Raw genomic sequence first — 72,089 nt, 5'->3', positions numbered from 1 at the left:
TTATAAGCATTAAGATATGCCGTATAATTAATTTATTACTTAATTAATTAATGTGTAACTTAGAAAATCACAGTATGATACGTGTGCTTTAATTGAAAGCATCCTCTGATGCGAACAACCCTGTATAATACTTTCTAACATTTGCATTAAAAGATTAGAAATTTTAAAAGAAAAATATCATAAAATAGGAGATTAAAACGAAATCAATTCAACAAAAATTAATAAAATTATCATCTTCGTTAATTAGAAATTAATTAGTTAAAGTAAACAGTAAGAAGAAGGGAATGTTTTTATTTAATTATTTAAGTAAAAGTTAGAAAACTTTTCTAATTCTATTAGCAGCTTTAAACTCTTTTATTTTAACAAATAATTTTTAAAAAATATAAATAAAATATATGTTTTCTTACATTATAGGGGATATGACAGGGAGGTATTCTATCTATACAATTTATGAAGGTCATGAGATTATGTTCCATGTTTCGACACTTTTGCCTTATTCCAAGGACAATCGTCAGCAGGTAAATATTAAAAAAAAATTACTTAATTATACAATTTTATTACGTGAAATCTAATAAAAGTAATATCAATGTTTTATCTGGTAAATTTTATTACATTATTAAATGTAAACACAACCTTTATAAACCTTTGTAACAATGTAAACCTTTTAATCATGAAAATTATGATTTTGCATGCGAATTTGTATGCAATTTCACAATTTATTTTTCCGAAAAGTACTTTTAAACTCTGTAATTTTAATATTAAAGTTTTATTAATAAATAAAGTTATTTTATCGGCATTGTTTAAAATTAATAATATTGTTATGAGCCATCCATTGAGGCAAATAAATCGTTTCAGCTTTGTAGAATGAGTAAGTCATCTGAAAATCCTAATGGGGTTGTTTGCTTGTCAAAGGTCTCCCAGGAAATAACTGGTAATCCCTCCCTTTTCGTGTGATAGCTTATTGGAATCTACTGGGTCATTAAGCTACTGCTACAGGTCCCTTTCCATAATATAAATGCAATAACTTTATTAAACTCATCGATTATATAGCATTTTGATAACAATTTGCTTCGTTTACTGTTAAAAATTTGATATAATCTATTTTTAAATTCTCTTTAAAATTGCATAGATTATCAGAATATAAAAACTTCATATATTCCCCTTTCCTTTCTTTACAATAGACCTTTCAGTAAACTCTAATCATAATAGGGTAATTCTTCAGTACAATAAATCATTAACAGTGGCACATTATAGCTTTATGGGGCCCAGGAAAATTTGAATTAGGGGGCCCCGTGTATAATGACTTCAAACATTTCTCAATTGCCTGGGGCTCCTTATTTGGTAGGGCCCTTTTTTACTAATGGCATATCACGCCACTGTACATTAACAGCATTCAAAGTATGGTAGATTATAAAACACCTGTCACAGAGTAATTTTATATATATTTTCATTATTTATTTATTATTTTTAGGTAGAAAGGAAGAGACATATTGGAAATGATATAGTAAATATCATATTCTTAGATGGGAATAATGAGGATTTTTCAAATTTCAAGCCTTCCATGATCAAGTCGCAATTTACACGTATCCTTTTCTATCATTTTACTAAATATAATATTAAAAATAATTAACTATTAAGTAAAAATATATAAAACCTGTCTGAATTTAAACTTTAGATATGTAAATTAACACATCATTTTCCTAAATATTAAATGAAAAGAAAAACTGTAAATAATAATAATAATAATTAAGAAATTTGATGATGGATGATTTTTAACTTAAGAGAAAATCATAAAAATAGGAATTTAAATGATAAAAATTAAATATAAATTATTTTTATTGTAGTTAACAAATTTAACTGAAAGATTTACATTATTATTATAGTTTAAAAATACATTAATCATAGAAGAAACTTACTTTTATTGCTCAAATCCTCTCATTTAATTTCTTACAGAATTTATGACAGACATTAAAATATTTTATTACAGCAAATTATAATAAATTCTTTAGTATCTATCATAATTCATTAAAGTTATTCCACTTTATAAAGAATTATAATAAAAAGATTATTTATTGTTAAAAGTATATAACTAATATAAATTTAAGGACATAGAAATTCCATTTATTTCTCAATGAAAACAAAGAAAAAAATAAATCAAAATCATTTTTTTTTATATATATTATTTTTTATATCTGGAAATATTATTATTATATAAATAAATATTGATTTTTATAGTAGTACTGTGGCTGTATCTTTTGTTATTGTCTTTTTTTTATTATTTTTATTTTTAATAAAAGATATTTTGTGATGTTGATAAATAAAAGGAAATATTTGTTCTGTAAAAATAAGATAAAACTCTGAGGAAGACAAATAACTTCTTAACATAATAATTTCCTTTAATAAATTCATTCTTTTAATCATTTATAAATATCAATTACAGTTAATTATATGTAATTTTAAATAAAGGATTATTTATGAACTTTTTTAACTGCTAGATCTGTCACTGGAAGGATCAATTGACAAGTGTAATGCAGTCCAATGCACTATAATATTCCATACAAATATATAGAATAGTTGAATGTATATAGGACAAGTTGCAGCTTAGGGCCTTATATTATTTTTACATGTATCACTATTTGGTAGAGGGAAAGGGCCACAACAAATGTAAATCCAGCCCTGCCTGTAAATAAGTTTTGCACTATATAGATCCTTCTGTATGCATATTTTTAATTAAATAATAAAATATTTGGGTTCAAACATCTTAATTTATGTTATCAAATAGAATTTTTTTTTTAATATATTGTACTCTGTTAGAATTATTTTGTAATCTCTGTAATAAAGGAAAGATTTTGATTGTCCAATAAAATGGAATTATATTTTCTTATCCTTCATATAAAGATATATTTGCTGTTGTAAGCCATAGCAGGGAGGATGATTCTTATAGGTAAAATAAATAAAATTTTATAATTTTTTTTTATGAATTTTTAAAAGATTTTAATGTATTATTATTATCTTTTAAAAATAGATTATCAGTTTATTCAGAAGAATCAGTTCCATTATTTGGTCCAACTTTACCATGTCCACCTTTTTTTACAAATCATCAAGAATTTCGAGACTTCTTACTTGTTAAATGTTAGTTTTTATTATTAATTTTATTTTATTTTTAAGGATATAATTTAATATATTTTTTTTAATAGTAATAAATGGAGAAAAAGCTGCCTTTAACACTCCAACATTTGCTCAGAAGAGAGAACGTACTTTAGAAATGTTAATTAAGGATTTATATGCAGAACATATGTCAGAAAATAGAAGTGTAAGTTATAAATAATAATAATAAAAAAGATTTTTTAAGGGAATTAATTTAAGGTTAAAATGTATATAAAATTTATTTAATAATTAAATTAGAATTTATTTATTTTAATCAATTAAAATAAAATTTCTAGAACATGTTGAATCGTCGTGCTTTTAGCGACGTTCTTCCAGAAGCACCAAAAGGATCAAGAAGAAAAGAAGAAGCACGTCAAGTCGAATTTGTAAGAATAGGACAGGTAATTATAGGATAATGTCTTAACTTATCAACTCAATTTATTGTAGAAAATGATTATAATTATATTATAAAATAAAGTAATATGTGTGAAGTTGACGAAGAGAAAACATAATAAAATTTATTTTATCCTTATCAGTTACTTTTTTACTTTATTAGAAAGTAACAATTATATATCTTTATCATTATACAAGTGGTTTCTTTATTGTAATTTACGTGGTAAAATTTTTATTAAACAAACCAGAAAATTCTCTTGAGGTTATTTAATGTCGTTATAAGAGGGGGAAAGATTAATGTTTTGTCTTGAGAGATTTATAAATTATTGTTAAATTTACTTAAAATATAATCCATTTATATCATTACCTTAATTAATTTATAGTAATATATTACTTAAAAGTTTTCTCTCTTTTATATAACAACTTAATCTTAGTGAATAATAACTTAAAGAAATTATTTATAAAATTTGTTTTCATATGAGAATTAACATTTAATAATAATAATAATATTATTATTTTTATATTAAAAAAACTCTTATTTTTCAAATCATTTTGTATTGATTTTTATAGAAAATTTGATTTTATTTTCAAATAAAAAAGAATCATAAAATATAAATATTTATATATTTTGGTTTGTTTTTTTTATTATTGTTTTATACAAGAATATTTTTTTATGGCCACAGTTTCTAGACTGTTGAATATAAGTTATATTCAATATTCAACATACTTGAATATATCTGGTTTTATATTCTTGTATTTTCATATTGATCCATCATGATATTCAATATAAACTATTGAGTTTTCTATTGGATTTTTATTCAGCTAACATTTTGTATATTTATTAACTACAAATAAATAAATAAATATGATTTTATACCTTTATAAAATTTAATTCTTTATCAAAATTGAATTGTTTCTTATGATGTTGCTGAGATTCTTTACATCTGTTTGTTTCTAATTTAAAATATGTATAGTGATATTGAATGAATAATTCATGAGGTTGCTCTTATAGGCATTAAAACTGGATACCATAGTAAAAGGAGATGCACCCACTAGTTTGGCAACTACAAGTATTTTTAAGAGAGAGGTAAGTAAATAATGGGTTTAACTTCAGTTATAATTTAATTTAAATACATTTTATATGAAATTAACTGCACGATTCTGGCTTCTTTTTTTTAATAGCCATGGGAACCGCATTGCTTCTATCCAGATTTTCCTAATGAAGTTATCTGTGGAGATTCTTGGGGTATAATTATAATTAAATAAAAATTTTGTAATTATTTTTATTTATATTTTAAATTTTATTAAATATACGGCTATAAAATTAATGTTTTCAGACGATAATAAAGTCGTTCTAGCCACTGAAATTGGAGTATTTCTGATAGAAGGTAATTTATTATAATTTTATTAATTAATTAATTTATATATATATATAAACATTACTTATTTTTAATATTCGTTAATGTTAGAAGGTATGAGCCACCGTTTAATAATTGATAGAACTGTTCAAGTAAAACAATTAAGCGTTGCAGAAGCGCATGGAATTCTTCTTGTTCGTGTTGAGAAAGGTTAATTTTTGTACATTTTATTTATTTTGTAAGTAAGAAAAAAAATATATTTTTTTATTAATTATAAACTTNTTTTTTTGTGTGTGTAAATATTTAGGAATTATCTGTTGCTGAAGTACCTCAAATTATAACATTGGTGGATTCGCCGAGTGGGAACACGGATAATCAAATTTGTGTGGGATATAGACACCAATTTTATTTAATTAATGAGAAAAATAATAATTTGCATCATCTTTATACTGTAGATAGCCCAAGAGTACGTTTCTGAATATTTTATTATTTATCAATAATAAATATTATGCATGACATTATATATTTTTAACTCCAAAAGGTACACTTAGTGAATGCAATTGATATGTATGAAGATGATGAAGCAGAACTTCTTTTATCCTATAATCGTAAGTTATCGTAGTAGCATTTTTATTAAATTAATTATTAAGTTTTACAGCTTTTTTTTTGGTTGCCAACATTCACTATTTTTATACATAACAAGATACGACGCACTTACAGAAGGTAAATGAAGACGAAGCACCCCAATTTAGCTTCCAATGGAATTCTGTACCAGAATCTGTAGGTAAGATTTCTGAATTTTTTTTCTCGTTATATGTCACTTAGGAATAATTTTTAAATGACATAACTGCATAAAGAATAGACTTGTCTATAAAAAAATGAATGTAAAATTAATTTTTGAGCTCGTTATTTTATTCATGAATACTCTAACTGGATGAAGGGATAATGGAAGTAGAAAGAATTCTTTGATTTATGAAGTGTTGTGAACTGACTCTTATCACGTTCCACAGCATCTTGTTACTTTCTTCCCATTTTCTTTTCAATTGTTTTAGATTCCTCGTTAGTTTTTATATCCTGACGTTTTCTTAACTTTCATAGAAACACATGCAATTAAATTTTTCTTTATATTATTTTAGTCTGTGCCTTTCCATATGTACTGGCTTTTACAATGGACACAATTGAAATCAGATTAGTAATTAATGGAAATTTAGTGCATAGTATGACAATGCCTAAATTAAAATTTATCACAACAAAGGTAATTTGATTACCATAATTGTTTTTATAATTTTAAATTAATTTAAATAAATGATTATTAATTAAATCTTTTACAGAATGATATATATTTCACAAGCACGGCACCTGAATTTTTTGAAGTTAAGCGAGAACGCGTAAAAGTATGATGTTGCTGAGATTCTTTACATCTGTTTGTTTCTAATTTAAAATATGTATAGTGATATTGAATGAATAATTCATGAGGTTGCTCTTATAGGCATTAAAACTGGATACCATAGTAAAAGGAGATGCACCCACTAGTTTGGCAACTACAAGTATTTTTAAGAGAGAGGTAAGTAAATAATGGGTTTAACTTCAGTTATAATTTAATTTAAATACATTTTATATGAAATTAACTGCACGATTCTGGCTTCTTTTTTTTAATAGCCATGGGAACCGCATTGCTTCTATCCAGATTTTCCTAATGAAGTTATCTGTGGAGATTCTTGGGGTATAATTATAATTAAATAAAAATTTTGTAATTATTTTTATTTATATTTTAAATTTTATTAAATATACGGCTATAAAATTAATGTTTTCAGACGATAATAAAGTCGTTCTAGCCACTGAAATTGGAGTATTTCTGATAGAAGGTAATTTATTATAATTTTATTAATTAATTAATTTATATATATATATAAACATTACTTATTTTTAATATTCGTTAATGTTAGAAGGTATGAGCCACCGTTTAATAATTGATAGAACTGTTCAAGTAAAACAATTAAGCGTTGCAGAAGCGCATGGAATTCTTCTTGTTCGTGTTGAGAAAGGTTAATTTTTGTACATTTTATTTATTTTGTAAGTAAGAAAAAAAATATATTTTTTTATTAATTATAAACTTTATAATAAAGGAAGAGATAGTCGAATTCATGTATTTCGATTATCGGATTTCGAAGATGAGAAATCGGAATCTTCAACAAAGAGCAAAAACGACTTGAAAGATCATAAATTAGAAAGAACTAAAGGTAAAATAATTTATTAAATTTTATATGTTTCTTCCCCCAAAATATTAATTTTACGTCTTATTCAAATTCTATTTTCATTTTTCTGTTTGGAAATGAAATCAAAATCAATTATTCTATTCTATTTTATTATATTATTTTTTTTTCTTGAATTATTATGCTTTCTCCATTATTATACATCTGCACAAACAAACTGTACTTTCAAAGATATTTTTCAAAAGAATATTATATATATAAATATTTTTTTTTTTTTCAAATTACTGGTTGTTCCTATGACACACATTCTTATATACTTGTAAACTTCTTTGACCTTTCAAGAAAATATATCAATACCTTTACATATTTTGCTTTCTGTAATGTTATTTTTAATATATAATATAATAAAATTTAAGATTTTTATATGTAATATACGCAAATATACATCACCTTTTGACATTATTCTTCATAGTTTTTTGAATTATATGCTATGTAAGTGATGGAATTATATAATTTTTATATCTTAGGTTGTCATTTATATGCAGTTAGTAGGCCAGGCTGTAGTCATTTACGAATGGTTGTAGCTATAGGAAAAAAACTATTGTTAATGCAATGGCGCCATTCCGCTGCATGGACAGCTTGGTGTTCTTCATCCGATACAGATACCGTTGAGGGATTTCAATTTATCAGGGTGAGAAACTTCAATTTAAGAAATTCAACGTCTAACTCTTTTGAGAATAACTTCCTTTTTTTTTTATTTATTTATTTATTACTGTAGCAGCAAACTCTTCTCAATAAAATACCAAATGCTCTTCCAAGGCATAATGCTCATGAATTTAATTATAGTGTCTTATAAATATTTTAATAGTACTGTATTCAAGTTTATAATTCTTTTTTTGTGTGTATAAATATTTAGGAATTATCTGTTGCTGAAGTACCTCAAATTATAACATTGGTGGATTCGCCGAGTGGGAACACGGATAATCAAATTTGTGTGGGATATAGACACCAATTTTATTTAATTAATGAGAAAAATAATAATTTGCATCATCTTTATACTGTAGATAGCCCAAGAGTACGTTTCTGAATATTTTATTATTTATAAATAATAAATATTATGCATGACATTATATATTTTTAACTCCAAAAGGTACACTTAGTGAATGCAATTGATATGTATGAAGATGATGAAGCAGAACTTCTTTTATCCTATAATCGTAAGTTATCGTAGTAGCATTTTTATTAAATTAATTATTAAGTTTTACAGCTTTTTTTTTGGTTGCCAACATTCACTATTTTTATACATAACAAGATACGACGCACTTACAGAAGGTAAATGAAGACGAAGCACCCCAATTTAGCTTCCAATGGAATTCTGTACCAGAATCTGTAGGTAAGATTTCTGAATTTTTTTTCTCGTTATATGTCACTTAGGAATAATTTTTAAATGACATAACTGCATAAAGAATAGACTTGTCTATAAAAAAATGAATGTAAAATTAATTTTTGAGCTCGTTATTTTATTCATGAATACTCTAACTGGATGAAGGGATAATGGAAGTAGAAAGAATTCTTTGATTTATGAAGTGTTGTGAACTGACTCTTATCACGTTCCACAGCATCTTGTTACTTTCTTCCCATTTTCTTTTCAATTGTTTTAGATTCCTCGTTAGTTTTTATATCCTGACGTTTTCTTAACTTTCATAGAAACACATGCAATTAAATTTTTCTTTATATTATTTTAGTCTGTGCCTTTCCATATGTACTGGCTTTTACAATGGACACAATTGAAATCAGATTAGTAATTAATGGAAATTTAGTGCATAGTATGACAATGCCTAAATTAAAATTTATCACAACAAAGGTAATTCGATTACCATAATTGTTTTTATAATTTTAAATTAATTTAAATAAATGATTATTAATTAAATCTTTTACAGAATGATATATATTTCACAAGCACGGCACCTGAATTTTTTGAAGTTAAGCGAGAACGCGTAAAAGTAGATAGAATGGAACGTGACCCTAGTTTATCTCCACCATCTTCACCTCATAGTAAGAGTATAAAACATTTTATTCCCTCGCAAATTTTACGTATTTTCATAACATGGACATTAATCTAGGTTCTGCTCCAGTCGTCGCGATGGACACACCTAAACCATTCCGAATATATCGTATATCATTTGGGTGCCTAACTGGTGGTACCCCTCCTGTCAGACGAGTCCCTACTCCCTCCATACCGTCTCCACCATCTATGCTCAATGCTCCCATGTTGGGAGTCAATTACCTTTCCCCAGACAATCAAGTAAGAGTTTTCATCTTTTATGTATTTAATATTGATATATTATTACTTTGAATCTATTTTATTTTTTTATTATATACAAAAGTCTTGTGTTTATTATATTATTTTATTATTATTATTATTACAAAGTTTTAGTTTCATTTTCTAACGTTTATTTTCAACTGATTTTTTACATAATTCACACATAGTTTATTATATAATAATATAATAAACACTGGAAAGAAGCGGGGAAGATAAATAATCCTCATTACGTTACACAAGTTAATAAAATATTCAATACTTTACCAACGATGCTCCAGCAAAAGAAAAAATGGAATATGTTAAAAAAAAATCCAACAACGAGATGAGTAACTTTCCCGGCTGTTAAAAGTAAAAAAAACTCGTATCTTATTAAGCAAAATAAATAAAATTGTATATGGCGCCATCTGTTATGAGATTTTGTAAAAAATTTTTTAAATTATTTTAAAATGGCAAAAAGCTTAATTTTGAGGGTAGGGATGAGTTTTATAAGAAAGTGCGAATGTTAATAAAGATTTTATTTGTTATTAAGTTTTATCTCTCTCGAAATCTGACACATGACACCCTCTATCTTCTCAACCTATCGATCTTTAACCACCAAAATTTAACAGCATTAATGCCCTTCATATACAAGCCACCATGCCGAATTTCGTTACTTAATCGTCACTACATCTTGAGATATTAAACGAAATACTTTCCCTCGTTAAGTATACTTAACAGCCGGGAAAGTAAAACAAGAGACAAATTTTTATTTTATTTTACCTTTGTTTTCTTTATTTCTTTTCTTTTTCTTTTCCGTTTTTTGTACGAGAAGGTTAATCATCATCTGACTTGATGTTCCTGCTCTCAGGACGGCAGTAAGGAGTATCGACTGCGTGCTGATCAAAGACCTAGTCGAAGTGCCACCTCTTCACCCATACCACAAATCCCTATCGTTTTACATCACCAGACATCACCCAAAAGAGGACTAAACAAAGACCATACTCATTCTGCGAGTTCCGATTCTGGTATTGGGAAAAGTTTAGGTTCGTCACCTCCACCGAGTCCCAACATCTTTTGTGATGTTCGTGAAGAAACGACTTTCGACGTGAAATGACTTTGTTGAAGAACTATGAGGTTGACATATTTTTCATTCTAATCTTCGTCGATTCTCTTAAAAAAAATATGTATAAACCGAACAAGAGATCCTGAAATATTCAAAAATTGACATCTGTTGTATTTCACAATGGTACAAAATATATATTTACCAATGCAATTATTTGATGTTTATATTCTTTATGAAGTGGGAAAAAAAAAGAGTTTTCTTAACACTACTTTGATGTGATTTTTATTTGTATTTATATATCTATACAACTGTTTTTAATCTCTTCCTTACTTTTTTTACATGTACACAAGAATCAATACGGGAATTTATTATAATTTTTTTTTTAACTTATAAATTTACTTNTGTTTTATCTGGTAAATTTTATTACATTATTAAATGTAAACACAACCTTTATAAACCTTTGTAACAATGTAAACCTTTTAATCATGAAAATTATGATTTTGCATGCGAATTTGTATGCAATTTCACAATTTATTTTTCCGAAAAGTACTTTTAAACTCTGTAATTTTAATATTAAAGTTTTATTAATAAATAAAGTTATTTTATCGGCATTGTTTAAAATTAATAATATTGTTATGAGCCATCCATTGAGGCAAATAAATCGTTTCAGCTTTGTAGAATGAGTAAGTCATCTGAAAATCCTAATGGGGTTGTTTGCTTGTCAAAGGTCTCCCAGGAAATAACTGGTAATCCCTCCCTTTTCGTGTGATAGCTTATTGGAATCTACTGGGTCATTAAGCTACTGCTACAGGTCCCTTTCCATAATATAAATGCAATAACTTTATTAAACTCATCGATTATATAGCATTTTGATAACAATTTGCTTCGTTTACTGTTAAAAATTTGATATAATCTATTTTTAAATTCTCTTTAAAATTGCATAGATTATCAGAATATAAAAACTTCATATATTCCCCTTTCCTTTCTTTACAATAGACCTTTCAGTAAACTCTAATCATAATAGGGTAATTCTTCAGTACAATAAATCATTAACAGTGGCACATTATAGCTTTATGGGGCCCAGGAAAATTTGAATTAGGGGGCCCCGTGTATAATGACTTCAAACATTTCTCAATTGCCTGGGGCTCCTTATTTGGTAGGGCCCTTTTTTACTAATGGCATATCACGCCACTGTACATTAACAGCATTCAAAGTATGGTAGATTATAAAACACCTGTCACAGAGTAATTTTATATATATTTTCATTATTTATTTATTATTTTTAGGTAGAAAGGAAGAGACATATTGGAAATGATATAGTAAATATCATATTCTTAGATGGGAATAATGAGGATTTTTCAAATTTCAAGCCTTCCATGATCAAGTCGCAATTTACACGTATCCTTTTCTATCATTTTACTAAATATAATATTAAAAATAATTAACTATTAAGTAAAAATATATAAAACCTGTCTGAATTTAAACTTTAGATATGTAAATTAACACATCATTTTCCTAAATATTAAATGAAAAGAAAAACTGTAAATAATAATAATAATAATTAAGAAATTTGATGATGGATGATTTTTAACTTAAGAGAAAATCATAAAAATAGGAATTTAAATGATAAAAATTAAATATAAATTATTTTTATTGTAGTTAACAAATTTAACTGAAAGATTTACATTATTATTATAGTTTAAAAATACATTAATCATAGAAGAAACTTACTTTTATTGCTCAAATCCTCTCATTTAATTTCTTACAGAATTTATGACAGACATTAAAATATTTTATTACAGCAAATTATAATAAATTCTTTAGTATCTATCATAATTCATTAAAGTTATTCCACTTTATAAAGAATTATAATAAAAAGATTATTTATTGTTAAAAGTATATAACTAATATAAATTTAAGTACATAGAAATTCCATTTATTTCTCAATGAAAACAAAGAAAAAAATAAATCAAAATCATTTTTTTTTATATATATTATTTTTTATATCTGGAAATATTATTATTATATAAATAAATATTGATTTTTATAGTAGTACTGTGGCTGTATCTTTTGTTATTGTCTTTTTTTTTATTATTTTTATTTTTAATAAAAGATATTTTGTGATGTTGATAAATAAAAGGAAATATTTGTTCTGTAAAAATAAGATAAAACTCTGAGGAAGACAAATAACTTCTTAACATAATAATTTCCTTTAATAAATTCATTCTTTTAATCATTTATAAATATCAATTACAGTTAATTATATGTAATTTTAAATAAAGGATTATTTATGAACTTTTTTAACTGCTAGATCTGTCACTGGAAGGATCAATTGACAAGTGTAATGCAGTCCAATGCACTATAATATTCCATACAAATATATAGAATAGTTGAATGTATATAGGACAAGTTGCAGCTTAGGGCCTTATATTATTTTTACATGTATCACTATTTGGTAGAGGGAAAGGGCCACAACAAATGTAAATCCAGCCCTGCCTGTAAATAAGTTTTGCACTATATAGATCCTTCTGTATGCATATTTTTAATTAAATAATAAAATATTTGGGTTCAAACATCTTAATTTATGTTATCAAATAGAATTTTTTTTTTAATATATTGTACTCTGTTAGAATTATTTTGTAATCTCTGTAATAAAGGAAAGATTTTGATTGTCCAATAAAATGGAATTATATTTTCTTATCCTTCATATAAAGATATATTTGCTGTTGTAAGCCATAGCAGGGAGGATGATTCTTATAGGTAAAATAAATAAAATTTTATAATTTTTTTTTATGAATTTTTAAAAGATTTTAATGTATTATTATTATCTTTTAAAAATAGATTATCAGTTTATTCAGAAGAATCAGTTCCATTATTTGGTCCAACTTTACCATGTCCACCTTTTTTTACAAATCATCAAGAATTTCGAGACTTCTTACTTGTTAAATGTTAGTTTTTATTATTAATTTTATTTTATTTTTAAGGATATAATTTAATATATTTTTTTTAATAGTAATAAATGGAGAAAAAGCTGCCTTTAACACTCCAACATTTGCTCAGAAGAGAGAACGTACTTTAGAAATGTTAATTAAGGATTTATATGCAGAACATATGTCAGAAAATAGAAGTGTAAGTTATAAATAATAATAATAAAAAAGATTTTTTAAGGGAATTAATTTAAGGTTAAAATGTATATAAAATTTATTTAATAATTAAATTAGAATTTATTTATTTTAATCAATTAAAATAAAATTTCTAGAACATGTTGAATCGTCGTGCTTTTAGCGACGTTCTTCCAGAAGCACCAAAAGGATCAAGAAGAAAAGAAGAAGCACGTCAAGTCGAATTTGTAAGAATAGGACAGGTAATTATAGGATAATGTCTTAACTTATCAACTCAATTTATTGTAGAAAATGATTATAATTATATTATAAAATAAAGTAATATGTGTGAAGTTGACGAAGAGAAAACATAATAAAATTTATTTTATCCTTATCAGTTACTTTTTTACTTTATTAGAAAGTAACAATTATATATCTTTATCATTATACAAGTGGTTTCTTTATTGTAATTTACGTGGTAAAATTTTTATTAAACAAACCAGAAAATTCTCTTGAGGTTATTTAATGTCGTTATAAGAGGGGGAAAGATTAATGTTTTGTCTTGAGAGATTTATAAATTATTGTTAAATTTACTTAAAATATAATCCATTTATATCATTACCTTAATTAATTTATAGTAATATATTACTTAAAAGTTTTCTCTCTTTTATATAACAACTTAATCTTAGTGAATAATAACTTAAAGAAATTATTTATAAAATTTGTTTTCATATGAGAATTAACATTTAATAATAATAATAATATTATTATTTTTATATTAAAAAAACTCTTATTTTTCAAATCATTTTGTATTGATTTTTATAGAAAATTTGATTTTATTTTCAAATAAAAAAGAATCATAAAATATAAATATTTATATATTTTGGTTTGTTTTTTTTATTATTGTTTTATACAAGAATATTTTTTTATGGCCACAGTTTCTAGACTGTTGAATATAAGTTATATTCAATATTCAACATACTTGAATATATCTGGTTTTATATTCTTGTATTTTCATATTGATCCATCATGATATTCAATATAAACTATTGAGTTTTCTATTGGATTTTTATTCAGCTAACATTTTGTATATTTATTAACTACAAATAAATAAATAAATATGATTTTATACCTTTATAAAATTTAATTCTTTATCAAAATTGAATTGTTTCTTATGATGTTGCTGAGATTCTTTACATCTGTTTGTTTCTAATTTAAAATATGTATAGTGATATTGAATGAATAATTCATGAGGTTGCTCTTATAGGCATTAAAACTGGATACCATAGTAAAAGGAGATGCACCCACTAGTTTGGCAACTACAAGTATTTTTAAGAGAGAGGTAAGTAAATAATGGGTTTAACTTCAGTTATAATTTAATTTAAATACATTTTATATGAAATTAACTGCACGATTCTGGCTTCTTTTTTTTAATAGCCATGGGAACCGCATTGCTTCTATCCAGATTTTCCTAATGAAGTTATCTGTGGAGATTCTTGGGGTATAATTATAATTAAATAAAAATTTTGTAATTATTTTTATTTATATTTTAAATTTTATTAAATATACGGCTATAAAATTAATGTTTTCAGACGATAATAAAGTCGTTCTAGCCACTGAAATTGGAGTATTTCTGATAGAAGGTAATTTATTATAATTTTATTAATTAATTAATTTATATATATATATAAACATTACTTATTTTTAATATTCGTTAATGTTAGAAGGTATGAGCCACCGTTTAATAATTGATAGAACTGTTCAAGTAAAACAATTAAGCGTTGCAGAAGCGCATGGAATTCTTCTTGTTCGTGTTGAGAAAGGTTAATTTTTGTACATTTTATTTATTTTGTAAGTAAGAAAAAAAATATATTTTTTTATTAATTATAAACTTTATAATAAAGGAAGAGATAGTCGAATTCATGTATTTCGATTATCGGATTTCGAAGATGAGAAATCGGAATCTTCAACAAAGAGCAAAAACGACTTGAAAGATCATAAATTAGAAAGAACTAAAGGTAAAATAATTTATTAAATTTTATATGTTTCTTCCCCCAAAATATTAATTTTACGTCTTATTCAAATTCTATTTTCATTTTTCTGTTTGGAAATGAAATCAAAATCAATTATTCTATTCTATTTTATTATATTATTTTTTTTTCTTGAATTATTATGCTTTCTCCATTATTATACATCTGCACAAACAAACTGTACTTTCAAAGATATTTTTCAAAAGAATATTATATATATAAATATTTTTTTTTTTTTCAAATTACTGGTTGTTCCTATGACACACATTCTTATATACTTGTAAACTTCTTTGACCTTTCAAGAAAATATATCAATACCTTTACATATTTTGCTTTCTGTAATGTTATTTTTAATATATAATATAATAAAATTTAAGATTTTTATATGTAATATACGCAAATATACATCACCTTTTGACATTATTCTTCATAGTTTTTTGAATTATATGCTATGTAAGTGATGGAATTATATAATTTTTATATCTTAGGTTGTCATTTATATGCAGTTAGTAGGCCAGGCTGTAGTCATTTACGAATGGTTGTAGCTATAGGAAAAAAACTATTGTTAATGCAATGGCGCCATTCCGCTGCATGGACAGCTTGGTGTTCTTCATCCGATACAGATACCGTTGAGGGATTTCAATTTATCAGGGTGAGAAACTTCAATTTAAGAAATTCAACGTCTAACTCTTTTGAGAATAACTTCCTTTTTTATTTATTTATTTATTACTGTAGCAGCAAACTCTTCTCAATAAAATACCAAATGCTCTTCCAAGGCATAATGCTCATGAATTTAATTATAGTGTCTTATAAATATTTTAATAGTACTGTATTCAAGTTTATAATTCTTTTTTTGTGTGTATAAATATTTAGGAATTATCTGTTGCTGAAGTACCTCAAATTATAACATTGGTGGATTCGCCGAGTGGGAACACGGATAATCAAATTTGTGTGGGATATAGACACCAATTTTATTTAATTAATGAGAAAAATAATAATTTGCATCATCTTTATACTGTAGATAGCCCAAGAGTACGTTTCTGAATATTTTATTATTTATCAATAATAAATATTATGCATGACATTATATATTTTTAACTCCAAAAGGTACACTTAGTGAATGCAATTGATATGTATGAAGATGATGAAGCAGAACTTCTTTTATCCTATAATCGTAAGTTATCGTAGTAGCATTTTTATTAAATTAATTATTAAGTTTTACAGCTTTTTTTTTGGTTGCCAACATTCACTATTTTTATACATAACAAGATACGACGCACTTACAGAAGGTAAATGAAGACGAAGCACCCCAATTTAGCTTCCAATGGAATTCTGTACCAGAATCTGTAGGTAAGATTTCTGAATTTTTTTTCTCGTTATATGTCACTTAGGAATAATTTTTAAATGACATAACTGCATAAAGAATAGACTTGTCTATAAAAAAATGAATGTAAAATTAATTTTTGAGCTCGTTATTTTATTCATGAATACTCTAACTGGATGAAGGGATAATGGAAGTAGAAAGAATTCTTTGATTTATGAAGTGTTGTGAACTGACTCTTATCACGTTCCACAGCATCTTGTTACTTTCTTCCCATTTTCTTTTCAATTGTTTTAGATTCCTCGTTAGTTTTTATATCCTGACGTTTTCTTAACTTTCATAGAAACACATGCAATTAAATTTTTCTTTATATTATTTTAGTCTGTGCCTTTCCATATGTACTGGCTTTTACAATGGACACAATTGAAATCAGATTAGTAATTAATGGAAATTTAGTGCATAGTATGACAATGCCTAAATTAAAATTTATCACAACAAAGGTAATTTGATTACCATAATTGTTTTTATAATTTTAAATTAATTTAAATAAATGATTATTAATTAAATCTTTTACAGAATGATATATATTTCACAAGCACGGCACCTGAATTTTTTGAAGTTAAGCGAGAACGCGTAAAAGTAGATAGAATGGAACGTGACCCTAGTTTATCTCCACCATCTTCACCTCATAGTAAGAGTATAAAACATTTTATTCCCTCGCAAATTTTACGTATTTTCATAACATGGACATTAATCTAGGTTCTGCTCCAGTCGTCGCGATGGACACACCTAAACCATTCCGAATATATCGTATATCATTTGGGTGCCTAACTGGTGGTACCCCTCCTGTCAGACGAGTCCCTACTCCCTCCATACCGTCTCCACCATCTATGCTCAATGCTCCCATGTTGGGAGTCAATTACCTTTCCCCAGACAATCAAGTAAGAGTTTTCATCTTTTATGTATTTAATATTGATATATTATTACTTTGAATCTATTTTATTTTTTTATTATATACAAAAGTCTTGTGTTTATTATATTATTTTATTATTATTATTATTACAAAGTTTTAGTTTCATTTTCTAACGTTTATTTTCAACTGATTTTTTACATAATTCACACATAGTTTATTATATAATAATATAATAAACACTGGAAAGAAGCGGGGAAGATAAATAATCCTCATTACGTTACACAAGTTAATAAAATATTCAATACTTTACCAACGATGCTCCAGCAAAAGAAAAAATGGAATATGTTAAAAAAAAATCCAACAACGAGATGAGTAACTTTCCCGGCTGTTAAAAGTAAAAAAAACTCGTATCTTATTAAGCAAAATAAATAAAATTGTATATGGCGCCATCTGTTATGAGATTTTGTAAAAAATTTTTTAAATTATTTTAAAATGGCAAAAAGCTTAATTTTGAGGGTAGGGATGAGTTTTATAAGAAAGTGCGAATGTTAATAAAGATTTTATTTGTTATTAAGTTTTATCTCTCTCGAAATCTGACACATGACACCCTCTATCTTCTCAACCTATCGATCTTTAACCACCAAAATTTAACAGCATTAATGTCCTTCATATACAAGCCACCATGCCGAATTTCGTTACTTAATCGTCACTACATCTTGAGATATTAAACGAAATACTTTCCCTCGTTAAGTATACTTAACAGCCGGGAAAGTAAAACAAGAGACAAATTTTTATTTTATTTTACCTTTGTTTTCTTTATTTCTTTTCTTTTTCTTTTCCGTTTTTTGTACGAGAAGGTTAATCATCATCTGACTTGATGTTCCTGCTCTCAGGACGGCAGTAAGGAGTATCGACTGCGTGCTGATCAAAGACCTAGTCGAAGTGCCACCTCTTCACCCATACCACAAATCCCTATCGTTTTACATCACCAGACATCACCCAAAAGAGGACTAAACAAAGACCATACTCATTCTGCGAGTTCCGATTCTGGTATTGGGAAAAGTTTAGGTTCGTCACCTCCACCGAGTCCCAACATCTTTTGTGATGTTCGTGAAGAAACGACTTTCGACGTGAAATGACTTTGTTGAAGAACTATGAGGTTGACATATTTTTCATTCTAATCTTCGTCGATTCTCTTAAAAAAAATATGTATAAACCGAACAAGAGATCCTGAAATATTCAAAAATTGACATCTGTTGTATTTCACAATGGTACAAAATATATATTTACCAATGCAATTATTTGATGTTTATATTCTTTATGAAGTGGGAAAAAAAAAGAGTTTTCTTAACACTACTTTGATGTGATTTTTATTTGTATTTATATATCTATACAACTGTTTTTAATCTCTTCCTTACTTTTTTTACATGTACACAAGAATCAATACGGGAATTTATTATAATTTTTTTTTTAACTTATAAATTTACTTTGGTTTCAGTTTTATTTTTATTTATATATCTATACAACTGTTTTTAATCTCTTCCTTACTTTTTTTACATGTACACAAGAATCAATACGGGAATTTATTATAATTTTTTTTTTAACTTATAAATTTACTTTGGTTTCAGTTTTATTTTTTTTTTAATGTAAGTAATAATGTTAGAATCATAATAAATGAATACAAAATGCAAATTACCTTTTTCTAAATCACAAGAAATAATAAAGAAATTAATCTTTTTCTAAACCGAATTTGATATTATGAAATGCACTTACCTTCATCAAAATCCAATTTCTGTGTAATTCCATCATCAAATTGAATTTAAAAAAATATATGTAATTTATCTTTCTAAACAGACTATTATTATAATTTCTTTATTCATTTCCTCTTCATATACCAGATTTTTCTATTCAAATCACTTAAATTTTCACACTTAAATCCTCAAATACATCAAATTATTGTAGAAATAAAGATTTATTTGCAGATATTTTATAGTAAAAAAAAGTTAAAAAAAAAAATTGCATAATCCTTTGTAAACTGTGACATTCAGTGTCTTATATTTGTACGGGTTGTACTACTTTATCATCAATTCTTTATGTATTCTAATTATTTGAAGTGTTAACAACAACAACAACAAATCTTTGTGTACAGTTGTGTGTTTACTCGGATTTGTAATTAAGTCACTCTCTTATACGGACAGAAAATTTATTGTAAAGCGGTTTAAATAATAAAAAAATCGGTAATTAATATATAAATGTGTACATATATATATATATTTATATATATGTGTGTATATATAACTAATGTAATAATGTTGTATTTCGGTTTATCTTGTATGTAAATATTTTCGGATTCTGCACTATTTTCGTAATAAAAACAAAGCTTTCTTCCTTTATTTATTTGATTTTCTTTATATTAAAGTTTTTAACTTCCACCCTTTCTGTAATTTAAATAGGTATATTATCTAACTTTTCCTACAGCAACGAGGTATCAGGTATATGACTTATGTTTATATACATATATAACGATTCAAAATCAGTTATTTCTAAGAATATTATTGATCCTTTATCGGACAGACAACCGATGAACCGAGGCCAATGACTTCTATTGACCCTCATTTAAAATTTGGCCTTGAAGATGAAACTGTATGTAGGGCTTTTATGTAAAGAGATATCCCTAAATAATTTGCATTATCTTCGTTTCTAAATTGTAATAATGAAATTATTAGCATTTTAATTATTTATTAATGAAGCGAGGTTAAGGCCAAAGTTTTCATCTCGAACGTGAACGTCGAACGTCGAGCCGCTATCTTGTAAGTGGCGCTCGACGTTTGAGAGATGAAAACTTCGGCCGCAATATCAAGTATTATTCACCATTATACTAGCTTTTCAGGTAAGTTTTCATCTCTTACAATCGTTTTATTATTATTATTATTATCAACTTCTCTGTCATACTTTAATATTGCAAATAAAAAGTTTAAGAGAATGTTACAGTCGTTTTGTTTCTGGTAATGATCGTAAAAATATAGAAAAATAACTATAATTTCGGTAGATAAAACTTAGAAAAATGATAGAGTAGATCATCATTTCGTTATATACTTATGTAAGTTGATACCATGTAAAGATGAAAGAAAACAAATTTTTTTACTAGAAATGTAATAAAAAAAAGACTATAATTATTTTATCTAAATACTCGTCTCGAATATAATTATATACATGTAACATTAATTAAATATATTTTACTCTACACAGTATTTAGTACAGTCATCTGTTGGCATTAAATCGAGTGTAGGACTAAACTGAAATTATATACAGTAATGAAGTCTGTATACAAGAAGAGGAGGGGAGAAGGAATGGGGAAGAGGTGGGGGAATGGGGAAGAGAAGGAAGGGGAGGAGGAGGGGGAACTGTTGGGGAAGGTCCAATTGCATTTATTCTATAAGAAAGTAATTTTTTTTATAAAATACAGTATACTGTGACATTTTGAGAATTTGCAATATCCGTTACAAGAGCACACCAATCCTGTATCTTCTCACTTCACGTCACAATTGGAAAATATCGACATATTCTAACGCATCATCTCAATTCTTTCAGCACATTTTCTACAGTTTAAAATCTACTTACATTTTTTTTTTATCTCAAAATGACTGTTTTGATGTTGTGTATATGATTTAACACTACACAATATTTCAAACAGAAAGGATATTTTGTCATTTACAGTACAGAAGATGCATTTAATGTAATAAAATGTAATAGAAGTATCCACTCGACCCTATTAAAGCTTTTTTTTTTTTTTTACAGTGAACAGTGTATTAAAAATATATTAAAATATGAATTTTCGTAACAAACACGAAAACAATTCACTCAAAATACAAGAATGTAACGCGATAAAATTAATTAATAAATACCTTTGTAATATTGCATAGAATTTCAGAAAGGTAATTTACAGAATTTAATTAGTGAATTTAAAGTATTTCGGTTATTTAAAAGCTTGTTTTGAATTCAATTTTAGTAAATAAAATTTATTTACAGCCGCTTTTAAAGGTATAAATTTGATAGATTTTTCCCCCATTTTATTCTTAATTTAAATATTTATTCAATAAAAAAAAACTACAATTTTTTATGGAATATTTTCAATATAAAATGCACATAATTTTACTTCCATTTCTATTATTTCTGACAGTAAATTATAAACATTATTATTGAACAAAGACTTGTAGGCTGGCCCATAAATCAGGCAACCGAATCTTTGGTTAACTAACTTCTGGACCGATTTAAATAATAATTTAACGAATTTTAAACTTATTTATTATCAATTTTATAAATTGCAGCTTTCATTAGAGATTAGAATTCGAAAGTATTTTAAATAAATTAAAACAGATAGATAATTTACGTAGTACAAACATACAGAACGGATCCAGGAAAGATAATATATGGCTCTATTTCTAAGTATATTGCAAGTTATTTTAACATATACCCTAGTAATATAGAATTTCTAATTCAGTTATTACATAAGTAATTTATATTTAAATATAAAAGTTTACTTAATTTTCATCTATTATTGTAATAACATATATATATATATATATATTTAAGCTAAACAATGTAAAATTTAGGGCCTGACATTTTAAAATGTATTATAAGATGCTTTTCTTCCTCTAATAAATAAAGCTGCAACAAATCTAAATTCGATTCACAGCTGAATTTATGTTATAACTTAGACTACAGGGCGAACAGGCCTTTCTCCTTTATCAAATATACGTAAAAATGCAAGGCCCTAAACTATAGACTTAAAACACGAGGCCTTAAGCTGAAGCTTGTTTAACTTACGCGCAATTGAAGATGAGGATGCGGAGGAGGAGGAGGAAAAAGGAGAAGGAGGAGAAGGAGGAAAAGGTGAAGGAGGAGGAGGAGGAGGATCATCACCTGAATTTTTTAGCATTAGTAATGATGCGATGCAAGATTGATAAACTTTATTTTTTATCATTTATTTGTGATTTTTCTCAGTAATATTGATTATATATAGGAGTTATGGTGTTATATTTGATACTGAAATAAACATTCTGCCATCTAGTGGAGTAATGTACAGTATATATAAATAATTCAGTAACAAGATTAAAATTATATATATATATANTTAACTTCCAGATTTATTTTTAATAATATCATGCGCTAGTTCACGAATTAGATAAAACATTTTAAAAATAATCGAAATGATAATGTTGTAATGCGATAGTTAATTATCATTAGAATTCCTAGAAACGGAAAAATTTAATCAATGATTTAATTATTTTTACAGGCCGTTTAACTAGATAATTCCAGGAATCATTCGGATATATTTTACAAAATAAAATCTATTTTTAATTATAATAATCGACTGCTTAATTATTTAAACGTGTGTAGATTTATATTACAACGTTAACTTTATAATAGTGTGTGTTGGATAACAAATTTACTTTTTTAACAGCAAGTATAACACGTAAAATTAGTTATAATTGCCAAAAATAATAAGGGCGAATGGGCAATATGATTAAGGTTAAGCATACCGCTCTGGGAGATTCGGAATCGAAAGCATGGCAATGGAAAAACTCTAGGAATCTTTATGGATACGTAGGGCCCTCTCCCATTGCAGGCCTGGCCTACAACGGGGCCATTCATTCTTACGATGTGGGCACTAAGAGGGCCTTTTTTTTTCATTAATTCTCATTGTGGAAATGAATGTAAAAAAAAAAAACACCGTCTTAGTGTCCACAAGACTCAAATCTTTTTCAAAAAATTGTCCGAAAATGTAAAGGTAATTGTTTTTATAACTCATAAAACATAAAAGTGCTTGTATTTAGTACATAAAAATATAAAAAGTGATCGATTAAAATGAACAGAAAACGTAGAAAGTAAGCCTATTTGCTCGTAATAAACAGAAATATAGAAAGTGTTTACTTGTAATAAACAGAATAAGTATTTGTAATAAACAAAGAAACACGTATACTTCTAATACATAGAAATTGCTATATATATATCTTGATTTTTACCAATTAAACATTGATTTATAACGACAAATCGACGTGTAATATTACTATAATCAAATAGAATTGTAATATGATTACAAGTCGACCCCCCTATAATACTGTTGATAATTCCGTTTTATATGAATTTCATGTTGTACGAGTCACTTAGATTTTACAAATACGTGAGCCGTTCACAGCCCAGCATAGGTATTTGTAAAATCTAAGTGACTCGTACAACATGGAATTCATATAAAACGGAATTATCAACAGTGTTATAGTGGGGATCGACTGGTGTAATCTGCAAGCTTTCAAGAGATTATAAAGTGAAAAATATCAGGAAATTTTATCGATATAAAACGAATTATCATAGTAAAATAGGAAAATCCGAGTTTATAAATTAACAAATATGCTTTGATACCACGATTGTCATTAAATTTGAACAGTATTGATAAGAGTTTTATCAGTTGAAATTACCTTACTATAAATTGATTAAACCATTTCTAGATAACACACAATTGTATATTGAATTGATTGAACGTACAGTACATCATGCTCTCTCGTATCCTTCTCGTTATTACTGTACATCTTGCATTACTAGGTTGGTTGATTTTCACTTGAAATTCTTAATATATATACTTAATACTATATTATAAAAAATAAATCAATTAATTAATCGAATAACTTTAATAATTAATTAAACTCTCTGTTTCTCTCTAAGCTTAATTGTTTATTAATATTTTAATTAAGTAAAACTGATAAAAGTTTTAATGATTAATAAGTTAATTGATATTTACCAGAGATTTGTATTATTAATTACAGTAGTTAATTGCTATTAATATCAATTAAATAAGGATTTATTTAATGTGATATATTGTTGATTTTTTTAAGGGGTTGAAGGGAAATTTTTTTAAAGAAAATTCCCTAAACGACGTGTCGTTTTATGATAAAATTACACGTTCTATCGAATGACTTGATATATATTTTAATTTTCTTTAATTTAATTAAACTTAGAATATAATAAACAAATCAATTAATTAATTTAGTTAATTATTATAATAATTTTTACACCATTTAAAGCAATTAATTCATTTAAAAAGAAGGGAAAAAAAATATATATATTTTTTTTTCAGTCGTTTATTAAATAATAAAATCTATATAATAATAATTAAAATAAATTGTTTTTATTGCTTTAACTTCATATTTATTTCGTACTTTAAAAAATTAATTAATTTAATATAAATTGGGGTAGGATTTTATTACATTTACATATTAATAAGCGGGTTTTTTTTGTGTTTTCAACGTTAGTGTTATTTGGTATGGATTTAATTAATGAAAATCTGTTGAAAAGGTTAGAAAATTGAGTGAATTGAATGAAAACTTTCATAAATAAATAAATAATAATAAAAAAAAAGTGATAAGATACTTTCCTTAGCAGGAGATCATAGCAATGTCATTGACATTATCCAGGAGGTAGTCAATAAAGCTTTAACAGTGTTTTCCAGTAACCATTATTAACAACTCGATAGGAAATTTTCAATAAAACTGATCTAGAAAATAGCTTGGTACTTTATTAAATTTTTACCCTTCTTTTACGTGTTAAAACAATGGTATAATTATAATAAGATAATTAGAATTTAATACAAGTGTTCTTACATCATTCAAATTTTTAATGATTTTTTTTACGTAAAAATTAATTTATTTTTAAAGATTAATTAATTATTTAGTAATTTATGTGTAAATAGTTTCGTTTTTTATTTTTAAAATAGTTTTTTTTTTTATTTTTTATGTTTCCTTATCGCTCCTGATAATTTATTTTAATGACAATTCTTGGGTAATATCAATGCTAATTTGCTATTTTATCGCTTGAATATTATGAAATTTATGATAATTTCTGTTTAGTAATTGCTCTGATGCGTTAATAAAATTCAAAATAACATTTTTATTTTATAATTTTATTAAATGATAAACAAAAGTTTGTTTATATTTAACATCTACTTTGAACTTAAATAACGAAAATATTTAGTCTAATAAATGAGACTTTATATAACTGAATAAACTTTGTACTTAGAAATATCGTATGTCACTCGTTAATTAATTAATTTACATTAAAATTTCATTTATTAATAAAATATTTTATTATTATTTCAGGTTATTTTGCAATAAGATTTGTAAATTCGGCGACTATTATAAAGCGAAATCAATGGTCTTCAATTACAAGTTGCCCATGCAGTTGTTGTTTATTACCCAGTGCCACGGATTGTAAAACGTATTATTTATGTTTAGATAATGAATTATTCGAAAGAAAATGTGAAGATGGAGAATTATTCAATCCCATTCTTGAAAATTGCGATTTTGAAGACAGAGTTATGTGTTTAATTACTACACCTTCACCTACTCTAAATCCATTCGAATGCCCAACAGCTAATGGATTATTTAAAAATCCTGCCGATTGTAGCACATTTTATCAATGTTCTAATTACATTCCTTATTTGCATAACTGTCCAGCGAGCCTTCATTATAATGAAGATAAAGAACAATGCGATTATCCCGAAAATGCAAATTGCGATAACAGTAAGTTTATAACATGGAATTTATTGCTTTTTTTTTTTTAAATTGTAAAGTAAATTATTGTGATTTTATTCCTTTTTTTAGGTACCGGATCAAGAACAAGAATTACAACAGCTCAGCCAGAAATTGATAAGAACTGTACACAACGAAGTGGGATGTTTCCTTATACGAACTCGAGCCTCTATCTTCAGTGTGAAAATTGGCATGGAAAAGTTCGTTCATGTCCTCCAGACACGTTATACGATTACGAAAATTGGATTTGTACAATTAATAAAACGGCTTTAGTCCCCTTAACGGTTACAGAATAGTACAACAATATAACTACTTACTTATATTACACTATTGTATTTAATACATTTCTATCTTATTTATTATAAATAATAATAATTTCTACTATTTTATCATGTGTAAAAACACTTTCTTTTACTTTTTATGTAAAAAAAATATACTCTGTCGCATTTACATTAAAGAAAGTATTTATTTATAGATAATAAAACTTTTACTAAATGATTAAAAGTACTATTTATAAAGTAATAAAACAGTAAATTAAACTATATATCATGCACAAGTATATATGCAGGGTGATCAGTAGCTCGTTATAGCTTTATGGGCGCTCATGCAAATTTAAATTAGGGGTCTCGTGTATATATATATTGTTGATTTCAGATATTTTCTTTCGGGGAAATGTTTTAGGGGGAAGTATTTTCTTATAAAAGATTGGTTTGGGTCCCTTGTTGGTGAAGACCCCAAGTTTCAGATTAAGGAAAGCCAGGCAGACAGACAGTGGAATTTACAGGTCTACAAGTTTTCCAAATTGTTGCCATATCAACACGTCCAATACAGATAGGTAAAGCAAAAATGATAGCAAATAATTAATTAGATGAGCTAAAAACACTCGGAGAATAGGTCCTTGTGCAGGTAAACTCATATTTTCGACAGCGATACAGAAGATCGATTTTATGCCGTTTCCTCGTGGGAACACACTTTAGAAAAGTACAGCTGTAAAATCTCTTAATGCCCAAAAGCTTTTTACACTAAAAATTTCAGAGAGCTACAGGACATATTAAACAGACACAGAGAAATTTAACACCAAAGCCATTATATGCCAAAACGAAATTTTAAATTATTACAGTAGAACTAATAACATAAATAGAAACCGCAGGCATTACATCACTAAATTTATTTCTTAGGTAAAGGTTAGTTTATGGAATACGATAACACAACACATTGTACCACTCAAGTGATGATCTTCCAAGGACTGGGTGCCTTCTGGAAGGACTTTCTATTGAAAATCGGACTCTATTTACGTGTTAACCACACGAAGGCGGCCCAGGTATGGTTTTTTTTCACTTATCTAACACCTAATTAGGACAGGTTACTCCACAAAAGTCCTTCCGGGAGGTACAGTACCATTATTTGGCAGATTACCCGCGTATTGCAATGCTCTCGTTACGTTATTTTCGTGTAAGGTTTCTCTCCTGGAAGTTCACGTAAATGTTACGTGAAATTACAGGAAAACACAAGTAAAAAAATCACAGAAATAAAATACAGTCTTGGCTATTAATCAATTGCAAAAAAAAAATGTTTATAATTTATGGAAAAATAATTTTAAAAATGTCTTTTTATCGATACTTTAAGATTCAAATCTTACTAAAAATGCTAAATAACAGAAAGATCTATTCATCTTTCATGAAGTATAAAGTAAAAGTTAAAGAACTGCTTGTAACATGAAGGAAAAAAGAATTATTTATAAATAATGTACATAAATCATAGATCACGATTTTTCAATAATTCTTCTTTATTTTTCTATCTTAAAAAAACTGATAAATAACTGCAAATCTTGGCGTTTTCTTTATGTTTTTTTTCTCAACGTTAATGGCTTTCACTTTACTATTTTTTCTTTTTTTTTCCTTGCCAGATTACTGCATAATATAATAAATCAAAACAAGATAGAAAACTTCATCAAAAGTTTGATGGTGTCCTCTATTCATTCATAATCCCCATCACAAAAGACGATTTAGTAGCTATGAAATTCCAGTAAACAAATCAAATAAATTTAGTAGATTGTTTGCATGTCTAGCTACTTTAATTTGGTGGTTTTAATGTATATTTTCAAAAACTTTTCGCGATTTATTGTTGTATACGATGAATATCTCATATTATTTTCTAATGCTTGAAATTAAAAAAAGAAAAACATTATAATTTAAGATTTGCCAACGTTATCATCATTTTTTTACGAATTTTATTGCATAAGAACTAATAGAATAATATACATTTCTATTTTTCTACTATGTCTTCAAAATCTTAAGGTTACGTCTTCCATTTGAAGATCATTCCATGGCTTCAAAATCATAAATTTTGAAGCCATGGAAGATATTTAACCTCATGGTTTGTAAACTCTGTGGCTTCAGAATCTTCAAAGGCCATCCTCTATAGCTTCAAAGGCTTCAAAGGCCATTCTCCATGGCTTCAAAATCATATATTTTGAAGCCATGGCCATAAAGGCTTCAAAATCATAGATTTTGAAGCCTTTATGGCCTTTATGGATGCCATGGAGGATGGCCATCTATTTATAATATATAATTTGTATGGTTTAAAACATACACCTGATAATATTGCAATATTTGTTTTTCAAGATCCTCACGTCTTCATACGATTGACATTAAACTTTGGACTGAAAAACGAATGGAATTTTCATGGTAACGTGGTTAAAACATAAAAATCTATACGCAAAATTTAAATTTCATTTAAAATGATTATCAATTGTAAAAAATTTTTCATGAAATCTGTAGAATTTTGATAAAATTTTCTGGATCTTCTACCTGTATTCAGTAATACGGTGTTACGAATGATTAAACTCGTGATTCTCCTTACTTTATATATCAATAATTAATTAAATTTACACACTGTATAATTAAAAAAATATCGTAAATAAATTAATGATTTTAATTTTCAAGTAATAATTTATTATTATTTACAAATGTTTTCATACAGGAGTCATTAAATGGAATGAGTCAAATTGTATTTGCATACAGGGTAATCATAATTAATTGCAGCTGTTCAGTGGTCTCTGTAGAAAGTACTAGCAGGCAAATCTCAACTAAATTTGGTATATATAGTGCGTAACGTATGCTGTATCGATTTTCAGGAAAATATTTTTTGTCTTTAAAATCCAGCCGCTAGGGAAAATTTAGCGCTGCTGTCTCCTAAATGCGACTATCTCGTACGTTTTCTACTGAATTTAGGGTATAAAAAGTCGTAAAATGCAGCGAATGCAACTTTACGAGCATGGAAATGGAAGGTACATTGTCCCATTTTTGATGCAATTGTCAATTCCACATTCCATGTCATCCATTTGCACTCCCGGAATTCGTTAGAAAGCTTATGTAATATTCAAATTAAGGATAAATAAACGCTAAATTTCCTCCTAGAGCCTTAATTTTGAAGTAAACTTTATCGAAAATCGAAATAGTATATTCGAGGCAAAACGTATATCTTATTCCATCTGTCTGACTGTCCGTCCTTAATCTCGAGAACGGAGTTAGACAGATGAAAGCCGAGTCCAGATATAGAAAGAGCAGGAGTAGAAGGTCCAGATTAACTATAAATAGACTGGAAAATCGCGTAATTTCAATTCAAGCAATTTCCCCCGAATGGTGTCAGAAGACTGGCGCGACAGTATTGTTAAAGGAAAAGTATGATGTACAGAGGCAAGCCACTACTAATTTAAGGTGGCGAGCATAAATTCTTATAAAATAAATATATATTTTCTATATAAAACTGATACAAAATAAAATCCCATCTCGAAAACTGATAATAGTTAAATTTGATGCCGAAGTTATCTCCCGATTTATCTTGTCACAAAAGCTATTTATTTATCCGCAAACTTTCTAAACGATTTTTTTATTATTTTTTGAAAGAATAAAAAGTAAATTATTATCTTAAAGGTCAAATAATAAATATTCTAAAAGTGAAAAATTAATAGGATTAATTTTATAATAATAAAAAAAATAGCTTTTATACTATTTAAATAAATTCATGGAGTAAGCAATAAATTTTAAAATGATTTTTTTTCTTTACTTAAATTTAATTTTATATCTGTTTTAAATAAAAAAATATATTTGTATTTAAAGCCTTAAATAGTCTTTAAAATTATTTATTAAATTTTATAGTAGTAATGCGTACATGTGTAACCATGTTTGTGTGCCAGCGTATCCTGTTTGAAGCTTAATAACTCCTGTGCCTTTTGTTGAAAATTTTTGAAATTTTGCAGGAAAGTTTGCACATTAGGGGTATTGATGACGTTAAATTTTGGTAGTTAAAGGTAGAAAGGGTAGGGAGATAAAGGGAGTCGTGTGTATCTCCAGTAGGGTCGGACTTAATGACGATTTTACTCGTTATTATCATTTACAATTTTTTATAAAACTCATCCCTACCCCTAAAATTAAGCTTTTTGTCATTTTATAATGATTAATAATATAGAAAATTTTTTATTTTTATTTAAAAAAGGAACTGTGTGTTTACCAACTGGTATATCAGGATCTGCAAAAGATCAATAAGTTTACTATTGGATAATATAGGATATATATATAAAGAAATAATCAGATGGAAAGGGTTGGAAAGTGATAAGTAAGGGTGATAAAAAGAATGGGATCAACAGGGATTGATTTTTAAATCCTTTTACTTTATATAGAATTTTGAAAATATGAAAAGAAATAAAACAAATAATGGCAAGTAATGCAGTTTTTACATTCAATATCATTGTAAGATTTTAATAATTATTATTAAAAATTGATTTATTGATTTATGATAGTTAGAATCTCTTGTTGCTAGGGGTTTGGTTTGATGGAATACGGCAAAATAACACTTAAGAGATCTTTATATAGGAAGCATGCCCCCTGTTTAGATTTTAGACACGCGAGAAAAGTCCAGAAAACTCCACGTTAGGAGTTCAGTGGTTTTAACCACTGGGAGATAGTGAGATCCATGTTGTAAGGGAGCAAAATGACGAATATTTTTGCAATCGAAATAATACATTACAATAAAAAATAATAATTATTAATCTCTTTATATTGATTCCAATATACCATGATGTATAATAGGATTCTGAAAGGGTACTTAAGGTATTTTGTTACCATGGATGATACTATGATAAAAATTCCTCGTTCAATTCTTTCTATTAGAAGGAAAAAATACAGTTTCCATCAAAAATGTATTAGACATGAAAAAGTCACCATATCGCTATCTGCCTTGAAATATAGCAAAATCTAAAGACAAATGGCCAAATCTGACAAGTACCGTTTGCTAAATCATCTAATTAGCAGAAATAGAAAATCAATTGACTGTTTCTCCCCGTTTCCCTCCTATTCCCACGAGAAATAGTGAGTGCCGTCTCTTGTTGACATCAAACTTGAAAACAAAGAACACTTTTCATTAATGGAAGATCGTCAGCAATTATAAGAGCATGCATAATTGGGGATTTCATTAGGTAATACTATACATTATTTTGGTGTAATCACTGTACTCTACATCATATTTGCCCATAGGATAAAGAACCACTGTAGTGATCACTATTAGAATCAGTGTTTTAGATGTGTATTTAAAAGAGAATGAGAATTCGCACGTAGATACACTGTCTTGTATAGTACGTTATACACGTAATTAATAAAATGGTATATGTGTGACGTAACAGGATGGTAGTTGAGAAGTAACGTTTGATATTAGAGAATAAAAACTTTGTTCATTTAGAATATTGATAATAATTTAAGCAGATAAAGGTTAATTAGAGGAGAAAGATCATTAGGACCTTCTATCAAATGGTTGGTTGTAAGATATCATCATTAAAAGGAAATGACATAGTAATTAATAGAAATGTAATTATGACATATTAATTATCATCAATTGATTCATTGTTTAATTACTTATTAAATGTTTATTAATAGATGAACACTGGATTTATATGTGTATATATATATATATATATTGTATAATTATTGAATATAACGTAAATTTACAGTAAATTATAATAAAACTAAGTTTATATTTCAATAAAAACATTAGATTTTTTTTCTAAATTATTATGATTATTAATTGTAATTATTTGAAATGAATTACAAGCTATAATTGAAATATTTTCATATAAATTTCTTTTTGGCTCGAAAGATGGCGACACTAATAAATTTTAGAAATATTTCACAAATGTTAATTATTATTTTTTAAAAGAAAATTTTAATTGAATATGAAATATGAAATTGTAACGCAACAGTAAATAATTTTTTTAATTAAATAAAAAATTAATAAACAGCATCGAATTTAAACATTAATTAGGAATAACTAATTTCTTTCAAGACCAACAGATGGCGACATATATGAATGAGTTTTGTAATACGAGATAATAAATATTCCTCAATATATTTATTAAGGAATATTTATAGAATTTAAATCAGAATCTACTGCAATGGAATTGTGTACAATTACATATATATTATTACAAGTTCCCATTCCATTATTACAATGGAATACAGTAGACCTCCCTATAACACTGTAGATAATTCCGTGTTATATGAATTTCATGTTGTACGAGTCACTTAGATTTTACAAATACGTGAGCCGTTCACAGCCCGGCGCACATATTTGTAAAATCTAAGTGACTCGTACAACATGGAACTCATATAACACGGAATTATCTACAGTGTTATAGGGGGTATACTGTACACAGGAATACAATGGAGTACAAAGCACGTATTGTATATAATGTGTTGGAATATCGTCATAATGTGCAATATGAGTATTATGGGGTTAAGTAAATGTATAAAGTTTCAATCTCTGTTATGAATTTCTTTAATTAATTAATATTATTCTACAAGTCTTCTCCGATTTCTTATCCAGTAGCAATTTAAAATAATAGTACAGTTGATAACTTATAATGACTTGAACTAACTGAAATATAAAGGAATAAATACGATATAAATAATTTCAATATAATTTAGAATTAAACTGTATATAAATTATTACAGTTAATAATTCCACGGCAATGAATATTAGCGCTAATTTTAATACAGTATTAAAGTAATACTTCGTTAGAACTTCTTTGCATCCAATTTGATTAATAACCAACGAATAATTTTGTGCAATTTCCGTATTTATGAATTGATTAAAACACGGCTTCTTAGAATATATATTGCAACAAGATATTGGAACATCATCCAAGTAATAATCGCTATTCTTGAATAATCTGTAAAATATTTTATTAATTAAAATATCAAAGGAAAATACTGTGTATGCTTTCAGTAACTAGCGTGAGTTCGGTCAAGCCCATAATGAAAGTTAAGGATGGATGCCCACGAGTCCATGGGCCATATTCTGGTCACTGTCTCTGGTCTCTCGTAAGCCGATTGTTGATTGGCTAATCCAAATGATTAGCCAATCAGCGACCGGCTTGCAAGAGACGAGAGACCAGAGACAGTGACCAGAATACGGCTCCATATCAACTCACTCATAAAAATTTGTGGTTTCATTTGATGGGATAAGGTAATGCAACAAACACATGGGAGATCTGCCAAGGAAAGATGCCTCCCTTGAAGACTTTAATGGAAAATTGGACTTACTTGGGTATTAGACACGTGAAAAACCTGAAAACCTTACATGGTAACAAGATCATGTACTATAAAATCCTCCTGTTCCATACCTTTCAAGAAATCGCGATACATTGCTTGGCAAGTGGCATAGTTCATTTTTGTCTCCCCCAGCTTATGTTACACCAGGACATGCTATGCTTATTTTATGAGTTTATAATGAAGCATCTCCCACAATGACGGTTGTGTCACAGTGAACACCCGGCTCTTAATGACGTAGACTCTGTGTTATTGCAGTTTCTGCTCGTTGAACCATTTCGTCCGATATTATGGAACGTTTTGCATCGTTTAAGTCATCCGTTCGCCTGAATTTGTTAACCAACAGCCTGATATTATCCCTTTCGGAGCAGACATCCTGAATTTCTGGACGAAGTTTGTCTATACTTCATCCACCAAAACATTCCCAAACAATAGCAATTCTCACTTCTTGAATCAGCAGATTTCATATGATCTGCATACAAGTGATTCTGTTACCATTTTCACAAAAAAATGGATCGAGATTTTATTATTATCCCGTATACTTTCCTATAAGTAATTTATGTCCATACGCAATTACAAATTCAAAAAGCTAAGTGTATCATTGTAATGCACCTTTGATGTACGTTTATGCCTCAATTCATAATGTTTATAGTTAAGTTTTACACGAGATATTTTAATAAATTATACACAATTTATTTAATTATTCAAATTAAGATAATGTAACACTTACGCTTTACTCGTATTGGGTCTATCAGTATCGACATACTTCGAGGACATCCACGAAACACGAAACCAACCAGTAAAGTCTTTAGAACCACAACAATCATAAATCCTTTGAATGTATTGGATTTGAAATTTTAGATTTCTATCTTTCTTGTAATATTTCATACCGTATCGAAGAGCCGCTTCAAATCGACTTTCTACTAAATTTATATCATTAAAACAATATATAACCCCTCCAGGTAAGAATAAAAAAACAGTCAATTCCACAAAAATATAAGAGAAAAGGAATCTTTCAGCTTGTATACGCTTTTCTTTAGCTACTTTTTTATAATGTAAATCGTCGTTTCTTGTAGACATTATAAAAACAATTAAACCGTACATAAAAACAATTATTAGTAAGATACCAATCCAAGAAAACAGCAATGAAAGTAATTTGAAATCGTAAAATCTACGAAAGAAAGTGTATTGTTGTAATGTATTTTATACGTAGTTTTTGAACCAAATTTAAAAAAACGACTTACCTGTTAATAAACGTAGAAGAAAAATCAAAGACGAGTTCTGTATAAAGTCCACACATTAAAAAACACAAAGCAAATAATAATATTAATACATTTGAAGTAAATAGAAGTGATGTAAGAGAATATCGAGTTATTAAATTCATTTAATGTCCAGAAACAATAATAGTATTTTGTTACTTATTTCGATCAATTGTTGCTTCATTAAATAATTGAAAATAATTCAATTTTTATTGTTTCTTCGCTTATTTTTGCCTTCTCCTTCAACTTTTTTTGTAGGTCTTTCAGGAAATACAATCTGGTTTTTCACTCTAAATGTTAATTTTTAGTAATGCATGATCTCTTTTCTAAGTACACTTCAAGAGGGGCTTTCTATGGGAAAGTAACACCTATTTAGGTGTTAAAAACTTGAAGAATATATGAAAAACTCCACGTGGCGACAGTATTTAGCGATTCCCACCGTACTATCTCACGATATTTATCTATATATAAATTTAATACGAAAATTTATACCATTTACGAAAAGAAAGTAAAGATTTGTCTATAAAATGCTAGCAACTTCTACCTGTTTATACTGTATATATATTTAGTCAAGCACGTGTTTAATTATATTTATATAGATTTCCGTGTTGTTAACCTCTTAATATCCACTTTTATAAAACAATACTTAAATAAAAGTATTTTACTANAGAGGACTTTCTGTGAAAACTCACCTCTATATAGGTATTAGACATACGCGATTACTAATGCCAGTGGAAAATATGAATGAACATGTACCCATATAGACTTATGATGATTAAAATGTAAGAATATATTATGAAGAGAAAACAGTGGAGGGATATAATTCCAGTTAAGGTATACCACTGTATTGAGGAAACTCCCTAAATGGAAGATATATCGTTTAGAATTAAGCTAAATACTTTAATGGTACTAACGAATTGGAGAATGTGAAACTCCAAATTGCTAATTTTCATTGCTATTGTTTAACTAACAACTTAAAATATATAATAAGACTTTAACCTTATCACTTAAAACATTTTATAATTATTTTATGGCTTAACAAAGTTTATATCTTCATTATTGAAATATAAATTTAAAATTATTTTCAATTAATTAATTATAAAACTTTATAGTGTTAGATGCTACTTCTAAATTTCCTAATGGAATACTGCAAGGAGGATTCGCTGATCTGGGAGCGTACGATCAATGTATTGATGTACTTCATATTAAAGATTCTGGACAAACTATAAAAGGTCAATACTGTACATTGCACATTTATCCTCCGTAAAAATTGTTAAGTAGAAAGGGAAATTTAATTTAGTTGCCCTATTTAATCACTTGTTAAGAGGTACCTCAACGAGTTATATAACTGGAACAACTCGAATCACATCAAGTAAAGGAAAGTCTCTCTCCTACTGAAAACAGATATGAAAGGATTTTATACAGCATTTTTTATTCTTTTAAATATAATAATTATTTGTTCCGGTCATAATCGTATAGAAAATAATAATAATGTTTATAATGAAGACATTGTAAACACATGGAAGAAGATGGAAGATAAATTCAAGTATATCATCAATAATTTGTTGGATAATTTGAAATTTTTAATGGATAAAAACAATTTTAATGTTTCTGAAGGATGCAAAATTGATTTGGATCATTATATGAAAGAATTAAGACAATTAAAGACATGGGCTGTCATGAGTAAGTACTTTTAAAACACATTAATTTGACTTTAAAAATTAAAAAAAATACTTGTTTTTATTTAGTAAAAGAACTATTAAATAGTTAATAATAAAATAAACAGTAAGAATTTTTATAAATTTTATTTATTATTTATTTTTTAGTATAATTTTATATCTATTTACTATGATAAGTTAAAGCATAACCTGTGTATTTATATACATCATCACTTACACTTGAATGCATATTTTATTTATATTATTAAATTATTACATTAAATTGGATGTTTTTTTTTATACTTTTTTAAGGGAAAATATGTACTTTTAACTGGTGATAAAAGTATATATTTCCTCTCATTCCTACTGTTCCCAGGAGGAAACTGTCAGTGTAAAATATTCAATTCTTTAAAAATGTAAGCAATTCTCACCCATAAAGTATAAAAAATTTATTAAAATAATTTAAAATCATAACTATTTTTATGAATTTTTATTAAAAAATCACATTAATTTTTAAGATTATAACCAAAATAAACCATAAACTATTAAGATTAATGGTTAAAATTAATTCATTTTCAAGTGGATTAACTTATTTTTAAACTATTGTTAAATTATCTTAACTTCAATCACCATGATTAAATGTCTTTTCTACAGTTCAAAAACCTTCTTATAATGAGTACACAGTTATAAAATATATATTTGGATTTCCTATTTTTAAATATAGGACCTATATATATAATAATAGTAATTTATAAATAACTATTTGATTAAATTAAACATTTTTATAACTTATTCTCATTGTTATTTTAGTTTTTTTAATGCTTGTTTTATAAAATAATTCGGTTGTTATCAGAATTTTTCTTGTCGTTATAGAAAATAGGAATTTTGACATTGAAAAGAGGCAATTTTTAAGGTGAAGGACGAGCATTATTAATTAGGTTATTACCCTTTGTAAGGAGGTAAAGAGTTAGGGAATATGTTGATAGAAGAGTCTCCTGATTAATAGTTGTGATAAAATGAAAAGTGATGCCGATCTTGAGTAAACTGATGTCCTGAAATTGCCGGACACCATGGTATATCATCTTGGATAGATGTGACAAGAGGTTTTCAATCGGATTAAGATGGGGACTTCTTGGTGACCACGTAATAACATCAACATTGTAGTCTTCAAATCATTTTTGGATGCTTATCTTGTTGAAATACATCGACCCCCCTATAAGATCATTGATTATTCCGTTTTATATGAATTCCATGTTGTACGAGTCACTTACATTTTACAAATACATGTACCGGGCTGTGAACGGCTCACGTATTTGTAAAATTTAAGTGACTCGTACAACATGGAATTCATATAAAACGGAATAATCAATGATCTTATACGGGGGTCGACTGTATCCATCTATCGCTTCCAAGTTTCTCTGCAACTGGGAGGAGATACTCTTGAAGCATCTGCTAGTAATCCCTAGTCTTTATGCGACTATCAACAATCATGATGTCAGAATTTCCTCCCCATGAAATTGTAGCACAAATCATTATGGATTCACCACCAAGTTGTCGCTTCCACTTCTTCCCTGGTATCTCTCTAATATCATTGATATTCATCCGGTCCATCCACTTTTCGATCCAGGCCATATGCGCCTAATAAACTCCAATAGCTCACCATATGCATTGTTATTAAAGGTGATTTGCTCTTTCTTTTGGCATATTGTAGATGATTCGCTTCTTGAAGATACCCGGAGGATAGTTTGTGAATGACACTTGAGCTCTAATTCAGCTTTATTCTTACGAAGACTTCTTTTTTTTTCGACCATTACGGATTCGACGATCTACCAAGGGGTTTGAGTGCCTTCCAAGAGGACTTTCTGTGAAAACTCACCTCTATATAGGTATTAGACATACGCGATTACTAATGCCAGTGGAAAATATGAATGAACATGTACCCATATAGACTTATGATGATTAAAATGTAAGAATATATTATGAAGAGAAAACAGTGGAGGGATATAATTCCAGTTAAGGTATACCACTGTATTGAGGAAACTCCCTAAATGGAAGATATATCGTTTAGAATTAAGCTAAATACTTTAATGGTACTAACGAATTGGAGAATGTGAAACTCCAAATTGCTAATTTTCATTGCTATTGTTTAACTAACAACTTAAAATATATAATAAGACTTTAACCTTATCACTGAAAACATTTTATAATTATTTTATAGCTTAACAAAGTTTATATCTTCATTATTGAAATATAAATTTAAAATTATTTTCAATTAATTAATTATAAAACTTTATAGTGTTAGATGCTACTTCTAAATTTCCTAATGGAATACTGCAAGGAGGATTCGCTGATCTGGGAGCGTACGATCAATGTATTGATGTACTTCATATTAAAGATTCTGGACAAACTATAAAAGGTCAATACTGTACATTGCACATTTATCCTCCATTACCTCCTAAACCACGATTCTATCCAATCTATCAACATGTTAAAGAATTAAGACAATTTATTGATAAGGAAACAGTTAAGTAAATATTATTTATTACGATTAATTTAAGGCTATTGATTTAACTTCTTTACTAATAGAAAGTACAGTACATAAGGCATGAACTCGAAGCCAAAAGAATTTTATTACTTTATAGTAAAAATATTGATTATAATAGCAAATTTTATATGATTTTAAATTAAAAATTCTTCGTATAATTTATAAAGAAATTTTGATTTATCAGGTAATAGGACACATTTCTCAAATGGCACAATATTTCTACAGTGAACCATTTCGATGGAGCATTTGTTTACCATCTACTTGTTTAAAACAAGACGTTCAACAATTAGCCAATACAAGTTAGTTAATAAAATTAAATCTTATAATATATAAATAGTAATTTTTCTTATTAAAATATTAATTATATCGATTTTTAGTTACGCCTTTTACCGATTTATATCCAGAAGTAACTAATTGCGAGATTAAAGAAATTTTTAAATTATCCACAGATCAAATCTGTGCAATGTAAGTATAGAGAATTCACACGAGAATATTTTAAAATCTTCGTATTTTTCTTTTTTTTAATAAAAATACTTTAAGATTTGTGCTTGGAGTGCTATTTTTAGTTACCATCATCGGTTCGTGGTTGGACGTTCATTTAACAAAGGATAATAATGAAATCAAGGCTTTAGGTACTTGGAAAGATTCAAGATGTAAGTAATTAAAATTTAAAAGTAAAAAAAAACAGGTGAAAATATTGAAAACTTTTAAACATATTTACAGTATTTTGATGCCACAGATTTTAAAGAATATTGAAGAAATAATAGAGAGGTTGCGGCCGATGTTTTCAACGTGTACTTCGGACGTTCAGTGCCTCCTTCCTGTAAGCCTAGACGTTTGACAATGGCGTTTGGAACGTCAGTGGAATCATTCTCGACGTTCCAAACGTCATTGTCAAACTTCTAGGCTTACAGGAAGGTGGCGCTGAACGTCCGACGTACACGTTTACGTGTTGAAAACGTCGGCCGCAACCTGTCTAATAAACCAATTATTTTCAGTTTTAAAATTATTTATATTAATTATTTTTAGTGAAATATGTACAAATTATTCGATGTTTTTCGATTATATCAAATGGAAAGAAGATTTTTAATGTTTCTGATTCTGATGGAATTCCCGTGTTGCATGGCATTCGTGTCTTCACAATGTTATGGATAATATTATGTCATACGTACTTATACAATAATTTAGGTTTATATGGTAAGTGGTATGTTTATTTTATAAGTTAAATGACTTTTTACTTATTTTTAAATCATTAATTAAGTAAAATAAATGCATATTTCAATGTAGTCTCAATTGCATCAAATAAATACATAAAATATAGTAAACTGTACTCGACGATAATTTAACATTTAACACTATTAACTACTGTTTTGTACGTAGAAATAACTCAGCAGTACACTAATTACGTTTGAGTACATACAAGGCGGGGATCGACTCAAATTCCTTCTGGCATAATAAAAACACAGGAGTTATTAAGTTTATAATGTAAGGAGTTTTCCTTACATTATAAATTTAATAACTCCTGTGTTTTTCCTAAAAAATTTCTGAAATTTTAAAGAGAGATTTGTGTGTATTAGGTGCATTTATGCTATTAAATTTTGATTATTAAAGGTCGACGGGGGTGGGGAGATAAGGGAGATCGTGTGTACCTCCAGTAATGTAGGACTTAATGTCATTAAAGTTTGTTATTTCTACATGTTCCATGTTGTACTGTATTTAGTACCTCAACATGCCAAGTATACAAAGCATACACAAATAAAACAATGATAAATAAAAGATTATATTAATTTAAACTCATCTAATATATAATCGAGACGGGATAATGATAATAATAATAATAAGCGCAGAGCCCAAACGGTTAGGAGTTGAAAGTTGAAATTTGGTACACAGATAGGGTACGTCATGAAAACGCACACTAAGAAGGGATTTTCGAAATTCCCCCCGGGGGAGAGAGACAGGATTAAAACTTCTATATACATTATGGATACGAGCCCAAACGGTTAGGAGTTGAAAGTTGAAATTTGGTACACAGTTAGGGTACGTTAGGAGAACGCACACTAAGAAGGGATTTTTCGAAATTCCTCCCCACGGGGGAGAGGGACAGGATTAAGGCTTAACACTTCCATCAACAATGGAAGTGTTAAGTAACAATGGAAGTGCTAAGTAACAATGGAAGTGTTAAGTAACAATGGAAGTGTTAAGTAACAATGGAAGTGTTAAGTAACAATGGAATTGTTAAGAGAAAGCGACGTGCAATACGCAGATGCAGTTTTTTTCGTTTTTGCGGGAAATCGAACATATTTTTAGACCCATCTAAAAATTCTATAATTAGTCTGGAAACAAGGGGACCCAATTTTTGCATTCTGTGAAAACGGGTAAGGTTGACTGTAACGTAATAATCTTTATCTTAGTTATCGTTACTTTTGCCCGAGCAACGCCGGGCCCACCTGCTAGCCCGGCGCAAGAGAAAGAACCCACTACACGGACTTTCTCCCCTTGTTTTTTATTAGAATAAGTGCACTACTCCTATGGATGTTTAACACTAAGAATACATAAACCAAAATACACGATATGGTACATTTTTTGGACATTAATTAATATTATATTTAGAGAGGGACGTATATCTACCGGTGTATTTATTAAACCAACACATAGCCCACTATATATACCTGCAAGCTTCAATGATCCTTATAGATATAAATTAGCAGTATTTCGAGCACTAGTTAGGAGGGCTTTTTTATACTGCGAAAATATAATAGACAGGGATGCAGAAATAGAAAGAATCATGCAGGTAGCAAAAGCATTGGGCTGCAAGAGAAATGTTATAAAGGGGATTACCAATAAATTAGAAGTTGGTACATATATATCAATAGTATCTGTTCAAGGTCCAATGAATCTTGAAGTGGATCTGCAAATAATGGAAGCATTAAACAGGTAAAGAATTGAATAGTAGTCAACATCGACACAGTATTGATGAATACTCGCGAATTGGATAGTCGTCATAAATATGCCCCTAAAAGATTTTTTCGGTAGCTGTAATTTGCTAAATGCCTTACAAACAACAATGTTGTTGTCAAATAACACGAATTTCAAATTTTTATGTAGATCTCATTACTACAGTATATATCTCATTAAAGTACTTCGATTTAGTGCCTAATTTGGAGCCGGTTTCATAGATGAACAAATTGTGGTGCTAAATCGAGTTGATAATAATAATAATCAGCGCAGAGCCCAAACGGTTAGGAGTTGGAAGCTGAAATTTGGTGCATAGTTAGGGTACGTCACGAAAACGCACACTAAGAAGGGATTTTTCGAAATGCCCCCCCTAGAGGGAGAGGGACAGGATTAAGCTGTTAAGTTACAATAAAAGTATTGTTACTGTTAAGCAACAATAGAAGTGTTAAGTAACAATGGGAGTGTCAACAATGGAAGTGTCAACAATGGACGTGTTACGTAACAACGGAATTGTTAAGAGAAAGCGACGTTTTAAGAGAAAGTGCAGTTGGTTTTCGTTTTTGCAGGAAATTAAAGATATTTTTAGACCCATCTAAAAATTCTCTAATTAGTCTGGAAACGGGGGATCCAATTTTTGCATTCTGTGAAAACGGGTAAGGTTGACTATAACGTAATAATCTATATCTTCGCTATCGTTACTTTTGCCCGAGCAACGCCGGGCCTACCTGCTAGTTATAAATAACATAACTTAATTCAAACAACAAACAATAATATTGTAAACACAATAAACAAATTCATATTTAACAAGTTGAATTTGTTTACTTTACTTGTGTTTACTTTATCGCATATAATTTTTAGTAATTAATATTTAAAAAATTATATATATAATTATAAAATATATTTATTAGGCAACGTCAAATATCTTAGAGAAAGTATCAAAGATTTGTGGTTTCAAGTAATTTCTAATGGTACAGTTTCTGTCGATACATTTTATTTTCTCAGGTAAGATAATTAAAATGTATAAATTTAATTTTATATCATAAAAAAAAATAAAATAATTCGATAAATTTAATTAATTTTTAGTGGAATATTAACTTCTTTTATGACTTTTAAAAATGTAATACACAAAATAAAATTCAATATTCCTATGTTTTTGTTTCATCGATTTTGGAGGTAAGAATTTTAATTAATTTATTTATTTATTTAATTCAATAACATTAAACATTTTCTTTATTTTATATTCTTTCCTCAGATTAACTCCTTCTTGTATGCTTGTAATATGTTTAACTTTATTGTTACCTTTAATTGGATCGGGACCGGCTTGGAAAGAATGTATTGTAACTTTAGCAGAAGATTGCCGAAATTACTGGTGGACCAATTTAATGTATCTTAATAATATAATTGTTCCAAGCCATCAGGTTTATTTATATTTTTATTTTATCTTTTTTTTTTTTTTAATTTTTAATAGAAGTTAATCATTTTGCTACTTTTTATAGTGTTTACCACATTCTTGGTTCCTACCAGTTGATATGCAATTCCATTTTCTCTCTCTATTATATTTTATACCGACTTTTAGGTAAGTTTTAGATAATTAAGTTATATTTATTTATCTTTTCTCAACTTCTATGCGATGATTCAAAACTTACCTTCAAAGTCTACTGAACGAAAGGCATGCGAATCTTACTGTTTTAGGTTGGTTTTATACACATTATTCTTGAGTTATGTCCATAGAAAAAAAGTCTAAATGACTAATTTTAAGAACATGCAATCAGTTTCCTTCAATATCATGCAAAGAATGTTGAAGTCAATCATACTGAGCACATTATTTTATGATGAAAAGAACGTTGAAGTTGAAGGCAATCATACTGGGCACATTATAATATAATACAAGTGGTTTTAAATCCTGGTTGGAATGATACGAGTAAAGATTTGTATAGGGCCTATCGTATTACAAATTTGTTTAAATTATTTTATTATTTTTAGTGGAAGAATACGTCTTGGAAAAATCATTATAATGTTATTAGTTGTCATTGGTACAGCAATAAGTGGCATTGTTACTTACATAAATGATTATCCTCCGACAGAATTGCACGTTCATCCAGACGGAGAGTAAGTTATATATTTAAATAAAATCAATTCGTGATCAAATAATTAAATAATTTCTTAAAATAAACGATATTTTAAAACATTTCAGAGCAAGAATGGAAATGAAATCCGATGTATACTTTACTGTTTATCCCCATATGGGAGCTTACTGTATAGGATTATTGCTAGGTTATAAACTTTTTACAAATAAAACTAATTCTTTTAACAAGGTAAACAGATTATATATAATTTAAGAATAAAAAACGTTAATTAAAAATGATATTTTCATAAATACTGTACATTAATTTTAGGTAACGTTGATGATAGGTTGGCTTTTATCTGCATCGTGTGCTTTGTTAGTATTGTTAGGTGTATACGATTGGAATAGAGGTAATTTACCATCAAGTTTTACTTCAGCATTGTATGCTGCCCTTCATAGAACAGCATGGACTAGCGCTGTTGCATGGGTAGTTATAGTATGCGAATCTGGCCAAGCAGGTATTATCGACGTTGTAATTTTTTTTTTATATAAATTACGTTATATTATAAAAGATACAATACATTTTTCAGGTATAATAAACACATTTCTATGTTGTAAAATGTTAATACCATTAAGCAGATTAACTTATTTGGCATTCCTTCTTCATCCTTTCATGCTATGGAGTTTTGTTGGTTTGACACGTGAACGATTTTACTACAGTCATTATTTTATTGTAAGTTGATCATTTTTATTATATTATTATTACAATTATGGTTAGATTTACATTAGGTAGCCAAAATGGCGGCTCATCTCTGATTCCAGCAAACAAAAGAAAGGAAACAGTGGGGACGCACGTTCTAACCTAACCTATTCTAATAATTTGGTTGGTAATAATTATGGTAATTTATTAGGTTAGGTTAGGTTAGGTTAGAACGTGCATCCCCACTGTTTTCTTTCTTTTGTTTGCTCGAATCAGAAACGAGCCGCCATTTTGGCTACCTAAGGTAAATTTAACCACAATTATTAATTAATTTCTCTAAAATATTTATATTTTTATACAGTTATATAGGTACATCAGTCATATTGTCCTTTCATACACTGCAGCATTTATATTTAGTGTTTTATTCGAATTACCTTTTTGCTCAATGGAAAAGATTTTATTTAAAAGACACACGAAGATTAATATAAGTCATGTAAATAATGAAAAAGGAAAATTTGTAAAAGAATATTTTCAAAATGGACATGCCAGGAATGTTGGTGATTAAGTACAGCATTAATATAATGTATTAAAAACATTTTATTGTATTAAGAAAAATCTTCTTTTTTTTTAAATATATATTTTCAACTTATTTTAACATTTTATAAATATTCTTTGGGTTTTTAAATAAATTTTAAACAATATGACTTGTAACTCTGCATTGTAACACTACATTTATACGTGAACCTAAAACAGCACTCTTACGAACCCCTTATTTTCGATGGATATATTAAATTATTATTATTTTTCTATATAATATACTATAACGAATAATGTTTTATTTATACTTACATGGTAAACTGCAAATTCTTCTATGAATCTCGAAGGATAAACTGTATATTATCATAAACAGTAAACACAATAAAAGTTCAAGCACGCTACATCCAGCCGCACGTGTTCAAAAGCCAAATTGGATGAAGAGCGAGTAACGTTGCCAACTCACTTTCGTAAAATTCCTCCATGTCGAGCTTTAAAATCTTTAATTTTTTTTCTAAAAATGCTCATTGAGCGAAAAAAATAGATTACAACGCATTACGACTTCTCAAGATTCTCTATGAAAAAAAATTCGGGGGTTTATTTCTGTATATATATTTATAGTGTGTGGGGGCGCGATTATGTTCATCCTGTTTAAGACTTAATAACTCCTGTGCCTTTCGTCAAAAATTTGGAAGAAAGGTTTGTGTATTAAGGGAATTTAGGTGGTTAAAAGACGAGGGTGGGTAAATAGAGAGGTACATCTCATATCTCGAGTAGGGAAGAACTTAATGGAAAAAAACTTGGGTCTGAATGGGAAAAACCCAGAAAAATTCATGATTAAATTGTAATTATAAATACTTTATCATAGTACATTCATGCTGTTATAATTACAAATTTAAAAAACCATTTACAGTAGACCCCCCTATAACACTTGATAATTCCGTATTATCAACAGTGTTATGGGGGGGTCTACTGTATTACCTAATTTACACAGTAGTTAATGTTTTTTCACAGCTACTCTGTTCTTCAATTTCCATTAACAGTACTGCACAATCTTTATGCTCTTCTTGTCGCTTCTTATACCTTTGGTGGCAAACTCTTTGTACCGCATCTCTAATTAGTTTAGGTTCGGGTTCATACAGCGAACAGCTAAGATTTTTCCTACTGATCGCTTGTTTAGCAAGCAATCTGTTCTTTGATGATTCAATTGTTAAATTAACCCTAGTGTTTTTGAAATTGCTGTATTAATTTCAAAACACACGTAAGCCATCCGGATTTTTAATTAGCTGGAGTTAAGATGTTTCTGTTTGTGTCGCGATAGCAAATTATAGCTTGAGCAGGTGCTTAAATGTATCTGAGTGTTTTTAACTCTATGTGATTCAGGATTCATCGAATAAAGTACCAAGCTTTGTCCTGTTTCTTATGAGAATTTATCACATTTGCAAATCTCGCACTACTGACTGTTTGTAGAGAGTGTGCCATTTTGTATCTTATTTTGACTCGGTTCTCGGTCCCCTGACTACCTACAAGTCTGGTTTTTTTTATGCGCGCGTGATTTTGGCACCTAATACTCTGTGACAAATTGCAACTCCTGGCATGTACTCCTTCATACCTCTAAGCTGGTAACACATCAGGCAGTGCGATTTTATATAAGTAGCATAAGTTTACATGATGAAAGTGAAAAGATATTAAATATATCGCATATGGACACTACTGGCTAAGACTACCTCATAGCTCCCTGTAAGTTTTACTGCCATGTTGGACCTTGAAAATAATTTATTTTTAAATATGCAGTTCTGGTTTCAACCTTCACTTAAACTGAATACATAATGTGAGATCCGAATAGCCCCCCGGGTCTAAAATAATAATTTAAAAGGAAAGTAAAATCTTTCCCGAAAAATATTCTTTTATTTTTATGGAAAAATAACGTTTTTTAGCGTGGGAAAACAGCTAGGAGAGTCACTTCCTTTGACGGAAGTATGAGCATTCTCTGTTTTTCCCTTATCTGCTAAAAATCTCGCTTCGATGGAAACTGTTTACCCCTCCGTTCTTCACCCTTCCCATCCGTTCACGTGGATAAAACCTCGACTGATAATTGGTCGTAAATCAGAAGATACAATATATGCGAAGTTCAACCGAATTCGGGGAGTTCGTCAGAAAATCTCATAGAGGAGAGACGTCTCCCATATTGGCTCCACACCGCCCTTAGGAGTTCGTCGACAGTTCTGAAAGTGACAAGACTCCATTCAATTGTTCTCTAAGGCCAACGCCCTTAAGAGTTCGTCTGTAGATCGGAGAATGAAAGGACTCCACACAGATATGCCAGCAGACCATCATCCTCTAACAAGCTACTTTATCCTCTAACAAGCTACTCCTAAGTTATCAATGAAGTACCTTCACGAATAAGAAGACGACACTGCCAAGTAAACAGGTCGTATGTTTAAGACTAAATTGTGAGCTCTCTCTCTCGTAAATGTATAGATTGAGAATACTACTCTCTCTCGACTCGGTATAGATTAGGAATAGATTTCCTCCTGTCGCGATTGATTTGATTATTCGTTATTTGATTGACCGTTTGAATTAATTGATTATTTCTTATTCTGTATTAATATTGTTTATTTGTTTATTAAATTTTATATACTTTGTTAAGAGATGTCTCTGTATTATTATTTCCTGAATCAGATCTACGGTATAAATTTCACGCGTGTTTATCCGCGTTACGCAAAGTAGATAAACTGGTGTCGGGACCCTGACATAAGGAAGGAGGTGAATTCGCTATCACCAATTTCCGCTTAAAATATTAACTGTAAGACCCTCCACACTCGTTTCCCTAAGTCTGGGAAAGGCCGTTCTTTGGACGACTGAGACTGGTCTCACCGACCGGTTGCCTATTAGGTGATACAGGCGTAACAAACTACCCTGTAGCCCAGGCTGGATCTCACAATAATTAATAGACGGCCCCATACACTGTATATGTTTTATGTAAAGGTAGTTTTTTCTTTACAACCAAATTTTGTTCTGGGATTCCTGTCGTAATTCAAATATGAAAAATAATTGTAAATTTAAATGAAAAATGATAAACAGCTACAGTTCCTAAAGCTCCGCATATAACTTGCATGCATATTGTAAATTGACCATATTGAATGAGTTATTAGTACAAATACAGTACAGTAATTTTAAATAATTAGTTATTGTATTTTATTAACTCGCATTTATATAATTAATTATTATAAAATGGCAAAGAAGTTTATTAAAAAATTGTAAATGCCAAGTAAAATCATCATTAAGTTCGACCCTACTCGAGATATAATACCTGACCCTCTATAGTCTATATCTTCACACCCCTTCGACCTTTAACTACCGAAATTTAATAGCCTAAATCTCTTTAATAAGCAAATCTCCCTGCTAAATTTCGTAAAATTTCGACGAAAAGCACAGAAGTTATTAAGCTTCAAACTGGATGAACAAAATCGTCCCAAACACCCACCCACCCAGACAACACGTACACTGACATCCATACATACAGGGATTGGCCATATTAACGCATAACCAGAGATTACAAGTAGCTTTAATAAATACGATTTTAATGAATTAATAAAAATTTTAATTAGTGTTTTCCATCTAGGACGGTGTTTATTGTTGTAAACACAGATAATTTTATGTAAATTTGTTCGATTTATAAATTAGTTATTGTTAAATAGGAGAAATGAAGTGAACTGTTTTAATCTTGGTCTCTGTTAATTTCGAGTAATGAAGAAAGACGTAATAAATAACACTAGACTAACTACAGTATTTGTAAAATCTAAGTGACTCGTACAACATGGAATTCGTATAAAACGGAATAATCAAACATTCTAATTCTATTTCGATAGTTACCTGGAAACATCGAATTTGGTCCTTTGTTTCCGAAATTTATTATTTCGAAGTCTGTAAAATCGAAGATAAACAATACAGTTATCACAAACGCCACGTGTACTTGTCGTGTAGCTTATTTAACTCTATCTCTTTGACCATGCCACGTGTAACACTTCGGTTTAAAAATAAAATAATAGCGACCTTGTATACAATAGCGTCCTTGATATGTATTATACACAGAGTTGTTACAAGGAAAAACAATATATGAACAGTTTTACATCACGAAACGTTGTACAGTTCGGTGCCATTCGTATTCACGTAGCTCGTTTTTATACTGTTTCGAGAACTACACTAAATGAGTTGAAGTGTGGGAATGAACAGCGTTGACAACCGTTTTTAAGCAATATCCTGATATAAATGTCTTACAATAGACTCTTTTAACTCTGTGTTTAAACACCTTAACTATACAGAAGGACATATCTTTACGTCGTTAACACTGAGAATGAGCAGTCTGACAGCACAGCTTCCTGTCTTTGCTCTAGACCTAATCGTAACACACAGAACTCGCTGCATCGTTGTAGGAGTAGAACGGTGAAGTCTGCTAGAACGAACGTCATTGGTTCTAGAACCCCGTTCGTTCTAGCATAAATTGAAAACGGAATTACACCTAAATACATATGTATTTAGGTGTAATTCCGTTTCGAATCTATAACCTACAGTAGGAGGTTCTTGACCTTTTTCGTTCTCGATCCTCAAAGTTATATTGTTGCAAATGGTAACAACGGTAGTAAGTTTTTTGTCTTAAGATCAATAAGTTCCTCTTTTGTTAAGTCAGCATCTCAGGTACAGTTTATACAAAAAGAAAAGGATTCCATGGCTCAGTTTTCATGCCAATTTTCGAGAAATGCAACAACTGTAATATGATATAAAAATAGCTATTGTTTTTATTGATGACCACATATACAATTAATACTACCTCATTTATTGTATACGTTCATAAGTGAATAAAATGTTAAATTTCGGTAAGAGGTTATGGAGAATAAAGATAATGAGTTAATTTTTTCAATCTAAGCTCACGGACTTCTCTGGTTAAGAACTTTTGGCCTAGAGCAAAATTACCACCTGAAGTAAGTGTTTAAACAGGAAAAATATAATAGAAACTCAAAAATATAAACGTAAAAAATAATAATAAATTATTTTAACTTTTATATATAGAATAAATCTCGCACTACTGGCTGTTTGTAGAGAGTGTCGCCATTTTGTATTTTATTTTGCCTCGGTTCTCGGTCCCCTGACTACCTACAAGTCTGGTTTTTTTTATGCGCGCGTGATTTTGGCACCTAATACTCTGTGACAAATTGCAACTCCTGGNTTCCATTTGTTTCGTAATATTACCCCAATAAAGTTTAATTTAATTATTTAATTAATTTTTGGGAGTATTTTACAAATAGATCGCATCAATCAGGAAACGCCCATGACAAATACATGACATGACGTCCACGTCAGACAAAGCGCCCATGGATTATAATTAAATATTAACACTGATATCAATTAACAATAAAACAAACCAAACAAATAGCCATAAAAAAAAACTAAATTGTAATGCAAATTTTCTTATTGCTGGGAAGATCAGTATAACAGTACAACATGGGGCGTAAGCGCGACATCAGTGACAGAACTAAAAATATTATCATAGCCTTGTAGGCCTACAAAATAGGAAGAACACAGAAAGAAATTGCGAATTATGTAAAATGCTCGCAGCCAACAGTCTCTAGAGTACCGAAAAAACAAAACCGTGTTCAAGTCTTAACTAATAAACGCCAGAAACGTGGATGTAAACGAGTAACGACTGAGAGGGATGAGAGAAACTTGAGAAGGATTGTCGTGCAAAACCGCTTTAAGAGCATTAAACACTTGCATGCACAATTGAGAGCAACTGGAATGAATGTTAGTAGCCGAACCACACGCCGAAGATTGCAGGACTTGCACTTCAACTTCCTTGTTCTCAAGACGAAGCCATCTCTAACGAAAAAGCAACGACATTCGAGTGTCAAATGGTGCAGAGAGAGGCTCATATGGAACAAGACGACTGAAATAATGTTCTCTTTAGTGACAAATCCCTGTTTTGTCTCTCCTGTGATGACTAAGGTTTACGTATATGGAGAACAACCAAAGAGACCTTCGAAAAGGACTGATTGAAGGATCCGTGAAGTTTGCATCTAACAGCGTAAGACAACTGTAGTAGGACAACAAATCGCGAGTAGTTGATTGAGAAATAATGTTTTTTAACTCTTAAATAATATTATTTATTTATATACTTAACTTTTTTTTAATCTCTTAAGCATATTTACTTATTATTTAACGTCGAATTTTGTAAAAGAACTTTTCCTCCAAGACAAAACGAAAATGATTCAAGTAAATCGCGTTAGGTGAAAACACTCTGTTACATCCAAAGGGGAAAGTGGAAAAACAAAGAGAATAATTAGAAATAATAATGATTAAGAATTCTTTCTACGACGTTGTAGGAAAATATCAAAAGATCAAACGAACGAAAGGAGTCCGAACCGAACCCATCCACACACTTCCTATTTGGGTATAAAAAGGGCTTGGATACAGTCTTCCGGGCGTACAGTACATCAACTGCGGACATCACCCGGGACACCAGATCCATACCGCCATTCCGTCCGTCGCTACCCTTGCCTCCCCTCCATAATCGCCGTCTCTCTCTCGATGATCCTGACCTGAATAGAAAGAAGACTACTTACTGGTAAACTCCGCCGATCCAGGAACGTTTTTTCCTGTACAACGAGAGCGGGAACCCAGAGGTATTATTTTAGACCATTTGTAAACTCTCTCTCTCTCAGGTCTCTCTCGGTTATAAGCTAGATTAAGGTTAGTTTAACTTAAATGATTTTGGGACCGAGAAAGGTCCAGAACTTAGAAGATCTATCGACCAGTATGTATAATTTTATAGCTTATAATATTCTAATGTTTAATTATGTGTCATCCTCGAGTACGGCCGACACCTTGTTTCGACCTTGCTACCTTTCCAACTAGTTTACTACATAAGCCATTCACTGACAGATAAGCCGATAAGAGGGAGGGGTACAGAGTTTTTCCCCCCTCTGTTCTCATGTTCTTGTCGTCGTGCCAGTTATTTTTTTTATGAAGAAGTATAAAAGTATAGATGTTTCTCATTGCGTTGTTTTTAATTTGTTTAAAACGAATGGAAACACAATCATGACTATTGCTCTCAAGTTAGTTCTTATTTGGTTACTTTTATTTACTCAAACTTTCTTAATATCGGAAGTTACATCGGAGGAAATAATAAAAAATGACGAAGAAGTGAAAGAAATGTGGTTAAATACTTTAGAGAACTTGAGATATTTCACGAAATTCCTCGCAAAATTCTTAAAACCCAGACTAAAGAGATTAGAAAAAGAATTAAATATTAAGCAAGAATGTAAAGAATCTTTTAAACAGTTTCTATACGACTTACAAAATAATAAAGTTTGGGCTTTTAAAAGTGAGTATAAAAATTATATAAAAATATTTCGTTTACTTTAGATTTTATATAAATTAATTATATTATAATAATTATTATTTAATATAATANATGTTAATAATTATAATAATAATAATAATAATAATTAATATGTAAATTTTCGACTATAAATTCGTATCTTCTATTATCAGGACTTATTATACTGGTTTTATAAATAATATTACAAAGATTAACAGAAAACAATTTTTATTTTATTACGTATATCTGGACACATACACAATTTTGCGTTTCGGACATATTCGTCCCTCCTCAGCAGGTATTTATATATGTTCTATAAAACAATAAAAATTTTTATTAAAATTTACGACAAAAATATTCAATAAAATTCTTACAATTTTCCTTAATTTTTTGCTCCACTGGATATTCAAGTTTTATCAACAAGATCACAATTACTATTATTTTAAACCTGTATTAAATCAAATTCTATTAACATCATCTTAATTTTATACATTTGTTCTCTTTCTGTTTGCCTCACACCTCGTTTCCATTTCTTTCCATCGTTCTTTTTATCTTTTGGATCACCCCTTTGTCTATGAAACTTTGCCATAATTGGTGGATTTCTCTGCCATTATTGCTGTTTATTCTATTATTTTGTCTGATTATATAAATATGTTCATAAAGTTGTCTTTTATAATTATTCTTTTCGTTTTTCTTTATTTTTATGGAATTCAATACTATTTCACAACCTGTATTATTACAATGCTCTGCGACTACTGAATTTGCATAATTTCTCTTGATTGCTCGGATGTGTTCATTTATTCTTATTTTTAGTTTCCTTTTCGTTTCTCCTATATATATTTTTTCTGGTTTACAACTACAATTAAATGAATATACAACTCCTTTTTCTTCTAGTATATCGTAATTTTCATGATTTCTATAACATAAATGGCTTATTGTTGTATGTACTTTTTCCGGTATTAGATTGATTCTANACAACAAAACAAAAAATATTGAAAAATATAAAAACAATAAAAAATTATACTTCAGATGTTAATTTAGTATCAAAAACGTAAAATATTTGAGTAGCCCGAGAAATAGCCGAAGACTGCAGCGCCACAGCACTAGCGAAAATTTAAATTTGCCGACTGGAATGCTTTCGGATAACGGACGTTTCGGATAACCAGCTTTCGGATAAACGACGCTCTACTGTAATACTATTTTGTTTCTCTGTTTCTATTTCAAATTTAATATTTTCTTTTATCTCATATTTGATGTCTTCTTCCGTTACGTATTAATAAGAAAAAAAACGACATTAAAGCAATTTAATTAAATAATAATAATAATTATTATTATTATTATAATTATTAATAATAATTAAAGTTTCTATAATAAAGATTGTTTTGTTAGTTTATCTGTTTAATTAACACTATAACTTATGTACTACTTGTTCTAATTAACTGCCTCACTTTGTATAAAGTAAATTTGATAGATAATTATGCTTATTCACATACTTAAATTAATTTATTTGTATTCGGTAATCAAATATATTAATATTATTTAATATGATAAACTATATTTGTTGATTGTTCTAATATAAAGCAACTTTCATATATGATCTTGATAAAGTATGTCACTTTGTAAAGTATTAATCTATCAATAAATAATAAAAATTTATTTGTATAATTTAAGAAAATATAGAAATAAATAAATTATTTAGCTGTAAATTCATCAAACAATAAAAGAAAAAAATAATAATAAATACGTAGGCTGTGTTACATATGTCTATCGATTCATCAATAGGCAAAGTTGGTGAACTTTTCCGGCATTTTTTATTTGTTTTAATAAAATTTCAGAAATTTTTGATAAAAGGCATTGTAGTTATTAAGCTTGAAAGTCGCTAAAAGAATTATTTCTCCAATATAAAAACACACATACACATCATTCATATTTAGAAAGAAACCGGAACTGGTTTGCATTTCTCGACGATTCAAGGTCACCCAGTCCATAAAAGTAAAACTCTTAATGGGTCATTTTTTTTCACTGTTAGCCATACTTTCCCTCTGTAGATAGCTGGAAAAGTAACACATATACAGTTATTAATAATCACGTTACACTCACTTTCGTTTATATTCATTCATACCATTGCTGCATTTCGTGATAATTAAGTCTTTAAATTAATAGCAGTATAATTTTATCTTTAACTCATGCTGTTCACTATATTTAATTAAAGAAGCTGATAGAGTTGGTGATGGATTCGCGCCCGATAAATGGGCTATCCTTGTGGAGTTTTCTGGGGATTTTTTACGCATATTTAACATTTAAATAGGGGATCAGTTTTTCATTGAAGATCCTCCAGGGAGGCACCCCATGGCAGAACACCGTCTATTGAGTTACATTATCCCATCTTCCACTCCTCCTATGTATATAAATTGACACAATACAAGTTATTGCAAACACTAATCAAGAAAACTTTAAATATTGTAAACATTGCTTCAATGGACAGAAAATAATTTCGAGATCGACTTGTTGGCCTTTCCTGCTGTATGGAAAATACGCGTTTTTATTCTCTTTCTATGAAACTAATCCACATTGAATATATTTTCTCTTGTTTTACTAAATTATTTAAAATTCACCTATAAATAATCTATTTAATTCGTTTTTCTAACGACCTTCATTAACAAACCTTCAGATATCAGTCGATTAAATACTGCCGAAAGAAGTTTGTAATTTACACACGCAAGATAAGAAGGACAACAGCATGAATAAGAAATTTTTTTTTATATTATTATTTTTCACTTATTCTGTTAATCTACGCTCATCTTATACATGTTATGCATGATTTTATTGTAGTTTTGTGTAATATTGTTGTGATGTAGCGATATTACTTGGCATAGTATTGCGTTAGGAATAAGAGCTGATGAGTTAAGACCATATATCCTTGCCCTTGATTCTTAGAGAAAAGTATCTAGTGCATACTATATAAGGCTATGACTTCTGCTGATAAACGTCGTCGATCTCCAAGCGAAACAACATTGAAATCATCTGGACTGGACGACTATTTTGCATCGCAGGACATTTCTTTTCAAATACCTCAGAAGATTCTGTGTTTTCTTGAGGAACGTTTTGATATTATTCTATCTAAACAGAAAGTATTATCAACTTGTATTGTTCTGTCTATTCCTCAGACGGGCCTGACAAACAACCACCATCCAACCCATCTTCTAATGAATCAGAGAAGAAGACTCTTACAAGATCCTCGGTTAATTGCCAAGTTCGATGAATGCCGACGAAGTACAATTCTCGATTTTGGCATTCACACAGAATGCCAAAATCATTAGAAAGAGGTGGGATATTTCGGATCCGCAAAGTAGAGGAAGACGTCTTCATTGAACAGGGCAGAAGAACACACAGGAAAGGCCATCGAGTCGTTTAATTACACTCCGATTTCCGGTCATTATCCTTAGATGTTTACTGATCCTGGGTCTTTCTTTGTTTAAGAATTGTACACTTCTCTTCGATAATTACAATTCTAAGTTGTCAGTCAATCGAAATATATCATATATAATGTAATATATACTTTCAAATCTATTCATCGCTCTTAACTTCGGGGATGTTTCGTTATATCATCATCCAAAGACCAATAAATAAAAAAATTTGTTTCTTGTTTTCTAAGAACATGATTTATTTGTTTAGTTAAAATAACAATTAACAGATTATACAATATAAATAATAAAATAATCAACTAAAATTTCTATTCCTAGTGTTTGATTCGTGGGGTAAAATTACACCAGGATACATGGTAGGAAGTTTAACAGATTATGGATCTTATTACGAATGTAAAAATGTTATTCACGATACAAAGAAGGCTTTTAACACAGACTGGAAGAATTTTTCTCCACGTTATTGCATTCTCGATTATATTTTACCTCCACCTTCAGTAGCAAAGGATATTTCACCTTACGACACAGTTCCCGATTTTCTTAATATTACCGACAAAGATTCCGTATGTATATATATATATATTTAGATCATATAATTTATATATTAACTTATTTTCTATTATAATAAATTATAATATCGTTTAGGTACAGAGTTTTTTGGCCAATAATTCTTACCTTTTTAACCAACATACTTTTAGAAATGGAATATGTGTTCCCTCTTCTTGCAATTCTAAAGATATTCAAATAGTTTTTAAAAAATGTAAGTTTTTATTGTAATTTTTAGCAATAATAAAAAAAATTTTAATTTAAATTGAAAAAATATATATATCATATAGTTTTGAATAACATTGGAATTGAAGGAATCGTGAAAGTTAGCCATTGTGACAGCGATGCTCCAGTTACTGTGAATACAGAACAGGAAGTTGTAATGTAAAATAAATATTAAAATAAATAATCGAACTTTAATTAAACATTAACATTTTAAATGTAATTATAAAATATTTATATTTTAGCATCTTCTTCTCGAGTTTAATTGTGTTCTTGATAATTGGTACAATTATGGATTTACTACAAAGACGTACAAGTAATTATGACGTTAAAAAACGGAATTCTAGTATGTACTGTATACACTTCTTTCTGTATTATATTCTATTGTTTTGCTTTTTCAATATAATTTATACAGTAGAGTCTCGAAAACCCGGCAGTCCGGGTAACTCGGCCAGACCCTGGCAGGGCAAAAAAAATTTAGTTAATTAATTTTCATTATAGATAGCTTTATGCCTCATAAAGTATTTTTATGAGGTCTGTCTTATCAGGTAAATTACTGTACACAGTGTATTCATTAATTTTCATTTTCATGTAGTAAAGGCTCCATGCCTTCATAAAGGACGTACTTTTCCCTTGTTTAAGGGTATTTGGGCAGTTTGTTTCTGTTGTATTCTCAAGTACATACAAGTACAGTACAGTATTTTCTGAGGAAACACTCATACTTATTTTTTTAATTAACCGCATTCCCGATAACCCGGCATTTTCACAAACTCGGCCATCCTTTGGTCCACATTAGGCCGAGTTTTCGGGACTCTACTGTATTAAGTAACGTTTTATTAAATGTTAAAAATTCATTCTTTTACGTAAGGTTTGACGAAAAAAATATTTTTATGCTTCTCGTTATATACAAATGTGCAGAAATTATTTTCTAGTAAGAAATCTTCTGATACGTTAACTGTTCTTCATGGTTTAAGAGTCATTTCTATATCGTGGATTATTTATTGCCATTCTCATTTGTATGTAGACACACAGTCTATAGGTAAGTTATTTCTTCTTAATTAACTCTTTAACACCAAATTTATAATTTCAATATATGTAGAAAATATATATTTTTCACGTTTTAATTTAATATTTTATCCTCTTTTAGCTGGTGCACTCATTTATAAAGAATTCTTTAAAGATTATTTTTATCAATTTGTAGCCAATGGGACACTTTCGGTGGATACATTTTTCTTTATCAGGTAAAAATTTATTATTCTATTTATTTGTTAAAAATTTTATGTACAAATAAAGGCATTTAATTTTTTTAATTTAAATTTTAGTGGTTTCTTAGTGTCTTATAACACAATAACTCTTGTTAAAAAGCATAAAAAGAAGTTTAATATTCCTGTTTTCATCATCTATCGATTTTTCAGGTAAATCATTTATTAAATTTCATAAAATATAATATAGAAGATATTAATTTAATAAACTTTTATATAATGGTTTAACAATATTTCAGATTAACACCAACGTACGCTGTGGTTATTGGAATTTTATTCGTTTTACCATTGTTGGGTGATGGACCTGTCTGGAACTTAACTCTTGATCCGGAAGTCGAAAAATGCCGTAAAGGATGGTGGAGAAATTTATTATTTATTAATAACTTTATCGAAAGTCATAACGGGGTAAGGCCATTCAATTTTGTCGATACTCTCGACGCATACCAATTTGACCCACTAGAGGGACCTACCCAATAACCAAACAAAAGGTTTTATGACCCTTTGTCTTAACCTGTTCCTTTGTTAGAACTACTGTCTGTCGACACGTGCGGACGTTCGTCCTACTGCTATGTAAAGACTTTTGTACATTAATTCACAGATTAAAGGAAGATACCTTAACCAGTTTAATATGTTTTCATCTGAGTGTCTCTCCACTGATTCTGAATTAACCACAGGTTATGGGCCCAGACACTAACACTACAAGGAAATTGAACTGAACAACTAGATCTTCGTTCAACTAGTTCTACATCTTGGTTCGTATCTTTTGCCTTTTATTATTTGGTCTATCGATCCTCGCATCCGCAATGATGAATTCATTCAAAATCGAGTTATTAAATCGAGAAAATTACGATACTTGGAGTCTTCAAGCTGAAGCCTTACTCGAAAGAGATGGCGTGTGGGAATACGCTAACGGAGCGGTACCTTGTCCCACCATAATCGCCAGTAATCCCGAGTCTCGATTAGAACACGATGCCTGGACAAAAAACGACCGTAAAGCAAGATCGAGTCTGATATTAATGTTAAGTCCGCCCGAGCTAAAACATATACGAAACTGCAGCACATCGAAAGAAATTTGGGACAAACTCAAATCGATTTACCAGTCTCAAGGACCAGCGAAGAAGGCCTCCTTAATAAAGACCTTAATTCTCACGAAACTACATGAAGGAGGAGATCTGCACGATCACATCGCCAAATTCCTGGACACTGCTGATAAGCTAGCCGATTTGGGAATCATAGTGAACGAGGAACTTCTCTCAGTGTTGTTGCTATACAGCTTACCCAACAGTTTCAATACATTTCGCACTGCGATAGAAACGAGAGACGACCTTCCGAAGCTCGAAACCCTAAAAGTTAAGATCTTTGAGGAATACGAAGGACGATCTTCCCGCGAATCGCAAAATAATGATGCGCTTACCGTCCGTTATCAAGGATCGAAACTGCGATGTAATTTTTGCAAAAAACCTGGCCACAGAGAACGAGATTGTCGTAAAAAGAAGAAACAAGAAAATCAACCGAGATCCAGCAAACCCGACAGCGGAACCTTTTTTACACGTGAGTNCACCGGTCGTGCGTCGCCAACATGGGTATCGGACCCATAGAAGGTTCACCGTGATATCAAATTGAGGGGAGGTGTCGATACTCTCGACGCATACCAATTTGACCCACTAGAGGGACCTACCCAATAACCAAACAAAAGGTTTTATGACCCTTTGTCTTAACCTGTTCCTTTGTTAGAACTACTGTCTGTCGACACGTGCGGACGTTCGTCCTACTGCTATGTAAAGACTTTTGTACATTAATTCACAGATTAAAGGAAGATACCTTAACCAGTTTAATATGTTTTCATCTGAGTGTCTCTCCACTGATTCTGAATTAACCACAAATTTAATACAGGAAGGTGACAATATATAAATCATAATGCATTAACAATTCAAATTATTTTAAATCTGTAACCTTATGTCCTTCTTGATTACGTATCCAAATATATAATTGAATTCAGGATAATTTTTTCATTAATTTTAAACATTTATTTAACTTAGAATTCTTTTTATCTTATGTTAAAGTATTGCTTTCCATATTATAATTATTTTCTATTTAAACATTAAAAACAAAAATGTATGATTAAATCTGGCCTTCTTAGAACTTGAATTAAACTAATAAATAATTATTCAAATCGAATTTTTAAAATATAATCTTGAAATTTAGATAATTTAAACAAGGCCGAGTTATAAATATATATTTGTCGTAACAATATAACGCTACTATATTATTTATACTTGTATATTTTATATAGAAAGAGCAATATCTAAAAGAATTCTGTATGCATTTAATTGCAAAGACTGACAGTTTTAAAATAAAAATAAAAACCGTTTTCATTATTGAATCATTTTAGTGATATAATCTACAGATTTGTTTAATCTAAGGATATAGTTGAAGTTTTCCTTGAGCGGCATCCTTGAGCACACAAAAAGTGTGAAACAGAATCATTATCCTTGGTATAATTGGGAAACATGTTCAAAGTGAATTATAAAAAATACATAATTTATGAGTTAATCTTTAGAAGAATGTATTTACGTTGTATGCCTTTAGTAAAATTGAGAACTAATGGAAAAACGGCTCAACTATAAAAACACATGCTATTACTAAATTTGGATTCACTCATTGTTAATCCGTGTTCTTTCATAGACATGCCTCACCCACGTTTTATTACAAACCCCGCAACATGCCCATATTTTATTAATATGGGTTATACACTCACATTAATAAATTAAAGTGCTGGTGAATTGTGCCTAAATTAAATAATCTCCATTCTGCATTATTTTACTTCCCTTTATAATCAATTCGAATTATGCAAGTCAATTATAATAACTTATTATATTCATTTTAATATTTAATATCACAAAAATAGTATTTTTAAATTAAATAAATAATTACAATATTTCATAGAGAAATTTTATTTATTTAGTGTCTAGATCACAGTTGGTACTTAGCAACGGATACACAACTTTACATGGCATCATTAATAGTAGTAATACCGCTCATTAGGTAAAAAAATAATTACGCAGTTTACAATTATGTATTATTTAATTGATAAATCAAAAACTAATTCTGTCTTTCCTCTCTATAAATACAATTAGGTGGTCTACTCTTGGACTTGTAATTAATTTCACATTATTGATTCTATCAATGATAGTAACTGCGTTTATAACACTCTACATGAAGCTACCTCCAACTGCATTAACCGCATCGTATACAAATTCGAGGTGATTTTTAATATTACATTTTTTAAAAGTAATAATATAGGCCTATATTTATTTAAATTTTCGCAAAATATTATTCGTTTTAGTGATCGATTCCTCGATTGGTCAAAAGTATATTACAAACCATATCCCCACGTTGGAGCATTTTGCATTGGATTAGCAACTGGTTATTTACTAGTCAAGAAGCCTCAATTAAAATTAAGTAAAGTAATGCAATTTTTTAAATTTTCAAACAATTTGATTTAAACTGTATTTAGTATTTACGAATACAACTAATTTATTTGTAAAATGTTTAGTGGATTCAAGCATTAGGATGGATCTGCACTTGTGTCTGTAGTGCCGCAGTATTCTTTTCTGCAAGAGATTGGAATTTAGGTCATAAACCATCACCCTGGATCTCGGCTCTTTATGCATCCACGAATCGAACTGTGTGGTCTCTCTGCGTGTCTTGGGTTGTAATAATGTCTGTGTACGGTTACGGAGGTAAAATTTGTTCCAAATTACGGAAAATTTTATATGAATTGCAATAAACTAATTGACATTTCTTCCATAACAGGAATCGTAAGTAAATTTCTTAGTTGTAAATTATTCACGCCTTTTAGTAGAGTTTCTTATTGCACGTATCTTATTCACCCGTTAATATTGTGGATATACAACGCTCAAAGACGAGATACAATTTATCCAACTTACTTTATTTGGGTAAGTGAAATAGACTATTACGAAATAGTTATTGAACGATATTAATTACAACAGACAAATTTTATATTTTCAGATGTATATGGTAATAGGCCATATTGTTTTATCCTTTGTTTGGGCATTTGTGATTTCTCTCGTTACCGAATCGCCATTTCTCGCTTTACAATCAATTATTTTTGGAAGAAATAGAGAAAAGTCTACTTCAAACGAATTTATTTCTGAGAAGAACGATATAATCTTCAAAGAATACAATAATACGCATATTAATATTGTTTGCAGTTCTACTCTTAATTTGCCGCAGGATAAGGATTAAATGAAATATCGACTATAAAAAATCATATTCGAAAAAAGATATTAATTTTTATTGCTGTATAAACGTAGATATCACATGTTAAATTATAAAAAAACGTAAATTTTTATAATTTTTATATATAGATACTCTCATATAACATTATTATAACTGTTATGTGATCGTCTGTTATGTGCAAGTCTGTGGGAAAAAAAAACAATAAATTAAAATGACTTACTAAAACATAATAGAATTTAATTTAATTTAAAAACTGTGCTAAAAACACGTTTAAAAAATATACGTTAAACATAGAAAAATAGAAACGGAAATCGACCAGGGTTTATAAACATAAGGTCAGGACACCAATGTTCCGTATGGAGTCGCCATTTTGGTTCTGCAGTTCCATACATTTCACGCTATCTATCTTCTGCAAATTGCAGGTTCCTTCGAGTTCGAGCCACAGAATTCCTTTTATAATTTTAAATACAGTATTTTTTCATTTAGAAGTTACTCTTGACACATAATTAAAAGCTTTAAGTAGGTTTCAAAAAGGGTGGGAATTGCATTCCATTTCAATAATTTTCTTCCATTCGCTCAAATTGTATCTAAAAAATTTAGTTAAATTACACATAAACATTTCTTAAATTTATATTTTTAACATTGTTTAATCCAGTAACCTCATACAGCCTGAAATTCTCAGCTGGTTTCCATTTATCTCTTCTACAATATTCATGCCATTTAACTCTCCTGAATTTGTCAGCGGGCAAAACGAAACAATCTTACACCTTTGGTTACTGTTTGATTAATGGAATACAAAACACTGTTAAAGTCAATCTAGTAAAACAATATATAGAGAAATTTATATTCAGTTGGTGCTCATTTAATTGCAATAACATGTGATGGATCTACTACATTAATGTATAAAGAATTGGGAATTAACTTTGATGTAGAAAATTTAAAAAACTTGTTTTATTACCCTTCAACAGAAGAAATTAAAGTTAAAAATAAATGATATATTTGACCTACTTAATTCTTGTCACCCAATGGGGGGGAGATGGATAAAGAGTCCAGTCATAAACAAAAACAAAAACCAATGTTTGGAAATTATTAATAAAGGAATTGATTATTTCACTTCAAAAAGGAAGAAGGAATATTCCAATAATTGGTCTAATAATTGATTTAAAAAATATAGAACAAATAGCAAATATATTTGGAGTATTAATAATTCGTATTAACTATATGTGTCAAATGGAAAGTATTAAGATTAGAGGTACACAATTAAGACAAATGTTTACAAAAATGATTATATTTAAAGGACAGTGATACACATTATTCTTTTAAATATGATATACAGTATGTGTAATATATATTTTGCATTTCACTATAAAACTTTATGCTTAACATGTAATGTAATGTCGATACGTATTTATTATAATTAATTTTTANAATCAATTCGAATTATGCAAGTCAATTATAATAACTTATTATATTCATTTTAATATTTAATATCACAAAAATAGTATTTTTAAATTAAATAAATAATTACAATATTTCATAGAGAAATTTTATTTATTTAGTGTCTAGATCACAGTTGGTACTTAGCAACGGATACACAACTTTACATGGCATCATTAATAGTAGTAATACCGCTCATTAGGTAAAAAATGATTACGCAGTTTACACTTATGTATTAATTGATAAATCAAAAACTAATTCTGTCTTTCCTCTCTATAAATCTAATTAGGTGGTCTACTCTTGGACTTATAATCAATTTCATATTACTGATTCTATCAATGATAGTAACTGCGTTTATAACACTCTACATGAAGCTACCTCCAACTGCATTAACCGCATCGTATACAAATTCGAGGTGATTTTTAATATTACATTTTTTAAAAGTAATAATATAGGCCTATATTTATTTAAATTTTCGCAAAATATTATTCGTTTTAGTGATCGATTCCTCGATTGGTCAAAAGTATATTACAAACCATATCCCCACGTTGGAGCATTTTGCATTGGATTAGCAACTGGTTATTTACTAGTCAAGAAGCCTCAACTAAAATTAAGTAAAGTAATGCAATTTTTTAAATTTTCAAACAATTTGATTTAAACTGTATTTAGTATTTACGAATACAACTAATTTATTTGTAAAATGTTTAGTGGATTCAAGCATTAGGATGGATCTGCACTTGTGTCTGTAGTGCCGCAGTATTCTTTTCTGCAAGAGATTGGAATTTAGGTCATAAACCATCACCCTGGATCTCGGCTCTTTATGCATCCACGAATCGAACTGTGTGGTCTCTCTGCGTGTCTTGGGTTGTAATAATGTCTGTGTACGGTTACGGAGGTAAAATTTGTTCCAAATTACGGAAAATTTTATATGAATTGCAATAAACTAATTGACATTTCTTCCATAACAGGAATCGTAAGTAAATTTCTTAGTTGTAAATTATTCACGCCTTTTAGTAGAGTTTCTTATTGCACGTATCTTATTCACCCGTTAATATTGTGGATATACAACGCTCAAAGACGAGATACAATTTATCCAACTTACTTTATTTGGGTAAGTGAAATAGACTATTATGAAATAGTTATTGAATGATATAAATTACAACAGGCAAATTTTATATTTTCAGATGTATATGGTAATAGGCCATATTGTTTTATCCTTTGTTTGGGCATTTGTGATTTCTCTCGTTACCGAATCGCCATTTCTCGCTTTACAATCAATTATTTTTGGAAGAAATAGAGAAAAGTCTACTTCAAACGAATTTATTTCTGAGAAGAACGATATAATCTTCAAAGAATACAATAATACGCATATTAATATTGTTTGCAGTTCTACTCTTAATTTGCCGCAGGATAAGGATTAAATGAAATATCGACTATAAAAAATCATATTCGAAAAAAGATATTAATTTTTATTGCTGTATAAACGTAGATATCACATGTTAAATTATAAAAAAACGTAAATTTTTATAATTTTTATATATAGATACTCTCATATAACATTATTATAACTGTTATGTGATCGTCTGTTATGTGCAAGTCTGTGGGAAAAAAAAACAATAAATTAAAATGACTTACTAAAACATAATAGAATTTAATTTAATTTAAAAACTGTGCTAAAAACACGTTTAAAAAATATACGTTAAACATAGAAAAATAGAAACGGAAATCGACCAGGGTTTATAAACATAAGGTCAGGACACCAATGTTCCGTATGGAGTCGCCATTTTGGTTCTGCAGTTCCATACATTTCACGCTATCTATCTTCTGCAAATTGCAGGTTCCTTCGAGTTCGAGCCACAGAATTCCTTTTATAATTTTAAATACAGTATTTTTTCATTTAGAAGTTACTCTTGACACATAATTAAAAGCTTTAAGTAGGTTTCAAAAAGGGTGGGAATTGCATTCCATTTCAATAATTTTCTTCCATTCGCTCAAATTGTATCTAAAAAATTTAGTTAAATTACACATAAACACTTCTTAAATTTATATTTTTAACATTGTTTAATCCAGTAACCTCATACAGCCTGAAATTCTCAGCTGGTTTCCATTTATCTCTTCTACAATATTCATGCCATTTAACTCTCCTGAATTTGTCAGCGGGCAAAACGAAACAATCTTACACCTTTGGTTACTGTTTGATTAATGGAATACAAAACACTGTTAAAGTCAATCTAGTAAAACAATATATAGAGAAATTTATATTCAGTTGGTGCTCATTTAATTGCAATAACATGTGATGGATCTACTACATTAATGTATAAAGAATTGGGAATTAACTTTGATGTAGAAAATTTAAAAAACTTGTTTTATTACCCTTCAACAGAAGAAATTAAAGTTAAAAATAAATGATATATTTGACCTACTTAATTCTTGTCACCCAATGGGGGGGAGATGGATAAAGAGTCCAGTCATAAACAAAAACAAAAACCAATGTTTGGAAATTATTAATAAAGGAATTGATTATTTCACTTCAAAAAGGAAGAAGGAATATTCCAATAATTGGTCTAATAATTGATTTAAAAAATATAGAACAAATAGCAAATATATTTGGAGTATTAATAATTCGTATTAACTATATGTGTCAAATGGAAAGTATTAAGATTAGAGGTACACAATTAAGACAAATGTTTACAAAAATGATTATATTTAAAGGACAGTGATACACATTATTCTTTTAAATATGATATACAGTATGTGTAATATATATTTTGCATTTCACTATAAAACTTTATGCTTAACATGTAATGTAATGTCGATACGTATTTATTATAATTAATTTTTATTATATCATAAAATTATTATAATTTTTTCATTTGTAAAATCTTTCTAAAAATTCAGAAAATTTTGCTAAAAAAAAACATTGTAATTTTATAAAATAATATAATAGAATTAAGATCAATTTTACACAATATATTTCGATACATTGTATATGTAACAAAACAACTTCCCTGATTTTATCTAAATTGCAAAATATTTTGTTATCATTAATTTAAATTTAGTCAACAGATGGAGTCTACTTCAACTGTCATGGCTGCCGCACTCAGCTGTAGTAACCGGTTTAGTACACTGGCGTCTAATTACAGAACGATTCCGTAGCTGTAGTTCTGCTTTTTACCACGAGATGTCGCTACTTCGTGATGTCAAGAAGCTGGACAAACAATTCTGGCTGTGGTGTAAATACACTACAGTCAGAATTGTGTAAATAACCACAGTCAGAATTTCGTAATAAATTAATTCTGACTGTGGTGACAATTAACGTTTATCTTTGAAATGTTCCACAAAACCAAACTCAATTTTCTCCACAGGCATCCTTATGTCTTGTTTATAAAATCGTACTGCCCGATGTTCTTACCAGCATAGAGGTATGAAGAAGTACATGTCGAGAGTTGATATTTGGCACAGAGTATTAGATGCCCAAATCTTTTGCGCATAAAAAAATCCAGACTCGTAGGTAGTCGGGGGAACGAGAATCGAGTCAAAATAAAATCCAAAATGGCGACACTCTTCTACAAACAGGCAAAACAGCCACCTCACCCCACCGAAGTTAGGTAGGGGAGAGTACCACCCGCAGTCATTCTAAGAAGTGAACTCTAGACGTTAGGACTGAACACGTAGTTTCTTCTATGTTAAATAAAATTTTTAATGTAATTTTGTAAATTTGGGAGTGCTTCAAATATGCCATTAAAACAGGGTTTTATGTCGTTACAAGTGAGTTTTTTTAAACATTATCTAGTGTAGTAAAATCGTGGGACCGATAAAAAATTTTCAAAAACGGGAACTTTTCGTTATACATCGACGAAAATTTATCTCGGGCCGACACGCAACGGAGAGAAATTTTGAAATTGAATAGGTTAGTTTGAACGATCGGGCCCAAAAGCAGCGATATCAAAGAAGATAGGAGAATGAGGCCTGCCTTGAGCATCAAAGTGATTCCGTCTACAAGACATAGTCTTGTCCCAAATACGGTTTCGCCGTTTTGTTTGGTTTTCACGAGAATTTAAAAAACCTAATACCAGCGAATACCAAGAGTTAAGTGTATCTTATGTAATTTGAGTAAAGTCTTTTGAATTAGTAGTATAAATCTATAAACAAATAATCAACCTCAGTAAAATATTAGTGAACTTTGTGTAGCCTGATTTAACAAATTTGCAATGATTTATTTGAACGTTAGTTGAGAAAAAAAATGCTATTCACAAGAAAGATTGTTTTCTTTATAAAAAAGATTTATTGAAAATTATACATTTGCAACATTTTCATATGCACAATCTGTTATTGAATGTTTTCCTTTTGTAAGTACATTTCTGAATTGAGCGTAGTCATGATCCCATGTGCCAGAGCCGCACGAATAGAATTTATAAATTTCATGAATTTTAGACGGTACCACACAGTTTAATTGGTTCTCAACTTATCTGTGGCTTTCCATTCGTAGAAATCTGTCAAATACAGTACATGATATTTTTATTTACAACTGAATGAGCTGTTAATATTCATAAAAACTATTATTTTAAGATATATTAATTAAATACAGCGTTTTTAAAATTTCAGAACAGAATTTATAGTTTTGAATTCCAGCTTCTGAATTTTACAGGCAAATCCATGTACAGGTACAGTACTTTCTCCAATGTTCACGTAATCGAAGGAAAGTAGAAAATCCTTCAGAACATGAAGTCTCAAGACAGAATATAGACTTTTCCTCCACCAGAATTTGCCTATGTACTAAATCTACATGCTTGTTAGTAAGATTTCCTTTTGAGAAGTGCTTATCTCAATAACAACAAGTATTTTCTAATATATCAATGCAATATTTTCCATAACGATTTCTTAGCAACGTAACGGAGATACTTCACAACCAATTATGATAAACTATTGTTTTAAAGCTAAAATATCGATAAAAAATTCCAAGCACACCGTACGGTACGAGGTATACCAGGGGTGGCCAACTTTTTGCATACCATGCGCCAATTTTTTGATAGACGAGTTCACATGCGCAGTGGCGTACCGTGAGTGTTAGCAGCCCGTAATGGAGAAAATTTCGGCTACCCCTTATTTAGGTATTTTAATCTATAAGACGAAAATTCAGATTTGCCACAGAACAAGCAATGAATAATGCGGTTGCAGTGTAGCTATCCGTAAAAAATAGTTCTATATGACATCAGTGGTGTAGTGTACATTAACACGAATGCGTCGTGTAACGTACAAGCAATAAAAAACAAATCAAGAGGTTGATTGCACCGAAGCGCCACTTGTAGTCGTCCAATGCGCCAAGTTTGGCGCATGCGCCACGTTTTGGCCACCCCTGAGGTATACGCTATCTGAACGTCACGACACTAGCGATATCTCGTGATAAAAACAGGAACTATGGCTACGGAATCGTTCTGTAATTAGACGCCAGTCTGTGTTATTCTATTGAAATCGACAGCAACGATCTCTCTCCCTCTTGCGGACAGAATAAGAAGTCAAACTTTATGTATCAAAACCAGCTAGTGACGACAATCATTCCTCTAACTCAGTGTTCCTGAATTCGCTTCGTGGTTGAAAAATTGCACTCAACAAACACACTGGTAGATGGTTTGTTTGTTAAGTTATGGCAACGCAATACTTGAGCGATCTGCCTAGGTGGAATGCCTTCCGGGAGGTCATTTTATGGAAAACTGGCCCCTATTTAGACGTTACAGACGTGGAGAAAACCCGGAAAACTCCACGTGGCCAGCCCGTCCGAGCGCGGCGCGAACCTATGACCGAATTCCCAGTGTTCAGAGACGGAACTGCTTGGCCACTGGTGGGCCCATACGACATACGGACCGGAAATTTTTCCATTGAATCTGAAGTCCGTTAAATCGAACTTTTACTGAATATAGATGTGTAGGTACTGTACATACAGTAAATAAGCTTAAACTGCTTCGTTAGATCTAGGAGACAAAAGGCGAGATGACTGCTTTATTAGCTAGTTTGCGGCCGAAGTTTTCATCTCTAAAGCGTGAACGTCGAACGTCGAGCGCCACTATCTTGTAAGCGGCGCTCGGCGTTCGACGTTCACGCTTTAGAGATGAAAACTTCGGCCGCAAACTCGCTATTAATAAAAGTATGCGGTCCTGGACATGGTCCGAACTTTCCCCCCGAACTCGCTCTTCAAAACAGGATATGAAGTGGAAAAGATCCATCTAATCTTGCCATCTCGACCTTTAACAATCAAAATATAATAGCATCAATGTCCGTTATATACAGGCTACATGGCAAAGTTTGTTTCTTAATCTTTACCCTATTCCTGAGATATTCAACGAAATAAACGCCGAAACACACAAATCACGGAATTTTTTCGTTACTTTTTTGAGTTTCTTTTTAATTCAGGAGGTTTGGTTTGGTTTGGTTTGGTTTGCAAATGTAAAGAAGGCCGTACCAGTAGCTTAGCCTTCGAAAAGAAGTAAGAAGGGGAAGGTATAGGGTTTTGGTTGAAGATGGGGCAAGAAAGATAGGAAAGTGTGAAATGATATTTTATGGCCAGCCAGCATCGAGCCCCATATATTGAGATCATAGAGTAAAGTATACATAGAGTAGGTCAAGGCCCAGTTAATACCGAGTATGTGCTTTGTTCTTGGAATAGATACATTAATTTAAGAAATAATAAAAATAATAATGATAATAACAATAAAATAAAATTGAGAAAAATGAAGTATAAACACGCGAGTTACAAAAGTTTATTCCGACAATTGATTGTGGCGGAAGACAATGAAAAAAATAATAATAATAATACATAGAATGTTCTCCAACCTTGGAGTGTATACATTAAAAGAAATAATAATAAATGAAAATAAAAATATAACATTAAGAAAAACAAAAAATTTACACGCAAGGTACAAACTTTATCCCGACAATTGAATGTGGCGGAAACAATGAGAAGAGATCGCGACAACAGAACAGCAAACACAGTGATTTCACTGCCTTGGAAGTCTCTGTAGACCTAACAACTGACTTGCTGCAGGTAATAGGAGGTGGATTCCCTTAGACGAGGGTCTCCTTTTACAGAACCAGGGGTCAAAACCCTGTTGACGCGAGAAAGAATAAATTATACAAACACATTTCACGAGGAGGGCACGTGTAGATTAGTTGAGGGTCCCCAAAGGGGTAGATGGTCGTTGGCTTGAAGTTGGACTAGAGGAATAGACTGGGACCGTGATCCCTGTTCCATTTATGAAGTCTTTAAAAACTGAGAAAGTTTCAGTGTTGCATAAAAAGTCCTTACACCTACAGGGCCAATGTTGTCCCTGTGTGTACATCATCTGCACTAGGAGTTTACGATGGTTAAACAATACATGGTACGGTGTTTCTTCTTCTACTCCGCAGTCACAAATGACATTTCCCTTGCTCAAGAATCTTTTTAGATATTGTTTAAAATTACAGTGACCAGTAATAAATTGGGTAGTATGAAAGTCCGGTGTAAAGTGTTCCATGTTGCTCCTTACTTTTATGTCGGGAAAAAGTCAAAGATGTTCCTGCCAGTCGTATCCGTATTCCACCTCTCCTGCCACCTGTTGGCAGTGTAGTCGTGTAGTTGGCTTTTAACCCAGCTATGGGGTACAAGCTTGAAGGAAGAATTGGTTAGGTTCTTGCTGGCTTTTTTCTCAAGAAAGTCGGCTTTATTATTGCCGGCATCCCCTGAATGCCCTTTTATCAATTGTATTTGATTTTGGTTTGTTTGTTTTTTAGGTTGTTAAGCATGTGGATGATATCCTTGATTATTTTTAGATTAGTATTCAGAGAT

General features: G+C 29.3%; 6 protein-coding genes across 10 annotated transcripts in view; 5 read left to right on the top strand and 1 right to left on the bottom strand.

Annotated features, from left to right (window-relative positions):
• The window catches only part of LOC111618633 (GTPase-activating Rap/Ran-GAP domain-like protein 3), a 148,678-nt gene extending 138,084 nt beyond the window's left edge, over nt 1–10,594 (top strand). The window contains 19 exon segments of the mRNA XM_023360195.1: nt 415–518; nt 1,472–1,583; nt 2,899–2,944; nt 3,026–3,132; nt 3,198–3,313; nt 3,444–3,548; nt 4,553–4,627; nt 4,723–4,786; nt 4,878–4,928; nt 5,010–5,108; nt 7,025–7,138; nt 7,639–7,802; nt 8,028–8,186; nt 8,262–8,328; nt 8,424–8,504; nt 8,857–8,975; nt 9,052–9,166; nt 9,235–9,416; nt 10,246–10,594. Of these exon segments, the coding sequence (XP_023215963.1) occupies nt 415–518; nt 1,472–1,583; nt 2,899–2,944; nt 3,026–3,132; nt 3,198–3,313; nt 3,444–3,548; nt 4,553–4,627; nt 4,723–4,786; nt 4,878–4,928; nt 5,010–5,108; nt 7,025–7,138; nt 7,639–7,802; nt 8,028–8,186; nt 8,262–8,328; nt 8,424–8,504; nt 8,857–8,975; nt 9,052–9,166; nt 9,235–9,416; nt 10,246–10,527 (2,162 nt within the window). The 3' untranslated portion in view covers nt 10,528–10,594.
• A 1,148-nt stretch (nt 10,595–11,742) lies between these two features.
• LOC111618897 (GTPase-activating Rap/Ran-GAP domain-like protein 3) lies at nt 11,743–19,047 on the top strand. 3 transcript variants are annotated; one of them, XM_023360526.1, is made up of 18 exons: nt 11,743–11,874; nt 13,191–13,236; nt 13,318–13,424; nt 13,490–13,605; nt 13,736–13,840; nt 14,845–14,919; nt 15,015–15,078; nt 15,170–15,220; nt 15,302–15,400; nt 15,482–15,595; nt 16,096–16,259; nt 16,481–16,639; nt 16,715–16,781; nt 16,877–16,957; nt 17,310–17,428; nt 17,505–17,619; nt 17,688–17,869; nt 18,735–19,047. In XM_023360526.1, the coding sequence occupies exons 1-18, from the start codon at nt 11,853–11,855 to the stop codon at nt 18,978–18,980; spliced, it is 1,932 nt and encodes a 643-aa protein (XP_023216294.1). In that variant the 5' UTR covers nt 11,743–11,852; the 3' UTR covers nt 18,981–19,047. The 3 variants fall into 3 exon arrangements, with proteins under 3 accessions (XP_023216294.1, XP_023216310.1, XP_023216301.1); XM_023360542.1 differs by having other exon boundaries at nt 18,699–18,874; XM_023360533.1 differs by having other exon boundaries at nt 18,690–18,874.
• A 5,296-nt stretch (nt 19,048–24,343) lies between these two features.
• LOC111618538 (chondroitin proteoglycan 2-like) lies at nt 24,344–26,846 on the top strand. 2 transcript variants are annotated; one of them, XM_023360095.1, is made up of 3 exons: nt 24,344–24,441; nt 25,992–26,414; nt 26,496–26,845. In XM_023360095.1, exons 1-3 carry the CDS (start codon nt 24,393–24,395, stop codon nt 26,717–26,719), a joined length of 696 nt encoding a protein of 231 aa, XP_023215863.1. In that variant the 5' UTR covers nt 24,344–24,392; the 3' UTR covers nt 26,720–26,845. The 2 variants fall into 2 exon arrangements, with proteins under 2 accessions (XP_023215863.1, XP_023215872.1); XM_023360104.1 differs by having other exon boundaries at nt 24,350–24,441; nt 26,127–26,414; nt 26,496–26,846.
• A 6,387-nt stretch (nt 26,847–33,233) lies between these two features.
• On the bottom strand, nt 33,234–35,865 carry LOC111618881 (peripherin-2-like). 2 transcript variants are annotated; one of them, XM_023360517.1, is made up of 4 exons: nt 35,269–35,865; nt 34,755–35,195; nt 33,487–33,645; nt 33,234–33,350 (listed from the first exon to the last, which is right to left on the bottom strand). In XM_023360517.1, the coding sequence occupies exons 1-4, from the start codon at nt 35,406–35,408 to the stop codon at nt 33,347–33,349; spliced, it is 744 nt and encodes a 247-aa protein (XP_023216285.1). In that variant the 5' UTR covers nt 35,409–35,865; the 3' UTR covers nt 33,234–33,346. The 2 variants fall into 2 exon arrangements, with proteins under 2 accessions (XP_023216285.1, XP_023216277.1); XM_023360509.1 differs by having other exon boundaries at nt 33,235–33,350; nt 33,426–33,645.
• Nucleotides 35,811–40,792, top strand: LOC111618626 (nose resistant to fluoxetine protein 6-like). The gene is made up of 9 exons (XM_023360184.1): nt 35,811–35,838; nt 36,396–36,515; nt 36,901–36,966; nt 39,238–39,464; nt 39,671–39,785; nt 39,864–39,951; nt 40,027–40,139; nt 40,516–40,690; nt 40,774–40,792. Exons 1-9 carry the CDS (start codon nt 35,811–35,813, stop codon nt 40,790–40,792), a joined length of 951 nt encoding a protein of 316 aa, XP_023215952.1.
• A 1,034-nt stretch (nt 40,793–41,826) lies between these two features.
• LOC111618616 (nose resistant to fluoxetine protein 6-like) lies at nt 41,827–65,753 on the top strand. The gene is made up of 25 exons (XM_023360174.1): nt 41,827–41,861; nt 43,350–43,443; nt 43,525–43,614; nt 43,694–43,859; nt 43,938–44,017; nt 44,425–44,550; nt 44,636–44,756; nt 44,838–45,024; nt 45,097–45,239; nt 45,568–45,769; nt 52,783–53,121; nt 56,862–57,103; nt 57,186–57,300; nt 57,377–57,470; nt 57,554–57,654; nt 58,177–58,347; nt 58,456–58,549; nt 58,631–58,723; nt 58,810–58,975; nt 61,536–61,615; nt 64,560–64,685; nt 64,769–64,889; nt 64,979–65,165; nt 65,239–65,381; nt 65,455–65,753. Exons 3-25 carry the CDS (start codon nt 43,544–43,546, stop codon nt 65,689–65,691), a joined length of 3,405 nt encoding a protein of 1,134 aa, XP_023215942.1. The 5' UTR covers nt 41,827–41,861; nt 43,350–43,443; nt 43,525–43,543; the 3' UTR covers nt 65,692–65,753.
• The last annotated feature ends 6,336 nt before the right edge of the window (nt 65,754–72,089 follow it).

The sequence above is a fragment of the Centruroides sculpturatus genome, unplaced genomic scaffold, assembly GCF_000671375.1.
Source record: "Centruroides sculpturatus isolate CEXI.00-Female unplaced genomic scaffold, Cexi_2.0 scaffold67, whole genome shotgun sequence".
Taxonomy (NCBI): Eukaryota; Metazoa; Arthropoda; class Arachnida; order Scorpiones; family Buthidae; genus Centruroides; species Centruroides sculpturatus.
The sequence above is the reverse complement of the archived record's forward strand: the minus strand, read 5'-3'. Positions and strand labels throughout refer to the sequence as shown.

Excerpts from the sequence above, each read along its gene's own strand:
- LOC111618897 (XM_023360526.1), top strand. The coding sequence starts at position 11,853 with ATGATCAAGTCGCAATTTACAC. Across the intron at positions 16,640-16,714 it reads ATACTGTAGATAGCCCAAGA|GTACACTTAGTGAATGCAAT; the intron begins GTACGTTTCTGA and ends TAACTCCAAAAG. Across the intron at positions 16,782-16,876 it reads ACTTCTTTTATCCTATAATC|ATACGACGCACTTACAGAAG; the intron begins GTAAGTTATCGT and ends ATACATAACAAG.
- LOC111618538 (XM_023360095.1), top strand. The coding sequence starts at position 24,393 with ATGCTCTCTCGTATCCTTCTCGTTATTACTGTACATCTTGCATTACTA. Across the intron at positions 24,442-25,991 it reads TGTACATCTTGCATTACTAG|GTTATTTTGCAATAAGATTT; the intron begins GTTGGTTGATTT and ends TTATTATTTCAG. Across the intron at positions 26,415-26,495 it reads AAATGCAAATTGCGATAACA|GTACCGGATCAAGAACAAGA; the intron begins GTAAGTTTATAA and ends TCCTTTTTTTAG.
- LOC111618881 (XM_023360509.1), bottom strand. The coding sequence starts at position 35,408 with ATGAATTTAATAACTCGATATTCTCTTACATCACTTCTATTTACTTCA. Across the intron at positions 35,196-35,268 it reads TCTTCTACGTTTATTAACAG|ATTTTACGATTTCAAATTAC; the intron begins GTAAGTCGTTTT and ends TTTCTTTCGTAG. Across the intron at positions 33,351-33,425 it reads TTGCCGTGGAATTATTAACT|TTAGTTCAAGTCATTATAAG; the intron begins GTAATAATTTAT and ends TTTATATTTCAG.
- LOC111618626 (XM_023360184.1), top strand. The coding sequence starts at position 35,811 with ATGCTAGCAACTTCTACCTGTTTATACT. Across the intron at positions 36,516-36,900 it reads TTCTGGACAAACTATAAAAG|GATGCAAAATTGATTTGGAT; the intron begins GTCAATACTGTA and ends ATGTTTCTGAAG. Across the intron at positions 39,952-40,026 it reads ACAGATCAAATCTGTGCAAT|ATTTGTGCTTGGAGTGCTAT; the intron begins GTAAGTATAGAG and ends AAATACTTTAAG.
- LOC111618616 (XM_023360174.1), top strand. The coding sequence starts at position 43,544 with ATGACTTTTAAAAATGTAATACACAAAATAAAATTCAATATTCCTATG. Across the intron at positions 61,616-64,559 it reads GTAGTAATACCGCTCATTAG|GTGGTCTACTCTTGGACTTA; the intron begins GTAAAAAAATAA and ends AAATCTAATTAG. Across the intron at positions 65,382-65,454 it reads ATCCAACTTACTTTATTTGG|ATGTATATGGTAATAGGCCA; the intron begins GTAAGTGAAATA and ends TTATATTTTCAG.